The 72,089-nt window shown below is 47.6% G+C and overlaps 1 protein-coding gene across 2 annotated transcripts; it reads left to right on the top strand.

Moving 5' to 3' along the window:
- Positions 1-15,549: 15,549 nt before the first annotated feature.
- On the top strand, positions 15,550-65,570 carry CUNH10orf71 (chromosome unknown C10orf71 homolog). 2 transcript variants are annotated; one of them, XM_029469342.2, is made up of 5 exons: positions 15,550-15,654; positions 38,052-38,174; positions 56,199-56,292; positions 56,725-56,847; positions 60,504-65,570. In XM_029469342.2, the coding sequence occupies exon 5, from the start codon at positions 60,679-60,681 to the stop codon at positions 64,912-64,914; it is 4,236 nt and encodes a 1,411-aa protein (XP_029325202.1). In that variant the 5' UTR covers positions 15,550-15,654; positions 38,052-38,174; positions 56,199-56,292; positions 56,725-56,847; positions 60,504-60,678; the 3' UTR covers positions 64,915-65,570. The 2 variants fall into 2 exon arrangements, with proteins under 2 accessions (XP_029325202.1, XP_021036897.1); XM_021181238.3 differs by lacking the exon at positions 15,550-15,654 and adding an exon at positions 37,779-37,928.
- The last annotated feature ends 6,519 nt before the right edge of the window (positions 65,571-72,089 follow it).

Genomic DNA, 72,089 nt, shown 5'->3' with positions numbered 1-72,089 from the left:
AAAAAGGCATGAACTTCTTTCACCTAATCCTGTGCAGAAACATAGACTCTGTGCTTGGCTTAACCTCAGGTGTGAGCACCTTGAACTCCTTAATAATATTTGAATGGGGCTCCCGTCTTTTGATTTTATACAGGGCCCTGAAACATATGTAGCCAGTTCTGTTAGGTGCTAGAAAATCAATATCATAGTAAAAATATAATAATCTTTACTTTAAAAATGACTGTATGTAAGAAAATAGATCAAATACAACAGTACTTCAGTGACTTGGAGTAAATGTGGGTATTTACAGATACTAAAAAGGCATGGTTGAAACTAAACACAAAGTTGGCTTTCTTGCCTGAGGACTGGGGTTTGTTGCCTGCACACATATACAAGCTGGCTGTGGTGGCACATGCTTGGATCCCAGCTCTGCAGAGATAGAGATAAGCAGGTCCTCAGAGCTTGCTGATCAGCCTCCTGATCAGTGAGCTCTATGTACCAGCTAAAGACCCTGCCTCTTAAAACAAGGCGTGGCCAATCGTGGTAGCTTTAACCCAACATTCCATAGAGGCAGAGGCCGAATTTGAGACCATCCTGATCTACATAGTGAGTTCAGTACAGCTACCACTGTGTAGAGAAACTGTCCCAAAGAACAAAACACCAAAAAGATGGGGAACTCCTGAGGTTGACCTGAACCTGCACCCACACGGGTGGTCACAAGCTGACACGCACACACACTTGAATGGAACATTCTGGATTGGCCAAAAAAGAACCTTACTACAAAATAGTTCATTAGTGGATGGCTTTGGTACCCTTTAAATGGAACTTAACAAGAAGATACAAAATAATGATTAGTAGAGAGCTTTATTACATTTTAAATGAGACAGAAAAAGTGGGGGGTGGGAAGCATGGTGGTACCTAAACATTAAAGCTCACATCAGTGCTCCTAGCTATAGGGAGGCTGGGCAGGAACAGCATCTGAGTCTCAACTTAAGCAACAGAGCAAAATCCAGCCCCAAAATAATGAAATGTAGGCAGAAAACAAAATAGTTCATTGGGTAAAGATCTTGCCAAGCAAGCATGAGGACTTACATTCAAGTCCCCTGAACCTACATACAAAACTGGGCATCTGTAGCCCCAAAGCTGGAGGGGGAGAAAGAGACGAATACCTACAGCTGGTTGGCCAGCCAGTCTGGCCAGAATGGTGAATGTCAGGTTAAGTGAGAGACTGTCTCCAAAAATGAAAGAGGAACGAAAATGAGGGCAGACACTGGATGTTGACCTTCAACCTCCACGAGCAGGTATACACATGTCCACACAGCCACACTAACAAGCTCTGAGGACCTGCTTATCTCTTTCTCTGCAGAGCTGGGATCCAAGCATGTGGCACCACAGCCTGCTTGTATATGTGTGCAGGCAATAAACCCCAGTCCTCATGTGAGAGACGGAGGGAGGGAGGGAGGGAAGGAGGGAGGGAGGGAGGGAGGGAGGGAGGGAGGGAGGGAGGGAGGGAGGGAGGGAGGGAGGGAGGGAGAGAGGGAGAGAGGCAGAGAGGCAGAGGGGCAGAGGGGCAGAGACAGAGAGGGAAAGGGAGAGGGGAGAGGTAGGGGGAGGGGAGGGAGATGGAGAGGGGGAGGGAGAGACAGAGAAAAAGAGAGGAAGTGGAAGGAAGTCTTTACCACCATGGTGAGACAGCACAAGCATGTGGTCCAGGCTGGCACAGTATGGTCTGGGGAAAAGAAACAGGATGCTTCCAGGGGACAAGCTAAGCATTATGTCATTACAGTCAACAGAATTATAAACTACCAAGACTCAACAAAACTGGTCAATAAATTATAAATCAATAAGATTGCTGAGAACAAGAAGAATGAATACAAATCAATGCCCCAGTACAGGGGAACGCCAGGGCCAAGAAGCAGGAGTCGGTGGGTAGGGGAGCAGGGCAGAGGGAGGGTATAGGGAACTTTCGTGATAGCATTTGAAATGTATATAAAGAAAATATCTAATAAATAAAAATAAATAAATAAATAATACAAGTCAAGGATATCATAAATACAAACAATAATAATTTAAAAGTCGCATCCATTAGAATTTTTGTTGCTGTGACAAAATTCATAAGACAAGCAGTTTAAAGGGAGGAAGGATCTGTCTGAGGTCAGTGTCAGAGGCTTCATGGCTTCATTTATTCTGCACCCTTAGTGACCAGCACCATGGGAGTGAATGACAGAGACTTTGGGCTGTGTAGTGAATCAGAGCCGTAAAACCAGCATAGTATCAAAATGACTGCCTCATACTAGACTAATAGATTTCTCCTTTTTGTTCATTTGATTTTTTTCATTTGGTTGGTTTGTTTTGTTGTTGATGATGTTGCTTTACTTTAAAATCTTGCCCAAGCCAACCCTGAACTCTCTCTCCCAATCCTCCTGCCTCAGCCTCCCATTTGCTGAAATAGTGACTTGATTATGATAACTAGTTTCAGACTAAATATTGAAAGCAGAAAAAAAAAACCAGCATAGCGCATGTGTGTCAGCAACACAAATAACTGACAAATGTTAGCAGGATCTATAAAATAATATTTTAATATATGAAGAGGAGACATTGCAAGTATATTGCTAAGTTGCCATAGAGTCTCGTTAATAGGCACTAATAGATGAAGAGTGAGCCAGTGCTCTCTGCTCTCCAATTACACAGTGAATAGAATCCCTACCAAATACCAGTGGAATCATTTAATGAAACAAGTATTTATAAAATAATTCCAAACTTAAAAAAATAAACAAGTGAGAAAGGTTGGAAGCAGTTTTCAAAAGCAGGGGGAGTCGCCTTGCCAAATTCTAAAGTGTGCTGTGAAGTTCCAACCATTAAGTGTTTCATTGGCAGGAGAATGTGCAAACAGATCAATAGAACAGGCTAAGCGTTCACAGAAGGGATGTCAAAGACGTGTAAGACTCAGAGAATGATAGAGGGAACATCACACACAAGGGGGAAGGAGTGGGTGAATCAACACATAGTATTTTTATTCATGAAGGAAACCTCGGGGATGGGAGAAATAAACTCATGTCAATAACTACTGCAACTGGGGTGTGGCCATGCTCTCAAAATCAACAACAGAAACAGCGCACAGGAAAATGCTAACATACTAAGCCATGGGACCTATATAGATTGTGCACATATAGTATCAAAGATACCTCACTTCAAATAGAGGTGAGAACATGGGTCCAAGATATGGATCGGTGGTACAGCGGGTGTTTTTACCCAGACAGCCTTGGGTTCTATCTCTAACACTCAAACAAAGAAAAGAGAGAGAAAATGAAAGTCCAGCTAGGACATGCTAGAAAGAGATTATTTTCAGCTAGCACACACAAAAGTAAATTGTCATATTATTTAAAGAACTGTCCCAAGTCAGATAAGAACCAACCAAAAATCTAGACACTAGTAGAAGCACAGACTGGACCTGAAGGCCCAGTGCACGGTGAGTAGATTGCAAAATTTGGCTGTTCCATCTGTGCTGCGGTGGCAATGGAATGGAGTTTCCTTTCTTCTTGGTTTTAAGGTTGAATATGACAATTCAATAACACAGGCTCTGGTCAGGTGTAGTGGCGCATGCCACTCGGCACTTACCACTCAGCACTCGGCACTCAGCACTCAGGTGGATCTCCTTGTGTTCAGGGCCACAGAGCTTTCTAGGTCAGCCAGGGACACATAGTGAGACTCTTTCCAAAACAAACCAACAAACAAACACTTCTAATGAGTGCACAAATTTGGGAGCCTCAAAACATGTCTCTCTACTTAATAATTCCATTTCTTCACATCTAAGCTTTAAAAATGTTAGCACAGCCCCAGAAGATGGGAACCTGGCCATAGACAGCCCAGTGTTGCCATGCTTCAAATAAAACCCTCCACCGTTGACCAGCTTGATAAAGTCCACATTGACTCAGTCCTTTGGACAAAGGTTTTGGGTTTTTGTTATTTTGTTTTCAGTGTTTAGAAAATTGAGATCCAATGCAATGACAAGATATACTGCAGAGAAATCCTTCACTTTCCACAAAGTATCGTGTCTGACAGTAGTAATTGGGCAGTGGACATGGGACAGATTAAGAGGAAAGGTTTGGGGAGACAACTGCTATGACACAGACTCTAACACTGTAGTTGTGACAGCCAGCTTTCCTGAAGATCAAAGGACAATGCTTTGAAGCTTTCTTACCTGAATCTTTATCCTCCAGAGAGTGGGCTGGGCCTTTGTGAGGCAGGGGGAGGAACTTCTCCCCAAAGCAGTGATGTTTCATCACCAGGGCAACCTCCCTAAACAAAGAGAAGAGGTTGGTGAGATATCCAATGTATGTTTGTGTTTCTGTGTGTGTATCTGTGTCTGTATGTTTGTTGTGTGTCTGTCTATGTGAGTCTGTCTGTGTCTGTGTGTCTGTGTGTCTGTGTCTCTGTGTGTGTGTCCTCGTCCATCTCTGCCTGTGTCACTGTGTGTGTCTGTGTCTGTGTCTCTATGTCTGCTGATGCATACAATGCTGGTGCTCTCTTACTGAGCTCCACTCCCAGCCTCTGAACAGGATCTTGAAGTAAAATAGAAGAGATACTTATGTAGTCCTTCTGCTACTGATTTCTGTTACAGAAGAATTAGCCACCACTCATTACAATAGTGATAATTATACAATACATAAAATATATTGTGTAGATCAAATATGCAATTAAATAATTATCATTTTATACGCTTTTATGGGATGGTGAGCAAGGTTAACTACAGAGGGAGATGGAAACTTCTGTTTCATTCTTTCTCCCTTTTATTCAGGTCAGGATCCCAGCCTAGGAGCCGGAGCTACCCACAGTCATGATGTGTCTCCCACCTCAGCTAGACCTCTCCGAAAACATCCGTCCAGGCATGCCCACAGGCTTGTCTCCTGGGTGATTCTACGTCTTTTCAAATTGCGAGTGAGTGTTAACCATCTGTGTTATTTAGGTGTTTGTCACCTTGACACAAGGCAGGATTATCTGGGAAGAGGGAACCTCAATTGAGAAACGTCTCTACCAGATTGGACTGTAGGTAAGTAGGTGGAACATTGTCTTGATTGATGGTTGATGTGGGAGGGCACAGTCCACTGTGGGTGGGTGGTTCTGGGTGGTACACCAAAGCAGGCTGAACAAGCCACGAGACGCAAATGCTTCAGTTCTTGCCTCCAGGTTCCTACCTTGAGTTCCTTCCCTGATTTCCCTTCATGAGCTGTGACCGGAACATATAAGCCAGCCTTTTTCTCCCCAAGTTTTTGATCATAGTCTTTAGAAAGTAAATTAAGACACTATCACATTCAGCTTTCCATTACCATAACAAATACCTAAGATGGATCAATTTATAAAGTCTCCATGAAAGGGCAGATTCACTGTTTCCAAGCCTCCAATAAGAATGTGGGATTCATACTTCCAAGGACTAGAAATTCTCCCACTGGGTTCTACATCTTTTGAGTCCTCACCTCGACAGTGCCAAGCTAGAGACCAAGCTTTTAACACCCAAGGAGTGTTCCATATTCAAACTGAGCAAGGGCTCCACTGAGGGAGTCCCTGAGCCTTGGCTTCAGGAATCAGAATCCTAGAGTGCTGTTCTGGTAGAAATGAAGCCGTTTCTCCTAGGACATGGGATTTGACTTGAATGTCTGAGATGATTGCCTCAGGACGAGAGGATTCCTGCCTCCATTTTTAGCTGCCTAGAGCTCTTTTCTTCCACCATTCAGACAGGCTTCTTAGAGCAGAGAAACGTAAGCAATGCATCCAGCCTTCCATAGGTCATGGCACACATACAGTATACCACTAAACAGAGGGGTTACCTACAAGTTGAGGTGACAGCTGCCCTTTCTTTTCCTCTGCTATCTCCCAGGAGAGATATACACATAGCAAATCATTGGAGCACATGCTGTTAATCCCAGCACTGGGAGACAGGGTGAGTCTCTATGAATTCAAGACCAGCTTGATCTACATAGTGAGTTCTAGGCTAGCCAAGACTACATAGTGAGAAACTGTCAAAGAAGAAAAAGGAAGAGGGGAGGGAGAGCAGGAGAGGGTAAGAAAGAGGAAGAAGGAAAAGAACAAGAAAAACAAGAACAAGAAGAACTCTGTCTAGTTATCTTTCCTCCATCACAGAAAGTGATCAAAGGCCTCGGGGCACCTGTTCTGAGAGCCTAGCATTAGGTGTCTGAAGACTCAGAGCCAAAGCCTGGGGTGAGCAGCAGGCCATCATTTATCTGTGATGTCTTCATACTCAGGGCAGCGCATGGTCAACCTTATGGAAAGTCTAGTTTTTCCTCTTGAGACTAGTGACAATCTCTTACCACCGCAACTGTGTGAGTTGGTGATTCAGGAAGGACTTGAAAGAAACCAACTTTGCTGATTTCTGTGGGTGTGGATGGACTGGATGTGGCTTGTGGTCAGACTGCATGGCTGTCACCCAGATGACATCCTCACATCATACAGAAAGAGATGAGGGTGAGAGTAAGGGCAGAAGTACCCTTCCACCTCTAACTGTTGCTGTTTATTTCACATTCCAAGCCTCAGTGAATGTCAAATGAGAATATGCCATCACCATTAGCATGCATCTATCACCATTAACAAATAGATTATAAACCAATACTAAAGAGTCAACTGTCAACACCATGACAATGCTTCCCACCAGCCTGGCCCTGATACTGCAGCATTACTTACCCAAGGACCTCTGGGCTGGGTTTGCCCTAGACAGTAGAACACAGACCAAAGCCACACCTGGTAATGCCTCTGCTAGGTCAACACAGGAACTTAAAGAACCCTAGGGTGTCGGGCACAGCCTTGTACCAGCTCATCCCCCCAAGGCCAATATCTAGTGGTCCTCATGATCTCCACCTCCATTTTCTGAGTATTTGTTCTAGGGTGGCCCTCTTTGTCACAGCCCTGGAGTCATTTGCCCTCTGAGCCTATGGGAGCTATAAGAAGAAAAACTATAGGTAGAGGTCTTACATAGGTCATATACATAGGCTCAGAGATGTGAGAGCCTCTCTGGAAGCCCTGGGAGGTCTCAGCAGGTCAGTCCTCTCCACAACCTTTCACATCACATCTGAGGCCAGAACAAGTACTTCCAAATCCTTTGGCTGTGGTTGGGGGGCCATTCCAGGTGTTCGGACATATTTAGTCACTGTCAGATCAACTCTACAACCATGAAAGCATTGCTCATGTCCCATAGTCATTTATCATGCATACAAGAGCAGCTAGAGTTCTGTCAGAGGTGCAGCAAAGTGGGTAGTAGGGCTCTGACCTGCTTGGCTTTTTCAACCCTGACCAGAACTAAAGCAATGACTTCTCTCAAAAACAAATGAACAACAACAAAAAAAAAAAATCCAAGCACTTTGTTACAGTCAAGACTGTGATGACCAAAATATCAAGGGATAGTACAGTGTGCCACTGAGAGTCCCCTTTGAGGGGGAAGCTGATAACCAGGTATTTAGGATGCTATCAGTAAGCAGCCCTTTGAAGGCATCTCCATCCACTGACTGATGAAAGCCCAAGGATGAAGAACTGGCCACTCCCACCCAACCCAAGACATTCTGCAGTCCCCTCTACCACAGCTCTCAGGGGTGTTGGCTGAGTTTCCCCCAATTAAGATCATAGCTGATTTTCCCTCTGTCCACACCTGCCCCTTGCCCTCATCCTGCCACAGGGTGGAGGCGTGGTTTCAAGAACCTTCATTCCTTGTCTTCTGAATCCAAGTCAGCATCTGAAGTCAGTGAGACAAAATACAACATTTTTAAGCTTTTCCATAGAACTGAAGGATCCTTGAAGTACATTTTTAATTGATTGTATATATGCATATAATATGTTTCCATCACATCTACTCCTTATTCCCTCTCCAACTCCTCCACTATACCAACTACCACTACTCCATCCCAACTTTGTGTGTTCTCAGGACCACTGAGTCACCACACGAGCCTAAGTGCATGGCAGTATGTCAGTGAAAAGGACACAGGCAAAGTGATGGGTCACCTCCACTGCAAGTGCTATGGAATGAGTCTCACTGCTTGGAAAGGAGCCTGCTGGCCCCCAGCCTTCCCTAGCCACAAAGTGTATTCTCAGCGGCCTGCAAGGAGTGCCCACTCCCGACAGAAGTCTAGGACTCTCTGGGAAGAAACAGTAAGAGAGCTTCAGTCCTCAAAGAACCTCCAGGCTCCTGTCTACCAGTGTCTGTCACTGGTGCAAATGTGGGGAGCCTTGTGATCCCCAGGCCCGGCTGACAATGTTCCAAGTTACACCGAGCTCTCACAGACTTTGCAGGAGAACCCTTCGCTCCAAACCACTAATGAACTCCTTCCAGCTCCAGCTTTAATTAGTTTTCATTGCAATATTAATGATCCCAACAAACCATTTCAACTTTGCTGGTGCACAGCTGGAATTCCTTTATTTGGCATTTGGTCTCTTTATAAGAGAATCCCAGGCGCCTCCTCCTCTCCGCTTGCCCCATCGAGGGGGAATAAGATCACACTCTTACTTTGCTTATCCCTTGGCCAGCCCAGGGACAGTAGCTTTAATAATTCTGAAGCTGGGAGCATTAAACACATCACAAACTGCCATACAAATAACATATAATATAACTCCAGGATTTTAATTACAGTGACTAATATATGTACCAACTCTGAAATCTCTACGGTACCATTAGGCCACATGCATGGACATTATTGGGAGGCTTAAAATGTGCACAAGGTGTGCCATTAGTTGATCCAAGACCTTCCAGGTCTAGAGTTCTCACCTGGGACTTGAAATTCATTTCTTGGGCAGTTTGAACCACCCAGCCAAAGGCAGTGCTTCTTTCATTAGTGGCGATGAAAAATGATTAAACTTTGTCTCCAGCTCAGGTCAGCTTGTGTTGAACATGTCTGGGCTCAATGGCAGAGCAGTGAGGAGTTCTAGGTGGGTTCCTCTGGCTCCTTATTTTTCTCTGGGGGAGAAAAGCAGCAGGAAACTGATATGAAACTGTGGACCCCCCTGAAACTTGTCAGCCTGGCCTTGCTGGAAAGTGACCTGGACTTCTATGGGAATTTACCCAGTGTTCAGTGTGGGATCCTTCCAGACATATGGCAGGAGCTGAATTAGTCCCAGAATTAGTCCATTTGCTGTTACTGAAACACAATGCCTGAGGTTGAGTATTTTGTAAAGCAAAGGAGTTTATTCACATTTTAGAAACTAAAAGTCCAGGATAGAGTGTCTCCATGTTTGAACGGTGGTGAGAGCCTCTCTGTGTGTTGTAGCATGGCAGAAAATAGGAAGAGAGGCAACAGTATCCAGAAAAGGCAAAGAATGCAGGTGACCTCAGGAGTAACAATGAACTCTAATGAGAGCTGACTCTTGAAACTAGAACAGATCTTTCTGAGGCTGGTGCCCTATGGCCTAGTGATCTCCCACCAGACCCACCTCTTAAGGTACCCCACCACTTTTCAACACTACCACACTGGGGACCAAGTATCCAGCACAGAAGCCATACTCAAACCATAGCAACCCCCACTGGGTCTTTCCAGTGAAAGACCAGCAGCCTCAAAGACTAAAGAGCTTAGAGCACTCTGGTCTGGCACGCCTGACATCAGCACACAGCAGCCATGCTGTGGGGTCAGCAGTAAGAAGCTCACGGTGACAGTACAAGTCCAAAGGTGTAATCAATGTAAGTAGGTCCCAGAAAGTGACTGAAAGGGTATCAGACCAAGGAAAGCAAATTGGCCACACATAAGAGGGCATGGAAAGGAGGTGGTCACAGAATCTCACACTAGGGTGTAGAGCAAACCTTTCCAGAGCCCATGCTAGCAATGACAGAGTTTCTCCCACTCTCCTAGCAGTCGAAAATGTTTTTGCCCACAGCTTAGGACACAGCTCGCATCACGACCATTGACACAGAGACCATTGACATGGCTTCCATATTAAGAAGCTTCCATGACAAGTTATCTGGGCAGGGGCTACAACAGAGACAAGTCTCCAGCCCAGTGTCTCTACATCCTCATCCTCAGAGGAGCATGGACTCACTGTGACCAGAAGGCTATTCCTTATACATGTATACATGGCCCTTCTCTGTAACTTCTGAGACCCACTAGAAGGGGCAGCCTGGCTCCAGAAACCACCATAAGAACTGATTATCTCACTTCGAAGATCCTGGAAATGACCCTATAGCTCCTGGCAAGCTCCCCAAAATGGACCACAAAATGTAAGAGGATTAAGGGACCTATGTACAAAATGTTATAACATATTTGTAAATAAAATACCATGTAATGTACCAGACCTACTTTATTCAATTATTATTTGATAATAAAATTATTAAACTATTATTTATCTATTTTCTGTGTGTGGCTTTTTTGCTCATATAGATGCCTATGCATGCATGTATGTGGTGCATGCCTGGTGCTTGCGGAGGCTTGTGAGGGTGTTTGATTCTCTGGAACTAGAGTTATCTATAATCGTGAGTCTGCACGTGGGTGCTGGGAATTGAATCTAGGTGATCTGGAAGAGTAGTCATTGCTCTTAGCCACCGACGTCCAAGGAAAGAGAGACCTACCTGACATCTCGAAAAAACAAGCCAAAGCTGATTAGAGACTTACATAACGAACCAAAGCCATGAGCATCCTTAGATCGGGGCTAAATAATCACCCCCATCTAAAGCTAGACAGACGATGTTTGACTTGATCCCCAAGTAGAAAACAAAAGATGCCATAAGCAACTATCAAAATAAAACCTGTCCATACAGAGCCTTAAAAGAATAAAGGGGCCTACAGAAAGCATCCAGATGTGTAAGAAAAAAACCTTAAAAGTAATTAAAGAGATTTCTACACTCGAAAGGAAGCAAGTAACTTAGTCAAAGATGGACAGAGGTGAACACAGCTCTTTTACCAAGAAAAGTGCATCCATACAGCTGCAAGCAAGGTCATATATGATTTCAGAATCATGGGGCATCTGCCAAGGAAGACACTGAACACTATCTATAAGACCAAGACAATGCGTGGCAGAGAGGATCAGGTCCCTCGCATGCTGCCAGAGGTCATACAGGAAGTGGTATGGCTGCTTGAAACTTCTTTACAAACTGTCTTCCATGGATATTTGTATAAAAACATCTTCACAGAGAACCCTGGACAAGGCAGCCTGGTTAGAGGCTTGGGAAGAGTGTAGATAATATGGAAACTGACCAATCCCAAAGAGGAGTGAAGGTGGAGAGGCACTGCAGAGCTCTGCTGAAGAGGGTACAAGCTTGACACCTGCCACATCAATTTCTTGGATTCATCTAAGTCCATGTCCCAAAACACCTTTTTAAGTGCCACTGACAACTCGTGTGTATGTGACACTTAAGTTCCTCTTGTTTCAGGGACTGTGGGTCCTCCTGTTGGGCACCCCCTAGGTGCCTCTCACTTCCTATCTGAGACTTTCTTCTGGTTCCAGGGCACCTGGACACAACTATGGGACCCCAGCGAACACCCATACCACAAAGTCCCAAAGTACATGGCTATTTATTTATATCTAGGGTCAGCCTTGATCTATGGATGGATGGGATTCAAGTGATGAATGAACTCTATCTAAGCAACCCCCAGGGGGCTTTATGCGAGTTCAAGAAGCTACTAGGATATTTGTGCCAGATAGCATAGTATTCCTACATATTAGCTACAGAAAACCCCCAACTGCAACCTTGAACCGACTTTCACTGTATCTCAGCGCACTTCTCATCTTAAACACGACCTCCCTGGACTTTGTCCCAAATGCACTATCTGTCTCAAGCCTTTAACTTAAGCTTTGATGAAGGTACCCAAGATGAGATAACTCGAAAGTCTTAACAAGTGCTAAGAAGGCTGTCATGTTCCCTGCTGCCTTGTGGTAGAATTGGTCTCCTTGGAGCTACTGGTACCTACATGAGGAGATAATGATGGAGCAGGTATGGTGGGAAGGTGGGGTCTAGGCTCTGAGTCTGACCACGGTGAATATAAAATCAAAGTGGGTGATCAGAGCCATCAAATCTGGATGGCAAGTGATCTTCCAGGATCCAAGTCAAGGTCAAACCCTCAGGTGCAAGGCAGGTGAAATAACAGAATCAAGAAACTTACTCAAACACCGCTCTGGAAGGCAGGGTATGACTAGCTTTCTATCCAAGGTCTCTGAACAAGCTGGCCCACCCTGGAGTGCCACTTGTCTCAAATGACTGGCATTGGGCGGGTTGGCACCTGACATCCAGGGACCCTGTAGTCCACATGAGGAGTGAGATTTTTGCTTTGAGAGTAAGACAAGTCTCTGCTGTGATAGCTGGCTTTGTAAGTGAGAGTTTGAACTACCCTGAAGGTAGTTTAAGCTACTGGTAATCACTCTAGAGGCAGAGGCATCGCTCACAAGAACAGGAGACTTAGTAAGGCCATGGCCTTCCTGGTCCAACAGACTGGAAATTCATATTAGTTTCTTTAATTAAAAAAAAATTCATTAGAAACTCTAGAAACATCATATACCATGTTGAGTAAGGTAAAACATCATGTAGAAAAACATAAGTGCTAACAAACTTTTAAAAAAAGACAATAAATCAATAAATAAACCAAAACCACCCAGGGGCATGAAACAGAGCAGGAACGTTCTACCACATTTCATGAGTAACACCAAGAGCCTGAATAAAGCCCAATGGCCACTAGTCCATCCAGCCTTCCATCCACCCATTCACCTGTCTAGTCTTCCATCTGCCCATTCTCAGGTTTGATCACCATCTATTCACCCACTTATCCATCTGTTCACTTACATATCCCTTCATTCACCGGGCTCTTGCAGAGTTCCCCATCCACACATCTACCCCTCCATCCATCCACCCATCCACCACCCATCCACCTATCCACCCGTCTCCCCATCCATCTATCCATCCACCCATCCATCTATCCATCCACCCGTCTTCCCATCCATCTATCCATCCACCCAATACATACATACATACATACATACATACATACATACATACATACACACATTCATCCATCCATCTGACCATCCATTCTTTCTATGATTCATTTACCCATTCCTTCATTCAGCAGTCATTTTCAGTGCTCCTCATCCATTTATCCATCTGCCCATGCATCTATCCTTCCATTCCTTCATTCTGCAGGCCTTTGCAGAGTTCCAGGAACCCACATGGTGCTAGACCTTGAAAGATATCCATGACTGACACATCCTCATCCTCATGCAACTCATGGCCTCTGAGGAAATGGGCATCATACCCAGGACCCCTAGACAATAAAGTGATCCCACTGCCGTTTCCATGCACCCCATATTTTCCTCATCAAATAGTATTGCAACTGTTTATTCTGGAACCTACAAACTCCATGACAGATTAACACCATTGTACCACCTTAGAACTCTTTTGCATGGATTAATGCACAGCCACCTAAATAAGTAGGAAGTACAAAACACAGGAAAAAGAAGACCCAGAGAGGTATCAAGTCAGTTTACCCAAGGTCACACAGGAAGCACAACCTAAATACATATGCCCTCTGTCATGACCTTTGTTATCCAGTAGGAGAGCAGGCTGGAGCTCTGTTTAGTGGGGAGGAAAGATCTCAGAACCTAGAGTAGTATCAGGCCATCCAGACCCTCAGCAATGTGATTCTGGGAAACCAGTCAAGTCTTACAAATGAGTACAATGTACATCAGAGAAGGCAAAAATCCACAGTCTGCATCAGACAGAGGAAGACAGGAGATGGAGGGGGATGGGAAGGGAAGAAGAGGGAGGGGCAGGGCAAAGGAGAGAGCACCTGAAGCCTATGGTCTGGGGTACATGACTTGAAAGATGATCAGGGAGGCCCAGGCTCCTGGGGCAGGGCTAAATCAAAGGGCCCAACAGGAGTGTAAAATCACATTCAGGCCAGGGAGGTGGCAGACCCAGGGTTTCCAGCTGCTACAGGGACTAGGTACGGCCACCAGTGGGGAAAAGCCAACACATACCACTTAAAGGAGGAGGAGAAAATGAAGGCATAAGTAAGAGGGTGCCAGCCAACGTGATGAGTAGAGGACACTGTCCCCACCTGAGCAATCACTTCCTAAGTGCCTCCTGCATGCATATACTGCATGCCACACTGCTCTAGGGGATCCAGCCTGGGACCCCAAACACTACTGTTGGGTGGGTCTGCTCCTCCTCCTTTAACTGGGAAGGAAACTGAGCCTTTCCAAGTGTCCACAGCAACAGTGATGGGGAAGAGTCTGCAAGCACCATAAGAGGACACCCAGGTCACCTGCACTCAGCAAAGAACAGGGCACAGTGACAGCTGATCAACTCTGTAAGCATCACGGTGGCAGAGTGCCAAGCTACAAATCATACCACATCATCAGGAGAGCCAGAGTAACCAGCAGGCGTCTCCACGTGCGTGGCCTGCTGACTCCAGCTGTCTTAGCTCAACCGGATCTATTGACCATTCAGTAATCCAGCCGATAGCTGGGCAGCTGACCCAGGAGCTCCACCACTGTCCAGCCCAAGATGACACCCAGCCTCCTCCCTAGCCCTGGGATTAGATGGTGTTAGTCACCATTAAAGAGCTGTCTTCAGAATCAGCACTGCCTAGGCAGGCTGAGGCACCCCAGACACCAGGACAGAGGAGACAACAGAGGCACCCTGCACTCTCAGGATGGATCTATGTCTTGGGCTGGCTTTTTCAACCATCCTGGTTTGACTTACCTGTCAGTGATCATCGCAATAAATTTCATTTCTGACCCACTGCTGTGAATTGAACCCCACCTCCTCAAAAACAAACAAACAAACAAAAAAACAAAGTGTCCACAGCCCCGGGCCCAGACTCAGAGACTGTGACCTTATTTGGAGAAAGAGTCCCTGCAGGTGCGATTGCATTACTGAGACCGGCCCTAACCCCAGTGGCATGTGTGCTTTCATAAGCAGGAGTGTGGGGGCATCTGAGGGAGACAGAGAAGAAGTGGCGCCTTTCCAGAGAGTTGGAGACTGAGGGGGCAGTGGGACCACCAGCTCTGGGAGAGGTGAAGAGGAGTCCTTGCATGGAGTCATGTGACCCTGCTTGATTTCCAGGTACCACTCTCCATAATGTAAGGAAATACAACCTCTGAGCTGACTGCGTGTGGTCATTTACGGCAGCCACTGCATGGTTATCACACGTGGCTGGCAGCATCTGACCGAGTGAGCTGCTATTTGCAGGAGGACCTACAGGGCTGGCTGGGTCCTGCTCTGTCTGTTCTTGGCGGGGAAGGGAATCCTGAGGTTACATCTGCCAGGGTGTGGAGCCCAGGGCAGGGGAAGATGAGAAATGGGTCTATTTATAAACAAATAGAGCCAGAGGGAGGGCACAGGGTCAAGAGAGGGCTTCACCAAGGTCAGAGGCCTGGTCCCAGGAGACAGGGGGACTAATGCAGGGAAGAGCCAACACCAAGAGGAAGGCAGGGGCGGAGTCAGGGTACTCTGTACCTCTCCGAGTGCTGGGCCATGGTCCCTTTCTGAACAAGAATGCCCAGCCAGCTTCCAAGTCATATCTGGTGTTGGGTGAAAGGCAGGCTCCACTGGACTGGGCGTGAGCAGATTCTTTCCTGCTGTCTCATTGCTTCTCCAGGGAAGCAAGCAAGAGTGCCCTGGAGGGTGCCCCTCTGGGCCCCGTCTGTGGACCCTTGTGCCTGCCCTTCTTCTGCCATTTTCAGGGGATCACCATCAGGGTAAGTGAACCACTGTGACCTTAGGGTGGAGGGATTTAATGAGAGGAGTGATGTTCAGTCTGGGGTCACTGCACAAAGGACCTGGTACCAGGTGGCTCTGCCTAGCACTGAGCAGGTATGGGTGGGAAGATGCTCTGCTCTGAGGCTCCAGGGTTACTGAGAGCCAGCTGCAGCTTTCCTCCACAACACCAGCAGCTTCTGGTCAGCTCAGCGTCTGGATTGGCTTTCAACCAGAATCTTCTATCCTGGAAGCACTTCTCTCTATAGCAGAAGAATTTTGGTACAGACTTACCTCCTCAGATCCAAGAATGGTGGGCTTAGTCAATGAATCCCCAGTTCTTACTCGATCCACTTCTTGGCTGTGTTTCCCACAGCAAATCACTAATCTCTCTGAGTCTAGTCTGCACCGTGGGGCTAACAGGCCTGCTTCACTGAGCTCATGGGGGCATTAGAGGGGACTGGAAGTGTAAGCAAAGCTCTAATAGAGGATATCTTTGGACAATATGTTTTCTGTTTAATCTTTCTTGCTGAGAAAGTGGGCTGGCGAGATCCACCCCACTGAGTCCTTAGCAATGCCTGGCGTGACTCGGTAGGTGGAAGAGCTTAGTAGGGGCAACTCAGCCTCCCCCTCATGACTCTGGACCCACCAGAGCTGGTCACAGTCAAAAGACCTGAATTCTGGATGTGAAAAAAAAATCGCACTTTCATCTACCAGTAACCACAAGGTCCCCTGTAGAAGCTCCTGCTGAAGTAGACACCAAGTGTGTATAAGGCAGAGGTCACCTATAGAAAGGACTGTCACAGGGAGATACAGGGTGCTGCTTCTAGCCACTTGCATTTTCATAAACAGGACCAAGAACTATCATGTCATCACACACCCATTCAATACTGAGCCAGCAACAGGTCCCTTCCCAGGGTACACACAAACAAGCATAGACACGTGCACAGACTCACATGTCAAGGCAGACCCTCTCACACATTAATGCAGTGCACACACACATACACACTAACACACAGAGCACACCTCCATAGGGACTCATGCACACTAACACACAGGGCACACCTGCACAGCAATCAGATATGAAAGCAGAAGAGAGAGCCTCTGCCATCCAGATGTGCAAGCTTGGATGCTCTATACTGCTGGACTGACTGAAGAGTATTTCTCTCTCCCTCCCTCCCTCCCTCCCTCCCTCCCTCTCTCTCTCTCTCTCTCTCTCTCTCTCTCTCTCTCTCTCTCTCTCTCTCTCTCTCTCTCTCTCACACACACACACACACACACACACACACACACACAGTGTATCCATATGCTCCTCTACACCCAACTCCCCCATTCTACCAAGGCTATGGGAGGGGTTCAGTGTGATACCCCACATGCAGTGTGTGGGACTGAATAGGGTAACCTTTGCATATTGGGAGAGACTGAGTGGGATTGGGATAACCTATGCACACTAGGAGAGGCTGAGAAAGGAAGCCTGTGTGGGTGACTCCATCTTCAACTGTTGCACCCAGCACCCAAGTGTGTGTCTAGGATCTGTGCAAGGTAAGGAAGACGTAGTGAGGGGTGTGCCGCTCAAGTTAACCTTGAAATGTTGCCTGGGTGCTACTCATCCTGGGATAAGACATCCCACGGAGGCTCACAGAATCTTGTCACTAAGGAGGCCTTGGAATAGACATGGGACTGGGCAGAAAGGAAGACTACCCAGTCTATCCAGTCTGAGCCCTGCCTATGCATCCCACTCTCTGGACTAACAGTGAGAAGACCCCACAGAAAGGCAAATTCTTAGGACTTGCTCCAGCCTATCACCGACTCTGACAAACTGAAACTCCATGTCTGCAAGTCTCTCTTCCTCACAGCCAATGCTGTTCAAGGTAAATGCCCCTGCCTGTCTGCCACCATCACACTTGCTCATCAGGCATTGAGTAAGGGTCTTGCAATGCGATGCCAAGGAGACAAAGCTTGGAGTCAAGTCTCACTGTCACCCACCTGGCCTCTGTATTCCTGACGCTGACACCAACATTGCAGGATCGGAACCTGGACTGTGATGCAAACACACAAAGCCATGAACCACAGTGAGCTGGCAATAACTGGGAACTGTCAGGGGAATCCTCAGTTCTACAGTCAGAACTGTGGCTGCCAGAGCCAGCCACAACTTTCCACGTGCACCTTCCGGAAAGGCAGCACTATCCTGAGCTCTTCAGACCTGCAGAGCAGTGGGCAGAGCACAGTCCCTGTAAGACATGGAGCTCTCAGGATACACAGAGCCACCACCATCTCTCGAAACGCTGTACCTCTCAGAAGCTCTGGTCACAGTGGGAGACCATGTACTGTAGGAACTATGAGGGTAGCATTCTATGGACCATGGTGGATAAGGAGGCAGGTAGCCCTCCCTAGGAGCTCAGGAATCTTCTCTAGTAAAGAGAAGCCTGAAGCAGGAAGGACAAGACTAGGGGAGGTGGTGGTCTGGGTACATGACATCCCCGAGGGTGGATGATAGACAGGGACAGCAGGAATCAGAGCATCCCATTAGAACTGATTCTGATGGAAGAGTGTGAAAACTTCAGGACCAGCCTCCAATGGTGACCGGACTTGAAAGAAAAGGCAGGAAGGAGCCAGTGCCCTCCAATGGTGCATCAAAGCCAGTCATGAACCAATGATGCACATTAGCATGTAAGCTTTTTGGACAAATAAGATACCTAGAGGCCAGTTGGGTTGGGCTTCATCACCTACATCCTTTTGAACTTGATCAAAAGGCTCACTTTTCTGGTTGATGTGGGCCAAACTATGGTTTAAAAGATAAACCCCAATTTTTCACCTGGATCCTGGGTGGGCACTTATGTGGGAAAGGCTATGCCCAGGTGTTCTTGCATCAGGACACTTGAAAAGAGCAACTTAATTGTCGGGGATGTGGGTGTAGTAGACAGTAATACAATGATAATGACCTTATGAAAGACACACAAAGGAGGAAAATTCCAGATAGAAACTGCATGCAGATAGACATCCAAGTGGTATGAATCTCGATGCTTCCTGCCTCAGAGCCTTCATGGGGAGCACGGCCCTGCTGACAGCTTGGTTTCAGACTTCTGGCCTCCAACTCTGTGTGGGAATAAACCCTTGTTGCTTTCAGCCCCCTAGCTTTGGCGACTGTTACAGCAGCCACCGGAGCCTCATCAACATCCTCATACATCATCAACAGTAGAGAACCAAACATTTATCACCGTCCTGGTTTTTTTTCTGTTTCCAAGTTCTTCTCAATGAGTATATCACTTTTATTGTGGGGAGGATGGGAAAAAGAGCTGTCCTTAAAATACAACATCTTCCTGTGGCTGTCACAACTGTAGAAACCAAAGAAGCCCCATTTCCTCCTATCTGAGATCTCCATCCTCCAGTACCCGTTATGGGAGGTCTGGCTGCTCTCCCGTGTCAGGTGAAATCAGAGGGCCCCACGAGGCAGCTCATCTGAGGACAGGCCAGGACACGCAGCACAGCCTGTCTGCCCTGGAGCCCAGAGGAGGAGGCCATGTCCTCCAACCAGCAGACAGCCTTCTCTGTGGATGCCACCGCCACCCTCCTCTCCTGACCACACCTAGCGCCTGGCTGTGTCCTTCAAGTCAGATGGTGGGTAAATGTCTCAAGTGCCCTCCAGGCAGAGATAAATATCAAGGAGCAGGATCCTGGAATCTGGTTTCCTATTTTTAAATGGAATGAAGGATAAATCATTTCTGCTGACTGTTTTTACCTGGCTGCAGGAAATGATGCATCGCCATTTTTTAAAAGAAAATTAAGCCTTTAATTCCATGACATGTGTAATAAAATGGCACTTCAGCTCTCTGCACTGAATATATGGCCCATTGTGTCCTAATTTACTATTCTGACACTACCTAAAATGTTCTGAAGTTATTAATGTGGCAATATATTCAAGCACAAAACCCAGCCTTCATACGCTACTGAAGCACTTAATTAACGCAATGGATGGCTGTGCCGGAGCAGAACAGGGTAACAGCAAGAGGTGCTGAGTTCCCTCTCGCCCTGCCATTGATGCTGAGGTCATCTGGAGCCCACGGTTATTATTCTGGAAGGCAGTGGTGACAGCACCTGATGGACCTGGTTGTCCTCAGACCCAAGGCACCGTTCTCTCTCTCTTTCTCCACTAAGACTGCGCTTATACCATCCCCTTACTCTGATATGAAATTCACCTTTCTTCTCCTGCTTGTTTATAACACTGACTAATGTGGTCAGAGCCAATATCAACTGACCTCATGTTGCCCCTGCCCCCACCCCTTAGCAGTGGGAACATCCACTGCATGGGCACCTCTGGACATATCCACGGGATCACTTGGAGTGACAGCCTTTCTCTTCTGCCAAACCATCTGAATGAGCTCACAGATGCCTCTGGGACCTCCAAGGTCAAGCGCTTCAACTCAGCCCCAAACAAAGTAACAATCCCATCTCATCCTATACAAGGGTCAAGTTATTTGAGTGGTTGATTTAGCTTTCTGAAGACTCATAGGGATTTGAAACTTCACACACACACACACACACACACACACACACACACACTAAAATCTTAGCAAAAGGCAGGAACAAGGTTCCTGCTGGTGAGCAGAGTTGGTGGCCCAAGAAGAGGAGAATAGATACAGCTGAGACTAAGCTTTTGAAGGGGACATGACCTTAAGCAAATTATATAGCTAGCAATAGTACACCCCCCTCCTAGGGATGCTGTGGCCATTCAAATTCTCCCATAGACTTAGACCCACACCTGACATATAGACACAACCACTATGTGTTAGCTGTGGACTTGTCCCACACCTCACACAGTGGCTTGCTGAATTACCCAGCACTTGAATGACCTCCCACATTGCACGGTTAAGTGAGTATCCAGTACTATAAGGCTCATGTGTGCCTGCACCTCCTTGTCTCTCACATTCAAGCCTTCAGCAAGCACACTCTCACTGAGAACAGTTCTACCCCCAGTGCCCTTCAGTCCCTTCCTCTTTCTCACCTAGCTTCTCAATAGCTTTAAAGCTTTTTATTCGCTGACTAGAGTTTCCGTGTATGTGTGCATGTGTGTGTGTGCGCGCGCGTGCGCGCGTGCCTGTGTCTATGTTAATGCACAGTAGGTTGTATAGACCCTTGTTTGAGTCCACTATCTGCTTCCTGGAAACCGAATAACCACCTTGGCCTTCAAGACTCCAGGAGACCTAATCCTATCTGCCCTCGACTCTCCTCTCAAAACGATTTCCGATCCCTCAAATAAGATCCATGAAATCAAGGACTCTGACTGTTGCCTTGGCTGCCTGTGGTAGTTGGAAAACAACTACTACTCTTTAGAAACAATGGCTGATCAGATCCCTGCAGTCTATACCTACACCCTATGCACTAGTGAACAGCAGGAAAACATGCTAACAAAATGGCCCCATTTAGCTAACCCTGTAGCAACCCCTGCACCAAGCCAGTGAACAAGTGGAAATCAGGAGGGGAAGTACTGGATACCAGCCCAGGCTTCATCTCTAAGAACCAGAACGGCCCTAGGAAGACCACTGCACTCAGCTACACAGGCTCCGCACTGCATCCATTTAGGGGCATCTCTAATGTAGAACACTATCAAGCTTTGGATAGGGCAATGCACAGCCTGCTCCATCAGAGTGAGCCCCCACCAAGCCTCCTTCCTGGGCCCTGCCCAGACTCAGCTATGTTTCTCTACTGGTACCTTCCTTTAGAATGCTCAGAGCAATAACCAGAAAGCATAACTCGACTGTCACGCGAGGAGGAAGGGGCATGGAAGGCAGACAGGAAGAGGGGACACTTTGGTGCCATCAAATCAAATGCAGCTTTAAGTCCTGTCCCTGATGTTTACTAGCTATGTGTCCTTGAGCCATCGTTCTCTTAGAGTCTTAAGCTTCCAGCACCTAGAGACCCTAGAACACATGGCCTTAATTCAGCTAGATATCTGCACGAGCAGCTGATGGGGAGAGCCTTAAGCAGGTCCTTGTGCTGACGAGTGTGTGTGAATTCTGGCTGCAGGAGGCTGTCTTCTTCACCGACAGCAGGACATCCTGGCTTCCCTTCCTTCACCATGGTGGGAAGCATAAAACACCATGATTCCTCCCTGCACATGGGACCAAAGAGGTTCAGTGGATTTCCATAGTCCTTTGCTGGTGTGTAGGAGTAAGAATGTGAATAGACAGCAGCCTTAGGCCTTCTGACAAGTCTTGCAGCTTCTGCTTAGCCAGGCTGCTGCCTGAGACTGGTTGGGGCACAAAAGATAATTGCTCAGCTCTTCAAGGCAGCCACAACATTGTGACCCATCTCCAAGCCAATGTTCCACTCCCTCATCTCGGACTCTCTCTCTTTTCTCACCTGCCTTTGTGGGGTCTGAAGAGAGATGACTCCCAAACACAAATCCTTACCCCATGGCTGGGCTGGGCTGTTAAGCCAAAGGCGGCAATAACATTAAGACCAAAACCTGGGGACAGTGCTGCTGACAGCCCCGGTGACAGCCCAGCTGGGAGGACAGCTATATTTAGCACATGCTTGACCTAAGATGCTATCTACCAGGAGCAGAAGCACAGCAAGGGGGCAGAGAGGAGTAGGGGAGAGGCCCTCGTACACTCACAGGGCCCCAGCCATGGAGCCTCAATTAGCTACTCCTGCAAGTGTCGGCTTTCCAAACACAATTTTGTTTGCAGCGTTAGAGAGACCTTATGACTCTCCAGGAGGCCTGACTGAAGTCACCGCGTATGGTGACCTTGTTAGGAGTGGAAGCTAAAAGCAGCCGGCTCTGTTTGTAAGATAGGAAAATTTCATAAGGAGGTTGACCAATGTGCTGGCTCTGGTTCACCAAATCAGTTTCCTTCGGCACCTGGGAGATGGCAGGTGGGGTCCCAGGTGAGCTGGCCTTGACTGTGTTCTTTGGAAGATCTGTTTGAGTGGATGGTTCTGGGTCCATCCCCATCTCACAGACAAAGAGACACAAAATGTTTTTGCAGAGATTTCACCAAAGGCCTCAGCAATACGTGAGCTCCAGACGTGCTAATATCTCCCACCTCTGGAGGTGGCCCAAGAAAATCAGGGCTGAGGTAGGGACCTCATTTCCCAGAAGCAATTTTACCTCTGCGCCCTTTGAAGTGCCTGAAATTGACCTGAGACTGCCCCTGTCAGCACCCTGCAGGAGGCTGCTGAAAGCACTGTTGGCACCTGATTAAAAAGAGGCTTGTAGTCCAGCCTGCATCTCAGGCACTCATCCCCAAAACAAGGAGTCATGGCCTGCTCACCCTGGACACTCATCCCGGAAAGAGCCCAGTGGTTTCTTCTCACCTGAATGTGGGTACCCTGGGCTAGACCAGAGAAAGACACATAGAGCTGCCCTGAGATAAATAATGTTGGCATTGGGGCTCTGACCCTTACTGCTTTACTTAGCGTTCCTCTGTGTGACGACATAACCAAGAAAAGTATCTTTAAGAAGAAAGGGCTTTTTTTTCTGGCCGACAGTTTCAGACAATTGAGTCCATGGTCACCTGGACAAGACAGTTGACATTCAAGTGGCCCATGAACCCATGGGTAGAGACTTTATTTATCAGGTTGTGAAGATAGCTTAGTTGATAAAGTGCTTGCTGTCAAGCTTGAAGACCTGAGATCAACTCCCCAACATGCACATAAAAGCTGTATGGAGGTGCATCTGTAGTCCCTGTTCTGGGGAGGCAGAGATGGATGGATCCAGCTAGCTTAGCTGGTCGGTGAGCTCTAGGTTCAGTAAAAACAAAAAAGATATAGAATGACTGAGGAAGATAGGTGCTGACCTCTGGCCTACACACACACACACACACACAAATGTGCCCACGTGCACACACACATACATATGCACCCAGGCGCACACATGCAAAGGATTTTTATTTATCTTTTTCTAAGATCATAGTTTAGGGGTAGTTTTATGCTTGTAGGAAAACCGAGCAGAAAGTTTACAGCTGCCCCTATATACACCTACCCCACACAAGCACAATCTTCCATCTTCTACATCCCAGAGAGGGGTTCCTCACCTTCTTTCCCCTCCCTGAAAATTGTCTATAATGAGAAAAGTACATTTTACCAAAGATGAAAGGATGAACAAAGAGAGAGAGAAGGGGAAAAAAGGATGGGCAGCAACGGATCCTTAGCCCAGAGTAAGAAGCCAGGCAGGCTCTTGACCCTTCAAGGATGCCTTTTAGTTTCTCCAGCTGTAGTAACATTCACCCATTAAAGTGTGTAAGTTCGTTTGTCTGTCCATATACCACCATGGAGAAGAGACCATTTCAAGGCTTTCTTTATCCCATAGGAAGAATGCCTCCTGCTTTGGTAGCTAAGGTCATACACAGAAGGACCTGCCCCTCCCAGCTGTGCTGCTGGGGGGAAATACCAGGATTGGAGCCGCCCTTATGCAAACCGAAGAAGGAGTATGGGGTGGTCTGTCTAGACCACTCTACAGTGCTCTCCTATGACCTGAATAGATAAGACGCCCCAATGCCAAACACTTCCAAAACAGAACATATCTTCAAGGGTTCACTTTATACTTCATAACATTTGTAATAAAATCCACAACGAATTCAAGGTAAGATTCTTAGTGGATTAGTTTCTCCACAAAACCAAAATTTCCTTCTTTTTTTTTTTGGTGTGATAATGCAATGTTTGTATCCCACAAACCTGTCACACACACACACACACACACACACACACACACACACATTCCCAGTCACCTCAGCACTATGGATGCATATGGGCAGTATCCAGGAATGGGGTCACTCTTCAAACCTTAAAAGGAGAATCATGAAGCCTGGGTCAGAACTGACAGGAAATGCATTGGGGGAAAAGGGTGACCAGCTCTGAGTTGGGGTTTAAAATAGATTGTAGAGAGCTCGGTGTGGTGGCACATGCAATCACAACACTTGGTCTGTGGGGCAGGAGGATCAAGAGTTCAGCATCATTTTTGGCTGTGTAGGAAGCTTGAGATGAGCCACTCTCGACCTCAAAAGAAAACACAAACAAATCACAGGCTGCTGTTTTAGGCAGCCTAAATGATGGTGGCAGATTCACTTGAGGCAAAAAGACTCCATTTCCTATTGCTAAAACCACCCACCTACACGCAAATAGACAAACAAACAAACCAAACCCCCTTATTTCAGGTCGTACACCTCTCTCTACCACAGGCTGCTTTCCTCTGGATCACCTGCATATTGGTAGGGAAAATACGCACTTCACACAGACTGTCTTAGTCTGTGCAAAGGAGCAGGGCTGACATCACGATGCTGACTGTACACATGAGCCAAGACCAAGGGTGGAGAAAGGGCTTCACCATACCCACAGGCTAGGAAGAGTCTAAGCCGGAAGCCAGACACAGGCTTTTCTCTTCTCTAACTGCCTCTCAGGGAGCGCTGGTCAGTGTTACAGTCACGGGGGTTAGAAGGGGTATGGAAGAGGTACCTGATAGTCCCTAAAATCCCCACTCTGTGTCTGTCTGTCTGTCTGAGGCCAGTTCCTTGCTCTATTCAAAAGGTCTCCTACCTACCCTGGACTGACCCAACATTTCTACAGCAACAGCCATTAAAATGTTTCCCTAGGGTGTGCCCTGGCCTCTGTGGCTTTAATTTGCTCCAAATAAAACTATGGTCACTGGCAGTCCATTTCCTCATGGACATCATTCTCACTGCTGCCCTTGGCACTGGTGACATCAGTTCTATATCTGACTTATCTTCTTATGCAATCCTTCTTCCTCTGTGCTGTCATCACAAACCCAGAACCCCAGCAGGTGGAGTTTTTCTTGGAGGAGGGTGCCTTTAGGTGGAGCTTGTCTATGTGTTCTGCATGGAGAACACTCCATTGCTCTCCTTTCTAGCTCTCCACATGCCTTGCAGCAAAGTCAGAGCCGGGGTCAAGACTAATGAACATCCTCACCCGAAGCCTTTGCACACACAGTGTTGTATTCATTGGAAAGGAGGTCTTGGGAGTGCTCTTCATGCACTTCCAGATCTGTCCCTATTTGCCCTCTAGCTTTGGCATGTCACAGTGTTGTGACCTCAGTTTCCCCTTCTATGCTTCATGAGCATGGAAGGAGATAACGTATGAAAACATTTGGTTCAGCCCAGTGACTACCAGACGATCAGTCCCCTGCAGGGCTTGTTGAAGCAGTGGGATCTCTAACACACTGAGTCTAAGAACCACATTTCCAGCCAGCTCCAAGCTGCTGTAGAGAGATGCTTGAGTGTGCTCTGTGTGCCCTTGGCTGACAGGGATCATTCTTGTGATACAGGGAAGCAGGCAGACAGCCATCGAAGGGAAGCCACCCAAACGTGCCTTCTTCACACAGGTAGTATCTTTTAAACATCAGACCCAGTGCTTAAAAACAAACTGGAGCAGATGACTAGGCTTCTATCCAGACTTGGGCAACTGGACATCCCAAGGGAGGTAGCTGGTAATCCTCGAGGTGATGGGCCTCCGGGAGAGAGTGCTCATCAGCTACACAGGGAAACACTACAGGCACACAGCCCATTCTGCTGGCAATAACCACATGAGGAAAGAAGTCTCCCATGTTTCACATAGGAGCGTGGCTAAGGAGCCACAGCACTGATTACCTGATGGAAAAGAGCCCTGCAACCTTTTAATGAAGACCTCCTGAGGCTGGAAGCAAGACTTCTCTGGAATGTTTATGATGACATCCAGGAAACTAAGAAAGAAGCAGGCCTAGGTGGGCCTCCTCATGGAACCTACTGCCAGCACAGCATAAACTGCCCAAAGCAAGGCTTATTCACAGTAACCCACACAACAGAAACCAAAGCCATATACTCAGGGTTCATAGCTCCTCTATCTAAGGATGAGCATCAATCCATACACATTACCCAGAAACACAAGGGATGGATGACACATCTGCAGGGCATAAATGCTCCACATACCATTAATATGCACAGTGCTAAGCTAAGAAGCCAAGCCCTGCACCAAAGGAGGGCTCACACCCAGGACCCTGAAGTTCACCCTGACTCACCTGGTACCTCTCAACAGCACAGAGCAAGACAAGTCCTATTTCCACAAGAAATCCCTATTGATTTTATGACTATTAAGTCACGTTTGCCTGCTTCTTCAAAGCCTGTTTTTGAAAAGATGCTCAACACCGGTCATAACTTGGAAGATGCAAATCGAAACCACAGTGAGATTCCACCTTACACCCACTAAAACCACTACAATCAAATGAATGAAAAAGAAAGTGGGAAATAACAGAGAGAAAAACAGAAGCCCTGTGCAGTGTTGGAGAGAAGGTCAGTGAGGCCATGTCTATGGGAGAGTTTGACAGTACCTAGAAAAGTTAGACAGAATTGTCATATAATCTAGCAATTTCATCTTCATCATCATCATCATCATCATCATCTCTCTCTCTCTCTCTCTCTCTCTGTGTGTGTGTGTGTGTGTGTGTGTGTGTGTTATAAAAGCAGGCCCTCATATATTTGTAGCAACATTATGCCCAGCAACCTAAAGGTAGCCAATCCATAGACAAGTGGATAAAGTGTGTGGTAGAGAAGCCAGGGAAGCACTCTTCCTCTTGGAGGCAGAAGAACTCTGACACATGCTATGAAGAGAACAAACCCTAAGGACATTATGTAACTGAGATATGCTAACTGCAAAAAGACACTGTATTACAACATGTATACAAGAAAAAAAAAGAAATAAAGGCAGGAAGAAGGATGGAAATTTCCCAAATGTTGAGGCAGGAAGTAAAGAAATGGGAAGTTATTATGGAATGGATACAAAGTTCAGTTTCACAGAATGAGAAGACTCTGGTAACTGGCTTCCCAACCTTGAGGGTGTGTGTAACACCACACCACCCGTGGAGTGTGCCTGCAACGGTACACTTCATGGTGTGTGTACTTTGGCAGAATTCATGCGGAAAAACACAGCACTAAAATGCAAACTTGATGTGGTATGGAAAGGATTAGGGCTTCACAATGCTGTGGCTTTCCTGTTGTTCTCTTTTGATTTTATGAACCAAATGTTTAAGCCAGAGCTGGTGATGAGAGAGAGACATGATGTCTTTGTGTATCAGTTTTCAAAGCATCTACCAAAGGTGCAGACTACCCAGGGGACATCTGACTCTCTCCCCAAACACCTACCAAGGGAGCATTGGAAGTGAAGAAAGTTAGTTACAGAGCTTCTGGGTGACCCAGACACTGCCTGCATGACGCTTCCTTCACTGACTCCTATGCTTGTCATTAGTTTCTCTCCGGATAGTGGCCAGGCTCTCAGATGTGGAGGGGCAGAGCAGGCAGGGACCCAGGAGACAGAACAAGCAAGACCAGCAAGAGAAAAACTAGGGGCAGGAATAGCTGCACGTTCCCAGCGCTGGTGAGGGAGGTGCCAGATGCACAAAGGTCTCTTTGGACCTGACACTGAGAGCTGCTTTCAGGAGATCCTGGTTGCAACCATTCTTCTCTATAGCCCTGGTCCTGACACACAGTAGGGACCAAGCAAATAGCAGTTTGCAACATACCACAGAGGGGCTCTGCAGATGTTTGCCCAGATGGCCTCCAGAGAAGTCTAGCTTCCCACCTAAGGCCACTTTGGGGATAGGGTCTTCCGGTTCTTATCCAACCAGGCCCAATTTCTGATCGACTTCATTTTTCAGGCTCATTCAGGAAAAACAAAATCCATTAAAGCCTCCTGCTCCCCTGTGAGAGGCACCGAACCCCCATACTAGTGAAATGAGAGCTCTTGAGGGGATAGACTCATTTTATGTATATCAGTGTCTGGCTTATTGGAGGTGCTTAATAAATATTCGATCATAACAATCTTAATTACTGGATTACATCATGTCTGTCTTAGGGTAGGATATAAATAAATAATGCCACTATATTAATGAGCCTTTCGTGGAGAACTGCTCAGCCTGAGCTCCCGCCATGACACAGGGGGTTTTAATAACTTTGGGCAGCTTTCATATTTCACAGGGAGATATCTGCTCACCACAGGAGAACATTGCTGAAGATAACACTTAGTTAGCATCGATATGCTTCCTGTGCATACTCATGTTCAATTCAACGTAGGTCAGAGGTGTTCACGACCGATATCAACTATGGCGACCAGAGCGATGATGATACAGTATCTGCGGAGGGCGAAGGGGAGCCAGTGACATAACAGCCTAAGCCAGGTCCTCCTCAGACAGAGCCCCCAAACCAGCAGCCTTCCGGAAGGTTCTATAGGGGAAGAGAAGGAGTAGTGGTCAGCAGTAAGGGCAGACCCTGTCTGAAGACGTGGCCCCATGAAAGCACCAGCCACTGCTCTATTCAGGAATAACTCCCAGAGGTTTCTCATTCCTCAGTTAAAAGCTGAGTACCACACAGCTATAATCGCACATTTGTAAATGTTACTTGTCGATCTATACTCCCCTATAGACCTGTGACTTCATGGACCTAGTCTGGCTTTGGCTAGTGGTGACATCAGAGGCTAGAGCTGAGAGCCAGTGCTGTTCCCTCTGTGGACACCAAGAGCAGACACGAGTAGGAAAAATCTTGGCCTAGGAGTCACCCATGCCAGGGTGAGATGGCACCAGCCCTTACCCATTACACTCACTATATGAAGCCACCAGCATGCCTGCCTGCATCCCACGACATGTGAAATCCTCACATTGTAGAAGGAACATACTTCAAAGTTATATGTCAGTATTTAGAAGCTTCCAGAAGCAAAGCTAGTCTTGAGGAGATTGAGCCAGAAAGCTAGATATCAACTCGGGGGGGTGGGGGGGTGAGAGTCTGGTGACATGTAAAGCCATTTCTTCTAAGAGCACACATTCTAATTTTGCCCAACTTCAAATGGCAGCTGATCCAGATCCAGTCTTCTGTGCTCTGAAACCAGACAGGAGAATGGGAAGGAAGGTTCTCTAGTGGACTTCAGGACAGGGAGGGCAGCCTCGACAACCTCCGTGTCCCTAAAGGAAGCCCCACATCTCTGACAGCAAGGTGGATGCTCTGAGAGGCTATCTGTGGAGCAGAGCATTCCAGGGCCCCAAAGGCAAAGGTCACCCTACACTGGAGGAACCCTTGACTGGCCCTTGAGAACAAGTAGGAAGCCCATGCGCTCTCATGACACCCCATCTTGCTACACCTCCATTCTAAGAGCCGTCACTCGTCACAGTGAAGTTAGCCACTGGCCCTGTGTGGTTTCAGTCCAGGGAGCCACACAGCGTAAAGACTACAAAGAACCTCCTGTCAGTAGTAGGATCTGTCTTAATTACCCTGCTTCACATCACCTGCATGACATACACAGCATTATTAAACACACACATACATGCACACACACATGCCCAGCTTACAGAACAATATCCGCTGCTTCTGGTTTCAGGTTATCTTTTTATTCAGCACAAGACAACAGAGTACTTGTGACAGATTTGGAGGTAGTGGTGGTGGTGGCTGTTTTATGTGTGTAACACACACATTTTATGCTTTCTTTCTTTACATGCATATGCAGAGTTTTGTATTAGCATACATAGTCCACTCTTGCCTGGTTACGTAACAAGCACACTAAATGATTTTCTCCAGGTTCAGTTTCCTAATTTGGAAGGCCGGCCTCAGACAGTTACTCTCTCCACTTGGACATTTAACTGTTTCTGATGTTTTGTGAGCTTGCCAATAGTTGTAGAGATGTTGGCCTCCCTGAAGCCACTTAGTGTCAGATAACCCCAAGTGAGGTTACCAGACAGCCTGGAGTCTGTGTGACGGGCCAGGCTGGCCCAGGTGTCACCGTCCCTGCCACATGGCTAGAGGAACAGACTCAGCTCTGCCCCATCGTGGTCTGCCTGTGTCTCTGGTTGCCTGATTATCTCTGCTTCCCTGAGCCCTCAAACACCACCTATTTACTCGGATTACCTCGGCTGTGTCCTCCCCGCTTTAGGAATTTCCTTCTCTTCCCTCCCCACTTTAGGAGTTTCCTTCTCTTCCTAATTCAGGGCATTTCAAGTGAATGTATACAAATCTCAGAACGGGCAAAAAAAAAAAAAAAAAAAAAAAAAAAAAAGACCAAATTCCGATCTTTCCTGGACGTTGTGTAACTTTGAAGTCCCAAAGACCACACAGTTCCACTCACAGGTGTTTCTGCGGTTCCCCCTGCAGGCTTCCTGCGACTTTATGCTATCCTCACACCTAGTCTTCCATCACCTTAGTCTTCTGACTGTTTTAGAGAACCTTGTGGGCGTCTGAGGAGCAGCGGTCTATACGTGGTAATTAGTGATCTCCTAGTGGCTTTTAACCCACTGTACACCCTGCCTGCCTTGCTTTACTACTTTGTTAGTCTGCTGCCTCCTCTTACCCCATCATCTCTTTAGGGAAGGCGGGCATTGCTTTTTATCATCGAGCCAAGTCATGGGTTCTATGGGGGCATTTTCATTTATACGGGAAATCAGCCTCTTCAGCTATAGATCTTTCCACGGATCTCCTGCTTTCTCAGGTACGTCTTGCTGCCTGTGACCTTTGACACCACTTAGCTTTAGTCGTTTTCTCTACACTGGGGGTTAAACTAGGTTTAGAGATCTCTTCCAGTGAAAACCAGACGCCTCGGTGTGTTTCCACATGCAGCCTCTGGCTGGCAGCCTCCTGAAAGAGGTTTCACCTGTGTGTGACAGTTCATAATCCTCTATTTCCTCGATCCCTTCTTTAGTGAAACTTCCCTCCCTCGTCCCATGTTGCTCTGGACCATTGGATAATAGTTTATATGTGCAGATCAGGCTATGCCTGTTGCCTTGTCCCATTTTCCAGAAGGGTAAGCTACTTCCTGTGATTGCCAAAGAGAACACAGACGACTGTATGCTTAGCCTTCCCCCCCCCTCCCTGCAGAGTCACTATGAACTGATCACTTTAAACAGATCTGATGTGCTTCTTATTTGCTGATGGTTTCATTCCTAACCGTACACCCACCGCCATTTCCTTCCCCCCATGAGAGCCTCTTCACATGTCCTGGAAGGGTTGGATGGCCTGCCTGTCTTTCTGATATGACAATGTGTTCCAGGATCTTCTTGCATGTTTTCTGGTTTGTTTGTTATTTTCCTAATTTTTTTCTTTTTAAATAAAACAGGGTGATTGAGGCAAAAATCTAAGCATGAATTACGACCATCGCCATTCTGTCTTTCCTAAAAACAGAAATCAAGAGTAATTGCCGATATTCCAGGGAGAGAGGGTGGGGCTTTGCTCAATGTCATTTATTATCATGCTCATCTCCTTTCTCTACTACAAAAAAAAAATGCAATCTTTCGTTCTAATGGCGTCAGCATGCCTTGGTGGCTTTTACCTCTATGTACACGTGTGTTCCTAAGAATAGCTTAGGATTTTATTTTATATTTGATTTGTTAGGCCAAATCACTGTATTTTAAAGCCATATGATGCATTTTCTCCAAGGCACTACCTACACATTAAGCCCATTTATTTCAGTTTTGTTATGTTTGTTCATTTGGTTGTCGGGACTAGGAACAGAACTCGGGAGCACTTCATGCTAGGGAGATACTCTACATCTAAGTCGAATCCTGAGCACTCCCATTTGTTTCCATTAATGAAACAAGTCGTTCCTTAGTTTTCAGTATCTGGGGTGTGTGTGTATGTGTGTGTGTGTGTGTGTGTGTGTGTGTGTGTGTGTGTGTGTTGGATTTTAATTCCACAAAGTATTTTCATGGCTTCAAGACAAGGGTGCCCAAGAAGAAAGGGCAGATCCAGAGGATTCTAACTCCAATCCTCTCCCTGCATCCTGTGCCCTTTCTTCCCCACAGATAACCTTGTTTCTGGTTCTTGTCTACTTATGACTTTCTTTTCCAACAAAAATAAAGTATATTCATTTGTAGCCCCTCCTTGAATAGATAGTAAATGCACTGTGCCCACAGTTCTCTCCCGTATCCTCGGGATTACAAGCTACGAGACAGAGAGGGACCCTTTCCCCTTTCCACAACTGTGTAGTGCTCCACAGCAGAAGACGGCGTCAGATCTCATTACAGATGGTTGTGAGCTGCCATGTGGTTGCTGGAATTTGAATCCAGGATCTCCAGAAGATCAATCAGTGCTCTTAACCACTGAGCCATCTCTCCAGCCCCCCAAAGCAGTCTTATTATGACAAAATAATGTCATGATCTCACATGTCAAGCCATGATTCTATTCCATGTAAATGCATGTTCCATCTCTTAGATGCTTGCAGAGCTCTGGAAGTACCAAGTTGAGGAAAAATCAGGTTATGTGCTTAGACTTGATCAGCTGTTAGCATCCTGGAAAGAAGTTCCTTAAATCTCTAAGGCCAAACCTGCAAAGCTGGTAGTTTGGCTTGGCTATAAACAAACACTCCTGGTGCTTCACAAGCACACTGCAGAGCCTGCAGAGATGAGAACAAAGATCAGTTCAAAGTGCTCTAAGCAGACACCTACAAGGCTCAGATGCAAGCAAGAGATTCGAACAACCCTATCACTCTAGAAATGGGTGAAGGAGCAGTGGCTTTTCTCTCCCTACAGCTGCAGAAGGGAACCAAAATGCCTGTGGGGATAGCCTGTGCTCCTCTGCAGTTTGCACTCCATTTCTCAACTCCTGCAGCCAGGCTTCTCTAGCGAATCCCCCCACAGCCTCTGCATTGGAAGAGTGTTTATTTTAGGAAGGCTCTGTTTTCCTGGGTATAAAAGGGATACACCCCAGGGGAAACGGGGTCCCTTCTTGAAATCTTGAATTAGAACCACTGCAGACTGAGAAAGCAAGATATTCTCCATATCTTAATCCACCTCCGGATGAATCAGTCTGATGGGAATAGGTGGAAGTCTGTGACCCAGAGATGAGCTGGCCCAGCACTGGGCACGCAGATACAGTGTAAGTCGCACAGGTCATTTCACATCTCCTGAGAGCTTGACAAGTGGAAACAAATGTACAAAATAATATTTAATAACTCGTTAAATTTGTTGTTTGACAGTTTCATACATGATGATAGTGCAGGCTGGCTATGGTTACCATGGCTACAGTGGCCATTCTGGTCATGGTTACCATGATCCCTCTCTCCCACCCCAACTACTTACTGTCCACTTCCTCTTCCCTACAGGTCCCTTCTCCTCATTTATGTCTTTCTGTTTTGAACTCACTGAGTTTAGCCAGGGCCACCTGTGTGGCCCTGAAGTTGGAGCTACCCACTAGAGCCTGGCTCGGCAGGGTGTGTGCAGCTGAAGACAAGGGCTGCCCCTCTGCAAGAATCCATCAGAAGCTAGTCGCTCGCTCAGCAAAGAGGAATAGAGTCCCATGAACCCTCCATCCCACTTCCATGATTGACAGTTGTCAGGACCAATTGTGTATGGGCCTGTAAGCTCAGGTTTTCACTGGCTACATGGAAACAAAGTCTAATGATATGTTTTATTAAACCAAATCAGGTTCCCCAGTTTACAATGAGGTTATGGTCCACCAAGCACATGGTAAGTTGAAGTCCTCAGTTGAAAATTCATCAGATGCAAAGCAACACCTTAGCAGAGCACACACTGTCGAGCGAGTTGCTCCCTTCATGGATGGTACAGCTTCTTGTCTCTGCCCAGCATCACCAGAACTCTAAGGCTAGACACCGCCAGCCTAGAAACAGTCAACATTCATACTGTGAGGCTGACCACCAGACACATGCCACTTTATCATTGACATAAAATGGGAAATCTCATACAGGACCAGTGTAAGTTGTAGATCATCTATACGATCATCCCAACATGTGAATGATACAGGACATGATTGAAGTGTTTGTGTGTCTTGGGATTACTAAGTCACACACACACACACACACACACTTCACAGTCTTTCACTGTTAAGTCCTTACCAAGGAACACCAAAGGTTAAGCCTCAAGGGGGCTATCTTACCCTTAAGCCAAGATTTCCCTCCATCAACTAGGACACCCCCCAACTGTATCCAGACAGGAAGAACAGCAGCCCCATGGAAATGTCCTCAGCCACCAGGGTGTGTGAGCTGCATCCAGATTGTAAGCTACTAATGAAGCACTCCTTTTAAGTTCAGCTCTTGGTGCCAGACACTGAACTAGCATAAGCAGTCAGCGTCCCTCTGTGTACACACGGATCTCATATTTCCAAAAGAGCACTATGGTTTGGATCTGAGATGTGCCACAGAGGCTCATGTTTTGAGCATTCTACCCGAGCTGTTCAGTATGTCTCAACCTTGCCCTGACTCCTGTGCTAGGGATTAAACTTGGGGCCTCATGGATGCTAGGCATGTTCACTAAACGAAATCACCAGCCTTCCTTTAATTTATGCTTTGTTTTAATTTTGAGACAGTAGCTCATGGAGTTGCTCAAGCTAGCCTTGAACTCACCCAGCAGCAAGCCCAGATGCGGAATGACTCTGAAGGCTATGGAGCCTATGGAACTAGTAGCAATAGTTCACTAAGGGCAGTGGAAGTGTCTGACTTTCTTCCCTCTTCCTCTTGAAGCTCCGGGATAGCAAACAGCTCATGGGATGGAGCAAAAGGCTGAGCTCAAGGATATGTGGTGTGTGGCTCACTAGTGTAAGAACATTGAATGGTAGGAGGTACGGTATAAGTGTTCTGTATGTACTGGCTAGCTTTTACATTTTATTATCAAGCCAGGAAGATGCACCAGGCTCCCAAAGACATTGACAGGAATGATTCCCAAAGAAATCTTAGTGCTGGCCAAAAAAAAAAAAAAAAAAAGTCACCCATGTCCAGGTCACAAGGGTAGATGTGAGTGCCAAAAACAAACTATAGAAGCCATTGTGCAAGGCCCTTGTTCCCAGACTTTAACCATGTTTAATTAACACAGTCACGGCACAGGTTGAAGTTACTGTAAGATGAAGCTAGCGATCATCACGTGCATCAGGGACACAGCTCGGCCATTTTTGCTCCCACCATTAAGCAGATAGTTTTCCCCTACTATGAGCTGTCATTGCAGGGATGGGACATGGTAACACACTGTCTGAGGACAACTTTATTTATGTTCCTGGTGGACGGACAAGCAAGCCTTGTTTTTCTAGACCATTCAAAGCACGGTGGCTCACATAGCACCCATGAGTCTACATTTAGAATGGTGTCTTCATTCACATTCTTTCCATGCAGCTCATGGCTCCTGGGCTGGAAGACAGTGGTCACTTCTTCTTGGCCAGACCCCAGGAATCATGCCAGCTCTGGGCTATGCAGACCCTGTGTTCTTGATCCAAAGCCCAACTGTTGTCTTTGCTGGGGGTGCTCTGTGTCAGTGTGCCCGCAGTAACTAATTAAGATGTGGGATCCATAGCTTTTGGAAGATGGAAGCTTTTCCTGGGGCAGGTGGATTCCGGGGTGCTCAGCTGTGGTCTGGTTAGCGTGCTCAGAGGTTCTTGCTAGAAAGATGTTTCTTTCCCAGCATTGTTGACAAAGCTGCCTGTCACTCCTGGCCCCCCTGAAGGTTCCCCTGGTCTCTTGTCAGTCAGCCACTGCCTCGGAGCACCGGTCACTGTTTCTGTGATCCCAAAGCAGACATGAGGTCATGCTTGCCACCTGTGAGCCATTAAGAGTGACACTGAGAGGGCAGGAAAGAGAACTGGGAAGTCAGAGGCCACAATGAACCCTTCAGCTCTTGTTGCTCACCCAAGACAAATTCCACAGATAATGAGGTTTAGCAATCGGTGTCGTCTAATGTTGGGAGGCAGTGACTCTGGCCTTGCACAAGTGACAAAGGACTGACTATGAATTGCTTTGTGTGTGTAATGAGGAAGAGCAATCAGTAAAATATCAAATCTGTGGTTGCCTCTGGTATTGCTTAATAGAAAGTTCTGGGTTTTTTTTAAAAAGTAAGTTGGCCTAAGATTTATTTAAAGGAAACAAATAAATGATAACCTACATGGTTTAGAATGTCACAAAAAAATCATAAAAACCTTGCTAATACTTGAAGATCTTAACAATTTACCGTCATGTTTCTATCTTCGTTCCTTTGACCTTTAACCCCACAGAGAAACAGGCATTCTTTCCAGTTTAAACATAGGTCGAACTGAGATTTAGCAAGGAAGGGTGTTTAGCTAACGGAATCAAGGTCCCCCGAGTCTCTGTGATGTTTTCACTCCCACTTCAAGTTGGTTGCTGTCTTGGGTGGGATGGATAACACTGAAAGGTTCACTGTGAGTCTACATCAAACCATCTCCGTGTGCTGAGCCAGGAAAGTAGAGCCGAGCCCGCCTTGAGGGCCTGATGTTCACAGACTAAGGTTCAAGACTAGGACAGAGGTGGCTGTCCTTGAGGTGCCCACAAAGTCAGGACAGGCAGTTCACAAATAGACCCAGAGGTATAGTACTCTGCAGGGCTCCCCTAGGGCATTGAGTCATGGATCTGGCCAGACTGGACAGCTTGAATCACTCAGGCCACAGACCAAGGGAGCATAAAAGGAGGCTTTGGTCAAAAGAGAAGACATTCTTGCATTGAATCTTGACAGCAAGGGAGCTTTGTCAGGACCATCTTGAGAGGGGTGAGGAGAGCAACTGGGAGCTAACACAGCAGAGGCTGAAAAGAAAAAGGTTATTGAGGGCCATTTAAGGGTAGGGAAGATGACCCCAGGCCAACCTAGGAAGCAGCTAGAGAGAAGGCAGGTGTGAGCTTATCTTGGGACTTTGGGGGTGGAAGTGGGAGTCCTTCCTAGAGAAGGAGAGGGAAGCCCTGAGCTGTTAGGAAAGATTTGTCATTGGTAGTGAGGTTTTGGAAACACCAGGGCCAAGTTATCGAGTGGACACTTACCTTGCATCTTCCCTGACAATTTCACATCCTTTTGCACGTCTCTCCTTGAAAGGACCAGCCTTCCCCCCCAGCCTGTGGCTGGCCAGATTATCTTGCTCCAAAACCATGGCAGAGTATAGCTCCTTACTCGAGGAATGCGGGCTGTGGTTGTCCAGAGCCGATGATGAAACAGGCTATTTCTGCTCTGGGACATCAGCAGGCCTCCGGCACTGGCTCCAAGGCGTACACTATCATGTTCCTAGCGTTTCTTAAGACAAATGTTTTCCTTCCCATCTTGAGATATTTTTATTCGAATCTAGGTTCTGGGATAGCCTTAGGAATCATTCTGAGCTGAGGCTGGAATCGTGGTGAGGGTCCATCCAGCTAATCAGCAAACAATTTTCACTTCCCAAGTTATCTATTACTCGTGGCTGATCTGGATGTAAAAATAGCCTCTGGGGCTGTTTGTTTAATCTGACTGTTACTTGACACCACGCGGGTGTTGCTGCAGAGCCGACTGTTTGCCTCTTCTCCACCAAGAGCACCGTTAGGTTTCCCCAGGCCAGTCTCTGCCTGGGTAAGCTTCTGAGACTTCCACGTCTAGCAGTTTCTGGCCACTGATTTTTTTGCCCAAGTGGGAAACCTGGTGAGACTTGGGCAGTCTGAGTGCTGAATCGTCTTTCCTCTCCTCTCTGGGCAGCCTGGCTAAAGGGGAAGAAGTTTGGGCAACTGGGCAGTGCCGTGTACCCTCCAGATTCCGGGAAGGCCCGTGGAACCCGCAGCTGGGACGCACGCACGGGAGACGGGAGACGGAAGACAGAAGGTACAGTCTGCACGGCTGAGGGAGTCTCAAGGCGGCGGTGGAAGGGTGTTGGCTCCGGGAGGGGTCTAAGTGTGAAGGTGTGCAGCATGGTGTCTGCGGGGTAAGGGCACACTGAGTGCTTGGGGTCTTAGAGGCCAAGTGTGTCTTGTGGGCCATGAACAGAACGATTTAGAGCATACATGTGTGACTCTGTCCTCCCGTGGACCTGTCCGGGCGCTCGGTTCCTCCGGCAGAGTGAACACATGCTTGTGGCTACGTCTGATCCTCTCATTGCTAGATGAGACCACCAGGGCAGGGCCCCAGGTTCTACAGCATAGTTGAAGGGGGAGACTCCTTTGTCACTCTCGGCTGTAACAGGGAGAGGCACTGGCCATGGGGACACTTTCTGCCATTCTAACTTACAAGCTTTGAAAACACGTGGGTCTCCAACACAAAGCCCTCAGCAGACTGCCTGTCCTCATGAACCCCAGGGAGCCCAGCCAGAACCCACAAGTCAGACTGGCCCAATCGAAAGCCATCCTTTTTTTTTTCTAATACAGAAGAACCGGTAAGTGATGAGAACACTTTTGAATATGAGTATATGAAAATGTAATAGAATCAAGAAATATTATTTAGCGCTTTAGAATACCTCCGTAAAAACAGGAATCAGATGTGCATGTTAAAGAACGTCTCCTTCTCCAGCATTTGGAAACAGTGATGCCCTGTGACTGGGAGCCTGGATTTGTAAATAAAGCTTCGTTGGCGCACAGCCCAGCACGTTCATTTGCATTCAGCCAGGCTGCTTTTACACACCTGCCCAGACCATACAGCGTGCAAAACTGAAATCAACCATGTGATCTTTTACGGAACAAGGTTGTTGGCTGCTTGTGGGCCACGTGCTCTCAGAGCCGTGTAGAGTTTTAATCCACACTTACACCCACAGCAACACAGTTCGTGCAAGCGAGTCTAATTAGGTTCAAAACAAACACACAAAAAGACATGAAAGTAAGAAGTGTGAAGCACCAAGTTGGCGAAAGGGGATAGCAGGGATGGAAGAGGAATGAGATGATGTAGTGGGGGTGGAACTAATCAAAATATACTATATGTTCTCAAAGGATTAAAAAAAACAGATTTAGAAAGAAAGGAAAAAGAAAATCCTAGGACGGGGCCCTCATGGCCAGCAGCACCCGGGCTCTGAAGCCTCCTCCCCTAGGCCTGCTTCCCAGTTCTGGATCACAAGGGAAGTGCTCAGTTTTGCCCTGTGGGGTTGAGGGTTACCTTAGCCATAGAGACACCAGTCCTGTGGAGCATCCGTGTGGCCAGCCGAGCAGAGTAGATTGTGCTTATTTCGGAGTTTATAAATAGCCATCTCCGGGTGACCCGAGTCCAACCTGTGTCTGCCTCTAGGTCTCTGGGCAGAGGAAGTGTGCCTGCTTTTTTGGATGACCCAAGGCTGGTAGGGATGGGAGCAAACGCTCACATTTAAAGAGGAAGTGGCCCGATAAAACGCTGGCTCACTGGGGCAGAAAGACCAGAGTCTACCGGGATACCAGGCAGCAGGAGCTGTGAGGAGGCACAGGAAAGGCAGCCTCTTGGCCTCAGAGGAAGAGCCCAGCTCCTTGGCTGGCGGCCTTTTCTCAGTGAGTGTCCGTGCTTCCTGCATCTCTGCTCTTGATCCGGACTACCAGGGGGAAACCCGGTGTTCTGAAATAGCTTACGCCTCCAGTCACTGCCTGTCTCAGTAACTGAGCCCTGCTGGTGACACCAAGGTTAGGCTGCCTTGCTTACTGCCTTTTGGGGATTTAGTCTGTCTCCCAGGGTTACTGGAGAGGAGTGGGGGGCTTTAAGAGAACATCTCTGAGGAATGGTTCCCAGGGCTGGTGTTCCTCAGTGAGATCCAAGTAGGCTAGAGTGTGTCTTGACTTTGTTTCTGTTGGAAGATGTAACCCCATTTTACCAAATCTAACCAGTCCATAGCCCTGGTGAGCCCATGGATTTTTGTTTGTTTGTTGTTCTTGCTTGTTGTTTTTAAAACATAAACCAGTCCTGAACTCAGAATCCTCTGTCTTTAACTTCCAAAGTGCCAGGTTCCGAGGGTACAGGAGTATGGCACTGTGCCCTGCCCATCTTGGGTTTCATTTAGTTAGCAGAGAAAAAACTCCGAGGGCCTCTTGGCCTATGGTTGATTCCCAGGGGCCTGCATGACAGGAGCTGATGGGAGTGGCTGGAGGGGGAGCCAAGGGATCAATGGAGGACAGAGATCAGGCCCCACCAGGGAACTTGTGGAGTACATGCCAGTGCTGAGCACATCACACAGTGAGCCGCAGTATCCGCGTGAACGTAGCCGTATATGGGACTAGTACAGTATGAGGAGTGCACAGCCTCCTGGAGTCAGGGGAAGGCAGAGCATGCTCTTGGCTTGAGGACCAGCCTCCGGTGGCGGATGGATCTGCAGTGGAGCAAAACGTGTTCTGATCTGGGCCTGAGTAAGCCGACCTTAGAGGAATCTGACAGCAGAAGAGTTTGAAGAACCCACAAGCATCAGTGCTTCTCTCAGGACTTGGGAGAGTGTTCTCACGCCGCCCTCTGAGGTCCGGCTCAGACGGGATGTGAGAAAGGACAACATCCAGGATGGGCTCCCAGACATGCTTCCCGGGGTTCACGCTCAGCTCCAGTGGGAGCCGCCGGCTCTTGGCAATATACTGCAGTCGGTTGTTGTTGTGGTTATTGTTGTCGTCTTTGGTTTGGGGGTTTGGTTTGGTTGGGGGCGGGGGTTGTTTGTTTGTTTGTTTGTTTGAGAGGTCCCTTTCTTCTGCAACTGCACAGTGAGGTGGAGAGACAGATAACACCTCGGCCATTTCCCATCTTAAAGCCTTTGCCCAAAGGAAGGCAGGAAGGCTGGGCCTCGTCAATGCATCTAGGAGCAGTGTTCCCAAGGCTCCTCAGATCTTTTCCCAGCCCCTCTGCCATGACTGGAAGCTGCTCTCACAGCTGGTACTGCCTAGCCTCACCTTTGAGGGGCAAGTGACATTGGAGCAGCCCCTTAGCTGGCTATCCTGAGACTACCAGGCCACATGCAGCAATGTGTTTTGGGGTGGGGGTAGGGGGGGTCAAAACCTTGGCACTGGCAGCTCTAACAAGTGAGGCCTGGCCCCCTGTCCTCAATGGGCCATTGGTAGCTCTAACAAGCTAGGCCTGCCCCCCTGTCCTCAATGGGCCAACTAAAGAAACAAGTTCTGGTGAATAGAAGAGATTTAGTCAAATGTGGCCACATTGAAAAGAGGAACAAAGAGGCCCGGTGATCTTCAAAGCCATATTTAGGAATTCTGATATGAAGTTTAAGTTTAAACATTATGTGCATGCCCAGCTAGCTCTGTCAGTAGAACAAGAGACTCCTAAGTTTAGAGAAGAGGTTTAAAACCATTGACTGGTCATTGTTGCTCTCTCCTCTAAGGCAGTCTAAGTTGTCATAACTGTGTAAAATCTCCCTGAGAGACCAGATCTTCCTCTGGCTGGCACTAGATTCCTGGGGGAAAATATCAACTCCCTGGGAACCTTTGTTTCAACATTCTGATAGCCAAGAAAGGGCAGAAGTGTCTTTCTCTTTAGAATATCTTTGTTCCTGCCTGAATCATTACAACACACACACACACACACACACACCAGTCTGCCTTCGTCTGACTCTTACAGGAGGTAGAGCCCAAGTACTGCAGAAGACAAAGGTCAGAGCTCAAATACACAAGGCTATACCCAGTCCTCAGTTTCCACACCACAACTTCCATTCAGTGGAGCTAGCTACATGTTACCAACAGACAAGACCTTAATATGTCTGGATTTATTGTTGAGGTCACTCAGCATCGTAAGTCTTGGGATCCCCTTCATAGAGGCAGACATTGAGGCTTAGAGAGGTTAATAAACTTGCCCAAGGATGCACAGCTAACAAGGGGTGGAAGAACCCAACCAGAGCAGGCCAGCAGAAGAAGTCTATTCAAGACCAAGAGACGCCTCTGAAGTCTTGCTCAGCCCCAGGCCAGTGGAGGAGGTCTCTGTCACTGCTGTCCTGATCCATCAGAGTCAGGGTTAAGAGTAGACCCGAACTTGAGCTACACACCCAGGCCACATTGCATCCTGTGGTGAGAATCCCTGTGTACTGAATCCTCACTCCATACAAATCTCTTGGTGCTCTTTGCTTTCTACCTGTTCTTTTCACAATCTCTCAGGGGGTTGAGGGTTGCTGCAGTTGAATGGGCAGAGGTCCGGGTGGTGAGGTGGACTGGCCGGGTAACTCATCAAGTGCTCACAGGCCTGGGAGGCAGAAGCACTGGTCAGACAGAGCTATAGGCCTGAAGCTTGATCTCTACCACCTGGCCATGACCTTAAGGGAGTTCTTCAACCTCTCTGAGTCTCCATTTCTCCACCTAAAACTTTTCAGTACCTAACCTGCTAATTGGAACTCCAAACAAGGTCATATATACGAAGTGTGCGGTGAAGATCAGGAGTTAGACAAGTCCAAGGACAGATGGCCAGAAGGTCAGGGAGGCAATTGTCCTCTGAGAGGGCAGGGAAGCCTCTCTGGTACCCTCTCTGCTTCTCTGAAGAGGCAGGGCTTGGGCCAACTCTATCCAACCTGGCAGACTCTGGGTTCTTTCAGGGGTCCCGCTCTTCCTTGTCTGGCTACCTTCTGGGGCTGGAGAGGGGATGGTTGCTGGGTAGTAAACTATTCCTAACATAGCCACATCCTCTCCTGAGGCTGAGAAAGCATCCCCATCTGCATCAGCAAATGCCTGCCGAGAAATGGCGCCGAGGTAACCAAGGTCTGAGGCATGGGACCCTCTCTGTACAGTCTCTACAGAGTCAAAAGTGGTTCCCATGGGTGCCAGGGTGCTGGGGGGTGCCAGCGTGCCAGCACCAAATGAGTCTTAGACAAACAGAAGTTAGTCCAAATTCTGTTGTGTTCTGAAACTATAATCCCTTAAGGGAGTGTTACTGTCTATACTAGATGCTAGAGAGTTGCAGAGTCTTTGAATCTCATGTTTTGGGGCCTGGTGGGCAGGCGGGTGCAGAGAAGAAGACATCCTGTGGTCAGAGGTCCTAAAATCAGCTCCTGAGAGACTCAAGTGTGAAATCATAGCACAGGGCTACGAGGGGCGCTACAGCGCTGAGAAGGTGCTAAGCTGTGCGGGCATCCTAGAAGGTGCTGGAAACTTTCATATGCATGATACATGTGGTGGGAGGCCCTCCCCCTCAGCAGTGCCAAGTCCAAAGCCCACACCAACAGGTACTAAGCTGCTCTAGGCACCACATTCCTTCTTCCTAAATGACCCCGTATAGTTGTTGTATTAACTAACAATCCATATTGATGATATGTGGTGCCATGTAGGGTTAACCTTACATTAGGTGAAAGTGAGAATGTCTCTCATCCATTCACTCATTCCTTTAACAGGTAAATGTGTTGCCCCTGTGCTAGGCACGTTCTCTGCAGGGACTGTGAGCACGCAAGCACACAACCCTGCCCACAGACTGCCACCAGGGGAAGTCTGCCTTTTCTCGGTGAAGTGTATCTGACCTTGTCAGTTATAGGGTTGGGACCTCGGGTTTCCAGTCCCCATTCAGATGAAAACTGGTATAAACAGAAGTCGTTTGTACAGTCCCTACTTTACCATGACAGATAAGAGACATGTGCAGAATGATGCTATCATAGAACCAGGTTTCTGGCTCTTGCCAGTGGTCCAGAACTGCCTCAGCAGCTCCTTTTCAACACCGATTCCTGCGTTCTGAGTCCAGGGCAGATGCCCATGGAGAAGGAGGAAGGGAATTATAGATAAATGTAGAGTCTATACGTGAACAGAGTCAGATGTCACCCACCCCCAGGGGACTTTGGTCTGCAGTGGCCAAGTCAAGAAGCCCTGCTAGGAATGCCTCCACAGGGCACCCAGCATCAGCTCCACAACACAGGAGAAGACTGAGGCTCTCAACCTTCCTAATGCTGCAGCCCTTTAATGCAGTTTCTCATGTTGTGGTGACCCTCCCCTCAACCATAACATCATTTTTCACAACTGCAATCTTGATACTATGACAAGTTGTAATAGAAACATCTGTGTCTTCTGATGATTTTAGGGAGCCCCTGTGAGAGGGTCATTCAAAGCACCAGAGGGGTCAGGACCCACAGGTTGAGAACCTTGGTCTAAGACTTGCAGTCCTTCAGTCATGGTTATGTTGTTAAGCAGCCTTGTTAGGCTCACACCACATCCCATGTAGAAGCCTGTACTGGTGGACCCCACATGTCTTAGAAGTGGTGTGGCCCTCCTCTGGTGGCATCCCTGGCATCAGGCATGCAGTTTGGGTGATTGGCAAAGTGATCATGTCCTCTTCGGGAAGTACAGATTGATTGGGACTCGTCCCCATTGTGACAAAAGCGCAAGGAAGGGGGTCACAGACAGTCCAGAGTCCTTCTGCTCTGCCTCTGATGTAAGGGAATGGAGGTCCCTGCAGCTTGGCATCTGCACCTGCAGAGGTGTGGAGCTGGGAGCACCACCAACAGGAGGCCGATGCCATGAACTTCTTCCTTGTGCAGCAGGAATACAGAAACTCAGCTCTGGCCAAGTCTACCAGGCACTCAGAGGACTGACATCTGCTGCCCTGTCTGAGGCAGGCCAGCCCAGTGTGAGAGAGTGCAGCTGCTCGCTGGAGGGCAAGCTTGTGTGAGTGAGACTCCACTCAAAAGCATGCGCAGCTGGAGCCTGCTGGGGCCCAGAAGTATTCCAGATTCCCTTGCACCTTGCAAAGCTTGCTGTGCACACCTGGTCCCAACTCTGCTTTGGGGACGTCGGGCTGCCATCAGGAAATGAGCCAGTCTACAAATCAGCACATAGAACCTAGAGAACAAATTGATAATGGTGCCATGGTCATCAGGGAACCAGGGTAGAAGCTGAAAGGAGACAGGCTGCAGGGGACCCTTCCATCCCAGCCTAGCTCTCCCCCTCCTTCCCCCTAACCTCTCATTTCTCTTGAGACTGGGTCCTTCCTTGGGTCTGTGTTGCCTGGAATCAGTGTCCTCGAGTCCTGGGTACACTAGCTACAGAATCAGCTCCAGGTCTAGGCCTGGGGAACTGGTCCCTCCAGACACTAATCAGGCAACCCAGACAGAATGAACTTCCTGCAGCTGAGCTGTGTGATGGAAGTGACTCTGCCCCCCAGGCTCTCCCCACCACCAACAGGCCCGAGGCAGCCGTAGAAACAACACAAGTATAGCCAGTGCCCGGTGTGTGGCAAGTTCTAGTCAACTGCTGTCTTCATCCAAGATCCCAGCAGTGTGTTGGGTGCTTTCCTGCTGCAGGGCTGAGGGACCCCTTATGTGTGATTGCACCTAGTGAAAGATTCAAATGTAAGCCAAGCCAGTGCTGCCACTGGAACCTGGTACCAACACTGTGAGGAGCCTATACTCCACTAGAGCCCTGTCACTTGGAGAGTCCCTGGCTTTCACCACCTAGCTCCTAGCTTGAGGGTTACTCAAATCAGGTCAGGCCTCGAAAACTATCATGAGTTTTCTTTCTGTTGTTATAATAAACACCATGATTAAAAGTGACTTAGGGAGGAAAGGCTTTGTGTCATCTTATAGTTCTCTGGCCACTCTCCATCACTGGGAGATGCCAGGGCAGGAACTCAGGAGCCAAGAGGCAGGAACTGAAGCACAGGGGATGCAACTTACTGGCTTGCTCCTTGTGGTTTATGTAGCCTACTTTTTTATACAACTCAGGACCATCTGCTAGGGGTGATACTGCCCACCCTCCCTCATAAATCATTATTCAAGCCAATTTGATGAACTGAGGTTCTCTCTTCCCAGATGACTCTAACTTGTGTCTAGTTTACAAAACACCAACCAGCGTAGGTTTAAAAAAAAGTCAGATACAATAACTCTTCTACAAACCAATGCTGTGTGTTTACACACATGCTTGACAACCAGAGAGAGAGAGAGAGAGAGAGAGAGAGAGAGAGAGAGAGAGAGAGACTAATGCCACCCAAAGTACAAAGCAACCCATACCAAGATTCCCAGTTCCACAGGGAAAGGACTCTGGTCTCAGGTCAGCCCTGTCCAGACTGTATCTCCAGCACCAGATATGGAACATTATCGTACGTAATCTTCCAGCACTGACTGGCTGCATGAATAAAAAGGCTTGAGGTGCCTGCCACTCACAAGAGCCTTTTCTCAGCACAGCCTACATCTCTGATTTTGAAAAGTTGAAAGGGAGGACAGGGACACATCCATCAGATCTCAGGCTGAAAGCAGAGGAAAGTCACAATAGCACCAGAGAGAGGGACCCACGGCTGTAAAGTTAAGGTGTAGTTCAGATCCAGGACTCTGGAGCCTTAAGCAAGGGTCAGGCAATGACTCTGGAAGCTTTCCCCAGAGTAAGTTGAAGAGGAAACCTGCTGAATTCTATCAGTGACTCGGCCAATATACGTGTATACAAGAGTGTCCCAAGCCTCCCACCCTGTGTATGCCCTGCTTCTCTCCACCTTCCCCCAACTCCTAAAGGAGCCCACACATTTGGCCATTTCATCATTTTCTGGTATAGACTGGATGTTTGTGCCTCCCAAATCTTTTATGTTGAAGCACTAATTCCGCACAGGCTAGTGTTTAGAGGCTGGCCTATGAGGGATAATTTAGTTAGAGGGTAGAGTCCTTATGAGTACCTTTAAAAGAGAAGACCAGAAAGACACCACCACCATGTATAGATAGATTAAGAGGATATCCATTCACAACCAGGAATAGAGCCTCACCTGCCGCAGACCCTCTGGGTTCCTTGTCTGTGTGGAATGAGTCTCTGGAGCAGGTGGGCAAGGCGTCGGCTGGAATTGACAGACAGACCCGACACAAGGGAGTGTGGATCTGAATGTAATTTTTCAAATTGAGCATCAAACTTTTTATACAGAAGAAAATAGGGAAGTTGGGTGGCACACCAGCAAGGTACAAGGAGGTTACTGGATTCTTACACAAAACAAAGGAATACAGACATGGAAGAACTGGCAGGAACCAACTGGGGTAAAATTCAATGTTAACAACTGGGATCAAAAACAGCTCCACCTGACTTCTAATCTTAGAAGTCAGGGGCAAGGACTTCGTGCCCTTGCCATAGTTCCTACTCTAGTCTATTGTATAGTCCACCTTCCCCCTAGGCCATTGCAAATACTTGTTTGTGTATTGGTGTAACTCAACTACCTATAGTTCTAAGTATCTACTCTAGTTCCTCTTTAGGTCACAAACTTCCTTCTTCCTAGATAATGGTAAATTTCTGTGTAGGGCAGTGACTTAGCTATCCATGCCCAAGGTCAGATCAAGGACTGCCTAGAAACTAACCTAGCTATATGTCAAAATATCAATCCTTAGGAGCATTTGTAATAAAGCAATATTAAGGGAAAGCACACAGATCCGTTTACCAACTAAAGCAAGGACATTGAAGCATTCTTTATACAGGATGCCATGATTCCAGGAGACTAAGTTTCCGTGAACTTTTCGTCTCGGGACAGTGCCCAGGTTTTCGGGGCCTGTCGCACTTGTCACTACTGGAGTGGATATAGCACTCACCAAATCACATGTCTTCATCACCTTCAGCCTGAACTTCCCAGACATAAGAGCATCAGTGTTGGTGCTTAAACCATCCATTTGGTATTTCTGCTCTAAAAGCCAAGCCAACTAGGACCATCCCCTCCAGAAGTATAAAGCATAGACAAGGACCTCTGAAGCCGCAGGGCTGACAGGCATTGCACAGAGAATGCAAGAGCCTGGCCAATGGATGAGCAGCAAGTCATGGCCCAGAGTGAGGGGCTGGGCTGGGCTGGCGGAGGCGCTGTATTCACTTAGGCTGGAATAAGGCTTCTGAGCTGGGGACAAATGAGCGAACTGTCATGACTCACTCCTCTAAATGGCTCCTTGTGGTATGCATGAACCAATTCCTCCAAATAGCACCCCAAAAGCCCAGCAAGAGGAATCAATTCCAATTTCCCAGAGCCTTCTGGGTGTGATAAAGTTAACCTGTCATGTCTTCTGTCTTCCTGCTTCCCCTCACTAAGAACGGAAAATACCATTCAATTAAGGCGATTACATCCTCCCAAAGATGTTGGACTTGGAAACCACACCACAGGCAAGTGGTCAAACCAGTGGTAGAACAAACCCCAGAGGCCTCCTGTGGCAAGCAGCAAGCCTGGGGAACAGAAGACATCAGTACCACGCCGGGCAGCTGAGAGCAGGCTCTGGGCCAAAGGAGTCAGCCCCAGCTGGACAGAAGTCAGCCCCGTGGTTCCATAGCACGGAGTCTTCTTCAAACAGAGGGACCCATGCTCCCAGCCATAACAGCCATTGTGGCTCCCATGAAGGAAGCTGAGATGGCCAGGAATGTGAAATGAGCTGCCTCCTTTTCTCCACCTACACCCTCAGTTCTTCCCCGAGTCTCACCTAGGAGCCGAGAGTAGCAAGGAAGTACCCCCGGATGCAGCCACTAGACCCTGAGCCCCATCTTCTGAGTTTCTTGCTGTAGAAAACACAGAGGAGTCAGGTGGTGACTGGGGCTGAATGGCATCCCAAATTCTTCCTTTTCTTTACATGCTGTGTTATACTAGGCAGTATTCTGCACCTCTCTGTGCCTTCTTTCTCCACCTATAAAATGGTGATGAGGCTCTGCTCAACCCTCCTCAAAACAGTCATGAGAATCAAGCAAGATACGGGGTGCGAAAGATTGCCAAGAGCCACAAGGTGATGTGCAGGAGTGTACCATGCTCTGTGTCATCTTGGGATGTATACAGTGCTGGCTTCCTCTGACTGTAATCTACTTTGGGTTCTATGCGTTGTAAGACTCCAAGAGCCAGACTGAAATACCAAGAGGGCAGTGGAATTCAAAATTCAGAGTAACTTTTGGTATAAACATTTTCCACCTTAATATACTTGTAATTTACAGGGTGGTGACTCACTGTCTGAAATCTGCATTTTGCCAGTCATCTCAGACTTTTATCTGCTTGTTCTGACCAGCCTAGGACTGTCAGGTCTCCTACTGTGTCCCCTGCTCTGTGTGGATCCCAGAGTCACATGGCCTGGGTGCCTAGCCTAGCCCTATCACCCATCAACTGGGAGGCACAGAATGTCTGCACTGCCTCTCTGAGGCACTGATGTCTCATCGCAGAAGTGACATTGACAATGTGTATGAGTGATGACATGCAAGCTGGGACCCCAACCTGGAGTCATCCATCAGGGCTCTGATTGGTGGGACAGTTGTACTCGTCATTGTGGGGTGTGAAAAAGTGGCTGGCTGTAGGTGGAGCTTCTGGAACTAAAGGTGGACACACACAAGTCTCCACACCTGGCACCTCTGGTGTTTCCATCTGGAATGTGGGGAGGTCAGGGCATAGCTGAGGCTGGACTGTGTGGCCCTCTCAGGCCTGGGTTAGCAGCTGGCCTGATCCCTGAGGGACAGAGAGAGAGCATGAGGTATGTGAGCTCTCAGCCTGCCCCCTATCTGTGCACTACACCCTCCAGGACGCTTGTCAGCACAGACATGCTCTCACCACAGCAGCTGACAGCTTTTGCACGAGGCAAGCAGGCACAGGCACAGGGTAAAGAGAATGTAGGCAAATTGGCCTCACTCCAAAGATCTCCAAATGTTGGAGAAGAAGATTCAAACAGGAAATATGGGATGGAGCAAAACATGTCACATAAGAGAAATGGAGTCTACAGTGAGTAATCCAGATGGGGGCATGGCAAGAGGTTGTGCAGGGACAAAGAGAGGCATTCTCTGCAGAGGGACCACCACTCAGATGAACCTGGTTAGGACATGTCTGCAGATCCCTCAGCCAGTGGGTGGCAGGCTAGGGCAGTCAGAGGCACAGAGCGGGGGAAGTCACACTCATCCTGAGTGTGCATGGGGTCTGGCAGGATACAGAAGTGCAATGACAGCTTACCCTGAAACAAGGTGAGAGCATCCCACACTTATGATGCACCATGCCCGAGATGTGCATCTTAGTGCTCAGCTAGAGAAAGGGCTGGTCCAGTATGCACTCTCACATTTGGCTTCTTTGATATGTTCTTATTCAAAGAGACAACTTTCCAAAAGGAAAAGGCACAATACCCCAAGTGTGCTTCTCTCCATCTGACTTAGTGCATCACTCACCAGCCCCACAATGGTGTCCACAGTGTGCCATTGTCTAACTGGGACCCCCAGTGTTCTCTGGAGTTCTTTTTTTTTAATTTTTTTTTATTTTCAATATTTTTTATTACTTATTTTCCTCAATTACACCTCCAATGCTATCCCAAAAGTCCCCCATACCCTCCCCCCCACTTCCCTATCCACCCATTCCCACTTTTTTTGGCCCTGGCGCTCCCCTGCACTGGGGCACACAAAGTCCGAGTGTCCAATGGGCCTCTCTTTCCAGTGATGGCCGACTAGGCCATCTTCTGATACATATGCAGCTAGAGTCAAGAGCTCCGGGGTACTGGTTAGTTCATAATGTTGTTCCACCTATAGGGTTGCAGATCCCTTCAGCTCCTTGGGTACTTTCCCTAGCTCCTCCATTGGGAGCCTGAAAAAATGTTCAACATCCTTAATCATCAGGGAAATGCAAACCAAAACAACCCTGAGATTCCACCTCACACCAGTCAGAATGGCTAAGATCAAAAATTCAGGTGACAGCAGATGCTGGCGAGGATGTGGAGAAAGAGGAACACTCCTCCATTGTTGGTGGGATTGCAAGCTTGTACAACCACTCTGGAAATCAGTCTGGCAGTTCCTTAGAAAATTGGACATAGTACTACCGGAGGATCCAGCAATACCTCTCCTGGGCATATATCCAGAAGATGTCCCAACCGGTAAGAAGGACACATGCTCCACTATGTTCATAGCAGCCTTATTTATAATAGCCAGAAGCTGGAAAGAACCCAGATGCCCCTCAACAGAGGAATGGATACAGAAAATGTGGTACATTTACACAATGGAGTACTACTCAGCTATTAAAAAGAATGAATTTATGAAATTCCTAGGCAAATGGATGGACCTGGAGGGCATCATCCTGAGTGAGGTAACACAATCACAAAGGAACTCACACAATATGTACTCACTGATAAGTGGATATTAGCCCAGAAACTTAGGATACCCAAGATATAAGATACAATTTGCTAAACGCATGTATCTTTGGAGTTCTTTAGGGTTGACTGTGGCATGCAATGCAGATAACCCACTGTGTATTCTGATACCCACCATTATATTGGTATCACTCGATGACCATCAGCAATGTGGCTGTCAAGTGGATTCAAAGGGAGTTACCAGACACTGGCCTCTCCAAGGACATCAAAGCTACCCCAGCTCGGAGCACTGGGAGCAGAGAGTTAGTGAGTTTGTGTGTTTTCTCTGAGTTCTCCCTGAACTTAATTCTGACCTATACATTGTAAATGAGTGCCTGGATCCCAGCCACCCTGTGAGTGAGCTCTAAGAATAACTCAGTTAACCTCCCAGCTTTTTTTTTTTTTAAAGATTTATTTATTTATTTATTATTTGTAAGTACACTATAGCTGTCTTCAGACACACCAGAAGAGGGCGTCAGATCTCATTTCGGGTGGTTGTGAGCCACCATGTGGTTGCTGGGATTTGAACTCTGGACCTTTGGAAGAGCAGTCGGGTGCTCTTACCCACTGAGCCATCTCACCAGCCCACCTCCCAGCTTTGACCAAAAGTTAACTTTGTATGCCCAGAAGCTTGGAATCAAAAAATAAATCAATAAAACCCACTTGAATATAAAAATCATCTAATTTGGAACTCTTTGAGGCGTCTGTGATTCTAGGCTTATCAGGGATGGAAAGAAATCTGTCCAAGTAGATTGGATGAGCAGAGTCATGGTGGAGTGTGAGATTTGTCCATTGTGTAACAGACAGCTTGTGCTGTGGATGTGAGGAAGACAGTTTGGGAAGCATGTGAGATGCAGGAGTAGTGAAGCACACAGGCTGCCAGGACAGACACATGTTAAATATCAAGTCATGAGAGCCAGCAGTTGCAGGTAGGACAGCGTTGTGACAGAGATAATCAGAGCCTGTCACAGAAGTATGTAACGCAGTGGTTCTCAACCTTCCCAATGCTGCGACCCTTTAATACAGTTCCTCAAGTTGTGGTGACCCCTGACCATAAAATTATTTTCATTGCTATTTCATAACTATAATTTTTCTACTGTTATGAATTATAATGTAAATATCGGATATGCAGGATATCTGATATGAAACCCCTGTGAAAGGGTCCTTGGACCCCAAAGACGTGGGTGGAGACCCACAGGTTGAGAACTGCTGATATAATGGGCAGCATGAAATGGCCTCGAGAAGCTGATTCTTTGTTGGGACTGTAAATAATCCAGGGCTCCGAAGCACGTGCATGAGCTAACCAGGTAGCAGGCGCAAGATGGAAGAAAATAATTCCAGGATCAGAAAGTGAAGCCCTCAGGGTAGAGCCTTGTACGCTGACGAAGAGGAAAGGCCATGCGGGATGGATAATCCAACATGAGTATTCTTGGAAACTTGAAAGCCACTGAGGGTACTAAACAAGAGACTGACATATGTGACTTTATTTCTAGAGGCTGGGTAGAGGGTAGGACTATCTCCTGTCTCCTGCAGTAGCCCACAAGAACCATGATAGGACCTGGTGTCAGGGAGTAGCATGGAGATAGATAGTAGCAAATGGGCTCAAGAGATCTTTAAAATGAGTCTCAGGGGTTGAGGCTCTAGAGCAACGGGTAAGGAGGATCTGAGTTCAAGTCCCTAGGCCCCACGTGACTGTAATTCCAGTGTACCTACAGTAAGATGGGAGGTAGAGATAAAATCCCAAGAAATTCCCAGGACAGCCAGTCTGGTACACACAGTACAAGTGGCAAACAAGAGACCCAACCCTTCAAACAAAGTGAGAGGAAGAAGTGATTCCTGGGATTGCCCTCTGATTGCCACATGGGCTCTGTGGCAAGCACACACCTGCACACACACACACATCTCAGGCCTAAGAAATGGAGAAAATGGGGGACTCTGGAAGAAGAAGAGAGGGGAGTTGCTTGTGTTTCTGAAGTTAGTGGAATTCCCAGAGACAGCACCTAGATGCTTTCAAAACACATGTGAGTTTGGAGGGAGAGAGCCACAGGTTTGGAGCTGGCTGGTAGGTGGCTAGAGCTTTGGGTTGGGGTCAGACATGCATCTGGGCCTGGATACAGTCTGGGATATAGATGACCCGTTCAGCATGTCCAGTTATTCGAGGGTCTCGAGGGGACCTTCTCCTAAGAACCAAATGGGGGGATAGAGAGAGACGAGAACCTTCTGAGAATAACGACACGGAAACATTCTGAGTGGCATCAAGGTCCCAATGTATTAGCCAGGCCCAAGGTTTAAATGCACAAGCAAAAGGGGAAGTGCCTTTCAGCAGGAAGGATGAAGCAGTAGAATTGCACATGCAAAAGGGAAAGTACAGGTACTTAACAGTGGGAGGGGTGGGGCAATAGAATTGCACATTCTTTAGGCAGTTACATGGGGAAGCAGGAACTTGGTGGTATCAGGGTGTGGTCAGGACATCTGGCATTGACTTAGGGCTGGAACATCCTGTGGTTGTTCTCGGAAGTGGCCCGCTTTTGACCCCCTTTTCTTCTGGGGGGAGAGGCCCAATTCAGAGATCAGGACAATTGTGTTGTGTTAATGGCTCCCAACATATAGATGCTCAGATGTGAACAAAGTCACAGTTACCAGGCTTCAGGGGTCATACCCTGTGTCCCAGTGAGCCAAGTTCAGTTATCCATCCCCAATAAGCCAATCCAAGGAACCACATTAATAGTGGAAAGCAGAAAAGGGAGTTTTATCCAATGTTGCACATTGGGAAAGGGAACAAAGATACCCGGCAACTTCCCCAACTCGGTCTTAGAGTGTCCTGGCATGAGGATAGTTTCAACAGAAAGCAAGAGATGTGTATGGCTGAACAGTGTGGCCAGGCGTGGTCCCAGCCCTCCATGGCTTCAGCCCCAAGTCTCTTCTGCAAGACCGTCTGATAAGTCATAAAATCTTTCTCCAGGAGACAAGTTCCTCCTCAGGGTGGCCCCAGGCCTTCAGCCATTTCCTCTTCCCACATAAGATGCCTGAAAAAAACTTGAGGTCCATTCTTTTGATAGTCTGATAGCCAAAGAGGGGAGCAGGTGCCTCGTTAGAATTTATTTATCCCTCCCAGGCAGGTGGGTTATGTCTATGTCCATGTTACAGAGCAAGGAGAGAACCCTTATCTAAAAGCAGAAGAAACACTACAGAAAGGAAGGGAAGGCAAAAAGTGGACCCGAGCAGGACAAGGAGCCAAGGGAACTGGCAGGAAGTCAGCAGTCTTAAGTGTAGCCAGAAATTCAGTCAGACCAGCAGTCCCAGACCCTTGGAAGATTCATCCAGGAGCAACAAACAAAAGCCAACAGCAAAGCCTGTGAGATAAGGTTCTCCTCGGGAGACAGGAAGCGTGTAGGGAAACAACTACTTTGAAAGGTTGGGATCCCGTGGAGAAATTCACCCCACCCCAGGTACATGTTCACTATGTCCCCCATGCACGCATCAGCTCCTATTCTCACATGGCTCAGCCCTGCACAGTATGTCCTGTCACCCCAATAATGTGCCAGAGGACTCATGAGCCTAGATGGGCTTCTTTCAAACGGCTCCTAGGAATGAACAAGGTGCTGCCATGGTGGCCAGTGGAGACCATCCCAGCAGCCAGGACAATGAGCCTATGAGGCAGGTGAGTCGGGAGAGGTCTGAGCACAGAATGGCAGGGCCTCCACATACCGACAATAAGTGCCACCATGTCATTCTTGCCTAGGCCGTGTCTATGTACCGCAGTAGCTGGCTTGAACTACTCCCTGCTGTGCTTCAGAGGAGTTGCTGGCCATGCAATGAATTTTATTTAGTGATGTAAACTAGTCAATCCAATCTTTTCAGATGCTCTTGGGGCCTAAAGTCAAGTCCCTTTGTCACCAAACTCCCTATCATCTTGCTCTTTCAACCATTTGCATGTGTGCATGCCTTGGTTTGCTTGGGTTAGGGTCTAAATCATGATACTCAGTTGAAAGTGTTGCCACATCCGTGTTGGTGTGCGCAGCATGCAAACATATAATATCCTCTTTCCAGGTTCAAAGAACCTTCTAGCTTGTGAAAGAATCAATCATCAATTTGTAGAACATATGGATCCTGATATCTGATCTGTCACAGCACAGTGTGCTCTGGGAAAAGCAACGGCAGCATGCGGTGGGAACAGGAAAGAGACCCATCAAAGCCAGCTGGGGAGTCGAGATGGGCCTCGCCGTATGGCAGTACACACAAAGTGCCTCTCTGATTCTCTAAAGAAATATGCTCCCCAAATTTGAGTTATTATGATTATTAATATTATTAATAAACTAGCTTAGGCTAGATTAATATCCAGGAGCTACAGTCTGGAGAAGGTCTGGAGGAAGCCCCAAGGGTCTGCCTTTAAGCTTTGCACAGTGGCTTTATTTTAATTAGTTTACCTTCATCCTGAGCGCTCTGGAAACCCTCCTGGGCAGCTTTGGGGTTCTTTTAGCTGTCAGAATAGATACTCACACCTCCTGCCAACAATAAATCGAACACTCCAGCTGTCTGCTGAGTGGACTTGAATTGGCTGTTCTATGTCCCTTTACTGCAAAAACTAAGTTACCAACTTAGTTGGGAAAGGACCTTTGCCCAGATTTTACTAGGAAAGAAGAGGTTCAGAACTGGTTCACTCCTATCAGAAATCCCTCGTAGGCTTACCAGGAGTTCATAGAGATTACTTAGACCACCAGCAAGTTCATGGATTTTGGGAAGAATATACATTAACTTTATATTGTTATTTTTTTTTTACCAAAAAGTATCTATATTTAGATTTCAATGCATTTTAATGTAAATATAAAGGATTGTCAGCCAACTACCTTATAAGCTGTACTATTGACACTTGAAGACAGTTTTTCTATTAAGGTTCTGCCTCTTGTTTCACCGAAAACATATTTTCCTCTTCATTCTAGATGGGCAGTGATGACAGCAAATCTCAGCACGCAAATATGTTTGAAAAACACAGATCCTAAAAGCCAGGCCCCTGCAGCCCCACTGCCGTAACAGGTAGGTGTGTGAGTCGGCATTCCATCACCATAGCAAACACCAGAGATGATTGACTCAAGAAGAAAAAAGCCCGTTTTGGCTCATTTGAGTGTTGGTTCCATGGATTTAACACTGTAGAGAAGAATGTCATGGAGAGTAGGTAGGGAAGGTAGTGGCTCACTTCACTGCAGCCTGTTAGCAGGGTGGAGGAGGGCCACCGGCTCAGCCTACTGGCTTCCGGCTAGACCACACCTTCTCTCAGTTTTTAACATCTTCCAGTAGTTTCAAACTGGAGATTGGGGGAGGGGGATTCCAGGTCCAAATCAGAGCCCTGTGGAGCCAACTCAAAAGTCGGCATCAGGAAATACCTTCTGCAGTTTACAAATGGGCCAAAGGTACTGCTGGGGAGGGCAGGATTGCAGCCAGCGCAATGACTATCCCATTTGACTCCAGGGATCATCCAGAATTGAAGAAATCCTCTGAATAAAGCTGGTGGGCAGAAGCCATGTGGGTTTTTCCTGAGCATCAGTGAGCATCTCCCCTGTCTGTGTGGAACCACACTGAACCCAAGATCAGGTAAGGTTACGTGAAAGAACCTGAACATACACAAGAAAATGGTTCCCTGTGAGAAGGAGACTCGTGACACCTGTGTTAGTACATGCCGGTAATCCCAGCACTTGTTGGGTGCAGACAAGAGGTTCAAGGTCATTCTGGGCTATATGAGAACTGGTCTCAAAAAAAACAGAATATGGTGCTCAGAGTAGAGGCTGAAGTTCGTGGAGAGCACCCTGAGAGCTCTCCTACTGAGAACTCCCTAGCATGTGTCAGCGCCTGAGCATCTACAGGACAAACTGCAATGGATGCTTGTCCCTAGTCACGCACAGTCTGAGGAGTTCAGCAGGCACCTTGACTATTACATAAAGCTCAGGGGTATTACAATAAACAAGGTGATCCAGAAACAAAAGGACAAAATACTGCAAGATTACAAAGCAGAACTGAGGGCTGGGAGATTCGGTAGGTGGCAGAGCAAAGCCCAGCACCATAAAATTATGAAGACGTATCTCTGCAAGCTTAGTGCTGGGCAGCAGTGGCAGGAGGATGGCCAGTCGTAAGCTTACACAGCCCTCTCATCTCAAAGAAACAAATCAGAAAAAAGCAAGTAAGATAGAGAAGGTGGGAAATAGGAGAGAGATGACCAGAGAGATGGCACTTTATGGACAGAGTGTCACTTTTATAAGCTTGAACCGCGCTGGAAAGGGATAGCAATAGGATTGTTACCCCAAGTGTGTGCTCGATGTAGTTAAGACGGAAAACTTTATATCACGTCTATTTCACCAAAGCTTTTAAAGAAGAGAATGTGAAGAGTGGTTTAGCTGAGGAACAGGCAGGATAAGGGGAGAGCCAGGGATCATGGGATCACTCAGAAAGAATGGAAGCCAGTCTCCTGATAGCAGTGTGCAGTGACGACGCTTCTGGAGCCCAGGGAGGAGCCGCTGCACCTTTGCAGGAATGAGGCAGGAGGGAGGAGCATCTTCTGGGTGGGGCTCTGAGATGAGTGGCAACCTGTGAACAGACTGCCCCGTGCGCCTAAGCTCCAGGTGCACACCGTATATATAACATGTGCACGAGGAACAAGGAAGCAATGAGACTAAGAAGGGACAGCCCAATGGAAGGTCAGAGAAGGACTCTGCAAACATAACCCACCTGAACGTTAGGCTCTGCAGAACAAAAGCAATAAGACTCCAAATGATAGACACACCACCTCAGAACTAACCCCAGCACATTTCTAAAGTCAGCATGGTTTACTACAGGCACCATTCTCCACAGGACAGCTCTGGGCCTTATTCTCATGAAAAGAATCAAAACTTTAGGGGCTGACAAGATGGCTCAGTAGGTAAAGGCATTTGTCACAAAGCCTGACTGACAGCCTGAGCTTGACGCCCTGTACTCGTGTGATTGAAGGAGAGAACAGACTCCTGAAAGCTTGACTTCTTGTGCCCACACATACATGGTGGCATCTACATGCTTACACACAAAAAAGAAGAAAGAAGAAGAAGAAATAAATAATTAAAACTTTGCTTTCCATTCTGTTTTGTTCCTAGGAATTTGATTTTTTTAGATTCCTCACATAAATGGTATCCCATCACTTATTCATTCTTCTGTGCCTGGTTTCTCACACTTAGCACAATGTCCTCTAGCTTCAGCTCTGTGGTCACTAACATCAGGCCTTCCTTTGTTTTTAAGCATGCACAATGTTCTAATGTGTGTGTGTGCCATGTTTCCCTATTCATTCACGTGTCCGTGAATATTTAGGCTGCTTCCATGTTTAGTCTGTTGATAATAGTGTTGCCCAGAGAGAGCCGTGTCTCTGTAGGCCCTGGCTGCATCACACTGGCTATACACACTTGGCTGTATTGAGGAACTCTTTCACTGTAATGATTATGATGCTTATAAAGACTAACTCACATCTTTTTTTTTTAGGTATTTTCTTTATTTACATTTCCAATAATATCCCAAAAGTCCCCCCATACCCTCCCCCCTTCTCCTCCCCACTCCCCTCCCCTCCCTCCCCCCACTTCCACTTCTTGACCCTGGTGTTCCCCTGTACTGAGGCATATAAAGTTTGCAAGACCAATGGGCCTCTCTTTCCAATGATGGCCGACTAGGCCATCTTCTGATACATATGCAGCTAGAAACACGAGCTCTGGCGGGGTGGGGGTGGGGTACTGGTTAGTTCATATTGTTGTTCCACCTATAGGATTGCAGACCCCTTTAGCTCCTTGTATACTTTCTCTAGCTCCTCCATTGGGGGCCCTGTGATCCATCCAATAGCTGACTGTGAGCATCCACTTCTGTGTTTGCTAGGCCCTGGCATAGCCTCACAAGAGACAGCTATATCTGGGTCCTTTCAGCAAAATCTTGCTAGTGTATGCAATGGTGTCAGTGTTTGGAGGCTGATTATGGGATGGATCCCCAGGTATGGCAGTCTCTAGATGGTCCATCCTTTCGTCCCAGCTCCAAATTTTGTCTCTGTAACTCCTTCCATGGGTGTTTTGTTCCCAATTCTAAGAAGGGGCAAAGTGTCCACATTTTGGTCTTCATTCTTCTTGAGTTTCATGTGTTTTGCAGATTGTATCTTGTATCTTGGGTACTCTAAGTTTCTGGGCTAATATCCACTTATCAGTGAGTACATGTCATGTGAGTTCTTTTGTGATTGGGACTAACACATCTTAATGTACTTATTTTATTTTATGTGTATGAGGGCTTTGCCTGTATGTACATCACAGGTATGCCTGGTGCCTGCAGAGGTCAGAAGAGGTCATCAGATCCTTAGAACAGGAGTTACAGACAGTTGTGAGATGCCCTGTAGGTACTGGAAACTCAGGCTCTGTTCTCCTGTTAGAATGACTATACTCTAACCACTGAGCCATCACTCCAGCCCCTAATTTACACTTTTAATAGCCGTGGGAATTGGCTTTCTTTCCCTTCATCACTTTATTTTTCATGTTATTTCTTTTCTGGGCTGTGTGTATAGATATACACGTGCCATGATTTTGAGTAGGGGGGTCAGAGGCTAGCTAGTGAGAGATGGTTCTCTTCTTTCACCGTGTGGGTCCTGGGACTAAGCTCAGGTCAGCAGCCTTGCCAGTATGAACTTTACCACCTGCGCTGTCTCCCCACACACCTCTTTGCGTCATTGTTGGCTGGTTTTTTAGTAGTTAACCTAACACAAGCCCCCATCCTCACTATGATTTTAACTTATGCTTCCCAGATAATTAGTGCCGCTGAGCAGGCCTTGCTATACCTATTCACCATTAAATAGGCATTCCTTACATGCTTTAGATGTTGATTCTTTACAGGATACACAGTTGCCTTCTTATCCTGGTGATGATTTCCTTTGCTACATAGAAGCCTTTTAGTTTGATGTAGTCACACTCAGCCATTTTGGCCTTATCCCCTCAATCATCTTTCCTCTCAAGGCCTTGAACTGCTTAGATGGTATTCACTGAATGACACAAGATAATCTGCTTTGCCTGAAGTCTACTTTTTTAAGGCTAATCACATCCAAGAAATACTGTCATGACAATGAACTACTAACCAGAAATAGTGCACTTGAAGTTGACACATGAAGTTCACTACAGATACACACAGTTATCCATTTAAGACTGACAGTTGTGTAGATTAATTAAGCTGGGTATCCTATTCATACCACGTACCTCTTCCATTTACAGAGAGAAAAAAGAACATCCAGTTGCCATTGTAACTAACTGGTCATCTCAAAGCCCCACCTTGGGACAGGTGGGTTTCTCTTAACCCTCACCAGCATCTCACGGAGCTGCACCTAACAGCTGACAGACACGTCTAAACAGAAGCTGACGGAGACAGTCCTACGGAAGCTGACAGACGATGCAAGGAAACAAAAAATGCACAGACGGGTTCAGTGATACCTCCAGCATCGGCAGTGTGCTGGATGAAGCAGACAGGGAAGTGAGCAACCTCACAGACAGGGCATTCCGGAGTCTGTGCATCTCGGAGGACACATCCTTCCATGACTCTGACCTGGCCCTGTCCCCAGATGTCACCAGCCAGGTGTCAGGGACTTTTCACCAGGAAACAGTGGGCCATGCCAACAGGAAAAGTGGGATTTGGAGCCAGCTTCCATCTCAAGGCACAGAGCATTCTGGCTGGGCAGCCACCTTCCAACAGCAACCCAAGTACGTTCAGGGGGAAGAAAAGTACCCCAAAAACAGTCCTCTGCCAACCCCAGTCCAGAGGAGACTGGAGGTGCCCATTTCAGGCCTGAGGAGCAGCAGCAAGCCCATCTCCAAAGTCTCATCACTTATTAGATCCTTTGACAGGACAGAGACTCAATCTTGTGACAGCCGGCCTCCTCCCAGCAAGCCTCCGGCTCTCAAAAGTACCCCCAAGTTTGCACATCCCCCAGAAAGTGGTGTCAACTTCTGCTTTGATTCGGCCTTTCTGACTGTCAGGAGGGTGCCTGCTGAAGTCTCCAACACCCATCAGGGCAGCCACCAGCCTGGCAGGGCTCCTGGAGAACAAGAGTCTCCCAAGAACCCAGAAATAGCCTCTCACAGCTCAGACAGCCTCCTCCGGACACCTGACCATGTGGCTGGCTCATTTGAGCCAAGGTATCCCTCTCCACCTCTCAAGCCAGCCACAGCTGAGCCAGGAAGAGGGAAGGAGTGGATTCCAAGGAGGACTTTTCTGCACAGTGAAAACAGTGCCTTTGAGTCGTGGAACACCCACCAACCAAAGCTCCGGGAGAGAAAGGACATTGCTGAAACCACCCCCGAAAGCAAAGCCCCCAAACATTATGAAGACATGCCTTTGCTAAAGGAGCCCTACTCTGCAGAGTCCAAAGTCTCCCCCTACCAGGGCCAAGCTAACTGTGCCCAGGAAGAGAACAGGTCACCGTCAGGGATCCAATCCACATCTGGAGCCTGGGGTGCCAGGGATCCAGGATCCCAGCTATTCCCTGTAGAGGGAAATGCTTCACAGATTGACCCTCAGATGAAGCGGAGTCAGGCCCCATGGAGGAAGCCAAAGACTGGCAAAGGAGGGACAGATGGTCCACCTGATGCTTTGGAAGACAAGAAACAGCCCAATAGGAGAGGTCTACCTCTGTATTCAAAGCTTAACCCTCAGGGTCAACTTCCAGAAAACGGTGTTCTAGACATGCCAGAAGAGTCCAGTGACCATTACAATCCCCCCTTTAACATCAGCAAACTCCTCACCCCAATTATATCTACAAAGCATGTCCTGGAAACTTCAGACACCCAACCAGTGGAAATAAGCCCATCCCCTCCAGGACAGCTAAATGGATACCAGGAGAAGGAGTCCAGTGAGGCTCAGTCTCGGGATAGCTACAAATCCAAAGCACCCAGCCTGCTGTTCAACCTAAAAGATGTTCGGAAACGTGTCAAGAGTACATACAGTCCCTTGCCTCTCTTAAAAGGCTTTGATGAGAAAACCAGAGGTAAACTTGATAGCAAGCAAGAACCTCTGAGCAATGGGGTCACCCTTCCCAATGGGCTTGAAGAAAACCCTCCCACAGAGCTCTTGCCAGATAATGTCCCTGGTGTTTTGCACAGCAGTACGCAGAAGGATCCTGCTATCAACTCTAGCGAATCCTTTGCAGACAGCCACCCGACCCTCAGTTCACCTTCAGCTAGCTCCCAAACCCACTTCTGTGTCAATGGAGAAGCTGAAGAAAGCAGTAATGAGAAGGAAGAAGCCAACGGAGAGTCAGAGCAGGATCCCTCCAAGGGTGGCGGGCATCCAGACTCCAGGGAAAACCTTCCCCGGAAACATCTCTCCCTGAAACTCTTCAACAGGGAGTCTGAAATGGGACCGGCTATGGCGGAAATGAAGCCCCACCAGCTAGAGAATGGGCTCTCGAGATCCGTCTCCCAGGAGACAGAGACTGAGCGAGAAACGGGGTTCCAGAGTCTACCCTTGAACCAGAAGTTCTCCCCAGGACCCCTTTCCCCTGAGGAAGAGGATGTGTTTTACAGCGACAGCCAGTCTGATTTCACTCCATGCCGCCAAACAAAGGCTAAATTCAGCACCAGCTCTTCAGACCAATCCTTTGCTTCTTTTGAAGATCAGCAGAAGGTGTGGTTTACAGAAGGCCCCCGGGAAGACAGGAAGAGTCATGTGAGTGCAGGTGACAAGCAGAAGGACGAGAAGGAGACGTTGGTGGAGAAAGAAGAGTCACAGCAATGTGCCTCACGTAATGAACACAGAGGTGTGGATGAGCACAGACAGGAGGAAATACAAAGAAAAGCACAAGGTGTTTCAGGAGGAAGACCCAGGAAAGCATCCACGGAGGACGTCAGTGACAGAGGCTCGTGGATGGGGGCTGATAAGGACACAGCTCATACACACGCCAAGGACCCAACCCCCTTGCCAGCCTCTACCAACAAGCACAGACTGTTCCCAATTAAAGACAACACACTCAGGGCCACCCCAGTGATAAGGCCTATTATTCTGCCTCTCCTGAGGACAGTCTCCTCAGAGGACTCACTGAGCAGTGGACACAAAGAGAATGAATTGCCAAAGCAACTGTGGGGCGAAGATGCTGGTGGTCTTAGTGCTTCAGAAAGCCAAGAAATGCCTAACACCCCACTCTCCAATAACGTGCCGGGCACACAGCTCAGGTGTGTGGTGTGTGAGGACGTGCAGGAGGACCCAGTACACACCGCAGCCCAGGATGAGACTTCTCAGCAAACCCGGAAGGGGAGTTTCTCTTTTCTACCACTGGTGGAAGAGGGGAACAGCATGAAACCATCCCCAGATACGGCAGAAGAAGGGCTAGCACAGGAGAAAAGCAGATCAGCAGACTCGGGGAAACTGGGGGTTCCACAGCGTATCCCCACGATCGCTTTACCCCCGGATGACTTAGAAGACTCGCCCCCGTCGCTGCCACAACATACCTATTGGGAAGAACAAGGTTTCAAAGGCCACTTTTTGTCTGCACCGAGAGCAGGACCGTTTGGAAGAAGGTTGGTCCCCAGTGAGGCAGAGACTTCCCCCAACCCCAGCTCTCTAGGAGAGAGCAGCACGTGCTCTCCCGCAGCCAGCAGTATTTGGGAAGAGGCTTCCCAGGCCGCTGGGGAACACTGGCAGCGCCAAGAGCCTCCTGGCCCCAGCCCCTGGGCCAGCCCGGGTCCTACGGGGCTAACTCGGAGGGAGGACATGACCCATGGCCTCCCATGGGAAGCTGAAGGTTCGGATCCCTCAGATTTCAGGACCCTCTCTCCGAGACGCATTTTGCTAGCTGATGCTGCTGAGAAACCTGAGCCCCCTGCTCTGCTGGAGAAGGCGGCAGGCAAGCCCCCTGCAGTCCCGCCCAAGACCGAGAAGGCCCTGCGCAGGGCGAAGAAGCTGGCAAGCAAGAGGAGGAAGAGTGATCAGTTGCTGGAGAAGCATACCGAGGCCTGGGAGGGCAAGTCCTTCACAGAGGACATTCAGGGGACAGAGCGAAGGCCTGTGTCTCCTGGAAAGGGGCCTCGGCCCAGGTTCCCTGCCATTCGCTCCCTGCCCCCGCCCACGCACCGCCACTCAGTGTCCTGTGGCTGGGAGCCCACAGGGAGGCGGCCTTGGGGACCCCAGTCCCTCATGCCTCTTCCCCCTTACCCCGCCACCCAGAAGGTGCTCCAGGATCCCCAGTCAGGACAATACTTCGTCTTCGATGTGCCTCTCCAAGTGAAAATCAAGACTTTCTATGACCCTGAGACGGGCAAGTATGTCAAGGTCTCTGTCCCATCCTCGGAGGAGGCCTCCTCAGAGCCACCTCTGCAGGATGCTCTGGCTGCTCCCTACCTACTGTACCCTGGCTTCCGACCAGTGCCTGTGACTTCCGTGATGCCCCTGCGCTGCTCCTCTCAGCTTGCAGCCCCCACCTTTCTCAGGCAGGGTTCTGGCCACAGGCCCCAGAGTTCCCAGGGCGCTCGACTGCAGCCTCCCCATGAACGACTGGGCGAGTCTACCCAGCATGCCTCTGCCCAGTGCCCCCGTGGGCCTTCCCATAGTCCAGAGGAAGAGAGTGCAGAAGCTCCAAGCCTAAGTATCATCTCCACAGATGACCTAGAGGACTTTGCCACCGAGGGTGTTTCTTGAGAATTGCAGCAGACTGCCCTCCCCCACTCTCACAAACAAGAAAGGCTTACAGTCACAGACCCTCTCCAACAGTGTCTCTATCTATCTATCTATCTATCTATCTATCTATCTATCTATCTATCTATCTATCTATCTATCATCTATCCAGACACACACACACACACACACACACACACACACACACACATTTCAACTCATACTTAGCCATTTGAGATCCCTATAGTCCAAAAAGAACTGGGGACCCCTGTGGGCTCCTTAAGGCCAAGATTCACTCCCCTCTTCCCAGTCATCTCAATGCTTCTCTGATCCTGCAGTGGGGGCCCGGGGGGGGGGTGGACATGGCAAGGGACATCCATCAGTCATCCTAAGATTCTCCTTCTCAAGGGTTGGCCTCCTCAAAGAAGCTCCCAGAAATGCTGAACCCTGCAGCAAGGTGGGAAGTATCCCACCACACCCAAACTGGGGTCAAGCATAGCACATAGCCGCAGAGTTTTAGGTCCTCTCAGGTGGCACTGGCTAAGAACAGACCCAAGGCAATCTTGCAGAAGTGATCACTTGCTGGAGAGGGTTTTCCTTGTAGTGGGAACTTTGTCTCCAAAGAAGATCTTCTGATAAAGCCAAAGTTAACATTTAAAATGTGAAACAAGTTTGCCAGTGTGGTCCTGTCCCTGGACTCTTGTCTTTCTTCTGTGTGGGTTCTCAACTAGAAGGTAAAAAGGGTCATGAACCCTGCAGCCCCCCTCCCCCAGAGCTGCCAAGACCCTCTTCCTCCTTCAACCCCAACCCTGTACTTTCTCAGTCCAGGTCTGTAGCTCCTGCAGGGGATACAGATGATGGTCTCAGCCCAGCAAATGAGATGAACTGAGGAAACCAAGCCAGACATTACTGACTGGTTCCTGTGTCCTCCTCTCAAATGGGAAGACGGGTGGAACCAGATACAAACGACCACCCTCCTGCAGTTCACAGGATTGCCATCCACACTGGAAATGGGAAGTTTGAGCATAGGTTACCATGTCTAAAAAAACAGGATTTGAAGCAATATTCTGAGTCAGGATTTGAGTTCAGGATTTTATATCTAATTATTTTCCTAGCAAGTGAAGTCACTCCTAAATTTCATGATGGAAATACCCCCAAAGGCTCCCACTTACCCATGCCTTTCAATTTGGCTACACTTGTCAGACCAGAACTCCTGGTCAGAAGTTCAAATCACTTGCCCCACAAATATGGCTCCCCCAAGACAATAACAAGAGATAAGACAGATGTGCTTGGGTGATGTCACCAAGTCACCTCCAGGGTCCTCTCTGCTACATTATCATCTGACTAGGATATTTTTAAAAAATCTCATTTTGAAAGTCTCAAGTCCCCTAGAAAAGAAATACCTAACCAAAGAGTCTGGGGCTCAACACTCACTATTGTTAGGGGGGAAATGATTGGAACAATTTGGGGAAAGCCGTCTTGGAGGCAGTATTAACAGAGCTATAAACAGACGCCAAAAGCTCATCAGAAGGGTGTTTGGAGGTCAGGGTTAACGCCCCTTGGATTTAGTAGAGGAGGGGGGCTCAGGCAGACGATGGGGTCTACTCACATTGGGAAGAAGGTCATGTCATGGAGTCCTGGAGCCCAGCAAGCCCGTCCTCACTCACAGCAAATCATCCGTGGTTCTGCATTCAGAGGGTAGCTTGAGGAATAAAAGGTAAGTCTCCACCAGCTCACTGGCCAGTGATCTCTTTCAGCCTCTCCCTGTCAAGGGGAGGTGACAACGCTCACTTATCCTCTGTTTCTTCCTTTCCTTTCCTTTCCTTTCCTTTCCTTTCCTTTCCTTTCCTTTCCTTTCCTTTCCTTTCCTTTCCTTTCCTTTCCTTTCCTTTCCTTCCCTTCCCTTCCCTTCCCTTCCCTTCCCTTCCTTTTCCCTTCTTTTTTTCCTTCCCTTCCCTTCCCTTCCTTTTCCCTTCCTATTCTCTTCCCTTCCCTTTCCTTCCCTTCCCTTTCCTTTCCTTTCTTTCTTTTCTTTCCTTCTTTCTTCCATCCTTCTTTCTTTCCTTTTTCTTTCTTTCTTTCTTTCTTTCTTTCTTTCTTTCTTTCTTTCTTTCTTTCTTTCTGCCTGCCTGCCTGCCTGTCTGACTGTCTCTCTTTCCTTCCTCTATCCCTCCTTTTCTCCTGCCTTCTTTCCTTCCTTTTTCCCTCTCTTACTCCTTCTTTTTTACAAATCTTTGCACTATGATAGACACTTCAATTGGACACCAAAATTGTCATGGTAAAATTTGGTCTCTGCACACTTGGCGTTCCAGTATAACAGACAAAGAAGACAATTAACATCCCGTATGTTCAGGAATTTAGGGGTAGCTCTGAGGAGCACCTAACTCAGCACAGAAGGAAAGGGGCCTTCCTTGGGCAGATGGCATCTGAGCCAAGTCAAGACATCCAAGGTATGCATGGGCCCATGAAGACAGAAGGCATCTCCCAGGGTTTATTTATCAAAGATGACATTGATCAAATACCAAGAGATTTGCCATACCATATCAAAATACATTGACTTAGCTAATTATTCATTATTATCTCTAATCAGAGTGAGAACTGAAATTATAGCCTCAGGAGATAAACTTATTGATATATCCTTCAGCATTTGAACTGATATTTTACTCATTTGGTTGTCCCCACTGCTGCCCCCAAATCCCTCCTTTTGCCACTATATTGAATAAGAAAATAGTGAGAAATATGAATGGGTGTAGTTTGTAGAGACTGTGGATGTTGCCTACAACTCCTGTGTAGAAGGCTGGCCATTTTTCTATTAGCTGGAGCTCCTTTGTCTCATGGGAGGTGCACTCAAACGTTCTGGAACTCTTAAGCTAGAATGACCAAGAGCTTACATAGTGTATTGTGTTCTCCCCGCGGAGACAGACCTCAGCCCCCCTAGAGGTGCCTCTGTTGGCCTTTACTCCAATGGAAACAGTCTCACAGGGAAGGCCTGTGCCAAGGGCTTGAACCTCTCTCATCTTTAGGTGGACATCCTATCACCTAATTGGCACTGCAATAAATGCAGTCCCCCTCCTTGTCAGCACTCTCCCACCAGAGAGCTGACTTGAACCCTAGAATTCCAGTGTGCATCATGCCTTGCCTAGGTGGCAATGGATTACTTGCACAGTGAGTTCTGAGAAGCTGAGCCTGGACAGAGTCGAGGTGGGGCCCTGCCTTCCAGTCTGCTGCATTTTCTGGTACACAGAAGGGCAGCTTACCATCCTCCTACTTGGTGTTAGAGTGAGTGGCAGTAAGGCTGGTTTACATGCTGTGGGAGAGCATCATCTCCAGCAGCCTGAGCTGCCTCCACTTACCATGGGCAGCTGGGATTGTTGGCTCCTGTGGCTGGAACAAACAACAGAACCCAAGAACCTCTCTTTCCTAGGACAAGGTATCAGGATCCAGGTATCATAACAGCTTTCCATAACCCAAGCTATGTGTAAGGGATACAAAGCTGAAGTCTAAACAGAGTGGACTTATGCAAATAAAGTGGGGATCATCTGCATATAAAAGAGGAGATCGCAAGGAAAATCTGAATTGCTTATGTGTAAAAGGTATACCAGCCCAGACAGTACCATGAAGTTAGGCACAACTGTTATGTAGTAGGTCCTTAACAACATGCAGGTATAAAGCCAAGCTGAGCAGACAATTCTGGTCCACACCACAAGAGCTTGTCACCATTAAACTCCGTTTAGGCTTCCTCAGTGTCTTATCTCCAGAGCTCTCACAGTAGAGTGCCCCCCCTTTGTTCTTCCAGGTATCTTGAGGCACTGTTAGGATGGAGGTCTTTCCTTCCCAGGATTCTGATCAACACAAGTAGATACTTGAAGAAAGAATTCTGCTGACCTTCATGTCCAAGCAGGGGGGTGTATTATTCTGTTTTCCTGAGGCTTTAAGAAAAGCCTGAGGCTGTGTGCCTTACAAAGAAAGAGTTTTATCTGGTTCAGAGGTCAGGTGGCTAGGAGGTCCAGACAGGATTGTGGTGAGAGTCCCTGACTAACAGCATGGTGGAGAAACCAGGAAAGGAACTAGAAACAGGCTATAGGCAGAAGGGGCATGGCACAAGAGACCAGAGGTGTGACCTACTTCTCTTGTTGTTATGATAAAAGCAACTTAAGGAAGGAAAGTTTTATTTTGGCTCAAAGTTTGATGTCAGGGAAGGCGTGATGGCGAGAGCCTGAGGCAGCCAGTCCTGTTGCATCTGCAGTCAGGAAGCAGAGAGAGTTGCTGGTACTCAGCTCTCAGGTTTCTTTTTTTATTCGGTCCAGGACCCAAGCGCTGCTTGAATTCGGGGTAGGTCTTCAGCTAAACCTTTCTGGAAATACCCTCATCCAGAAATGTATCCATGGTGATATAAATCCCATTAAGTCTACGGTCAAGATTAACCATCACATAAGAGAACAAGGGGTCAGATTCACTCTTCTATAACAATCCTTCTAGACAAAACTAGCATGTCCCTGCAGGACCAGCATTAAGCCCTGGTAACCTCACTGTCCCCTATCAGGCCCATCCCTTAAAGCACCCATCATTTCAATACCACAATAATGAGGACCAAACTTGAAGCACAGGAACCTCTGGGGGACAAGCCACATCAAGCATTGTTTCTCTTTTGCTAAACAATAGTATACTTTGCATTTGTTTTAGCTACTTCAGCACACTTCTCAGCTTAGGCCCACATGGCCCTGGTTTTTACCCCATTGGTCCTCATGGATCTAAGCCCTGACTCCCATCTCTCCATCTCATTCCTCCTTTGGGTGACAGCCTTTCTCTTCCCTTCAGACGATGTCTCTGGAATGGCCTGGTTGATCCCTCCCCACCTGCCTTGCTGCCTCCACGCTCACGGCTCTATTCTCCTCTGCATCTGGAAACTTTAAACCCAACCTCTTCTTTCTCATTTCTAAACCCCTGAGTCTTCCGAGTGACTCTGGTCTGGATCTCTGTGCTTTTACCAGCCCTCTGTTTCTCCATGAATAAAACTGAGAGTGTCCACAGGTCAGAGTCTCACAGGACTCCAGCTGAGGTTGATCAAGTAGAAGCCACGGCTGCTCTCACTTGCACACATCTGGCCCACTGTGTAGTTTCACCAGGAAGGAGTTGCTTCACAGGGTAACACAATCTCAATGGAACTCCACCTCACCCACAGTTACCATATTGGCATCGTCTGCCATGCTGCTTTTATAGAAGATGCATGTTTTCCTTTTGATCAATGTTCGTCATTACTAACATCAGGAAATGTAAGTCAAAACCACAAGGAAATAGTACCCCATGCCAACCATCTACACTACCACCAAGGCAGCAGAGAGAAGAGGAGGCCTTGGAAGCCTTGTGCTCCATTGTGGGGAAACAGAAATGGTGTTGGGGTTTGAGACAGGAAATCCCCCAAGGCCATCTGATGAAGGCCATTGGTTTCTAGCTTGTGGTGAAATTGAAAGGACTTTGGGATAGGAGATCTAGTTGGAAGGGTTGGATTGTTGTAAGCATTGGCCTTGAGGGGACTATTGAGGCCCAATCCTTCTCCCATCTCTCTCTCTCCTCAACCTGGTTTCCATGAGATAAGTGTTTCTCTTGTCACAAACTACTACTGCCATGATCTGTCTCACCACAGTTTTGAAAGCAATGGGAAGACACCTCTAAAGCCATGAGCTGAAATAAACATTTCTTCCCTAAGTCTTATTTCTCGCAAATATTTTGTCACAGCAACACAGAGCTGATGAATACAAATGTGTAGACTGTTAGAGCATAACAGTATGGTAATTCCTTTAACATTTTGAATATATAGTCAATTACACATGGTATAGCAAGTCCACTGTTGGCTGTCTGCACATGCATACATACATACATACATACATACATACATACATACATACATACATAATCAGGGACACTAATAGATCCTTTGGCCACTCATGTTCATTGCTGGAAAGTTCATGCTTACCTCAAGAAAGATTGGAACTCCTTGACACCTATCTGTCCCTGCAGCTCTCTAAAACACCAGCTTCCCTGAGCCCTTTTGGACTGGCTATACACTGCACATGCAGAGTTCTTGCTGAAGCGTTAAAATATGCCCCTACATATTTGGCCCCTCTACTAGAAGTGGGAAATTACCTACCACTCCCATGAGCCTCAGTAACCTCTCAGCTGCCAAAAAGACAGTCCACACTCCAAGGTCACTCTATAAAGAAGTCCACTAGCCTCTGTGGAGAAACAGCCTTGAGAGGCCTTGGACCATATACAGGAAGAGGGAAGAATCCTCCTGCCTTGCTCTAGCAACAGGCGGTGAGATTCTTCTCAAAGCACACTTAACAGAACCACTAGAGATGATGAAGTGGTGTGGTTTGAAATAATTCGTTTTTTTTTTAAGATTCATTTGTTCGTTTGTTTACTGAAAGTGTGTGTGTGTGTGCATGCCTGCATAAATGTATGTGTACCATATGCCTTCAGGTGCCTGATGAGGCCAGAAGAGGGGTCAGATCTCCTAGAATAGGTCTTTAGGGCAGTCACAATCCAATGTGGGTGTTAGGAACCAAATCCAGGTCTGGTGCAGGAGCAGAAATTGCTCTGAGCTGCTGAGCCTTCTCTCCAGCCCCAAGTGATGTCATTTTTAAGCCTCTGGGTTTTGGAATGCTGTTAAACCACAGCAGGTAAGCAGGTGCTCTCTTCCACTCCACCTTCTTCTTATACCTTTTTGTATCCTCTCCCTGACAGCCTTTTGTTTACTTCCTATACGTCCTAATCTCACATCCTTCTGCTACTTCCTGTGTGAGTTCAACCTACACCCTTTCCCTGTGTGCTTCCTCTGGCGCCTATCCTTACAAACACACGTCTGTAGTTTGCTTTTTGTGGATCCTGGTCTCACTGCCTCCTCCTGTCTGTTTTCTGTGTATCCTGTCCTCAAAGCTTTCCCTTATCTATCTCTGTGTGTCTTTCTCTCGTAGCCTCCTCCTGCCTACAAAATGGGCATAAAAATGTTTTTCTTATCTATCTCTTATGAATCTTAATGGTATAGTTTTTGCTCACCAGATTCCTACAGACCTCTTCCTTATGAGCCCTAAGCTCATTATAAGTCCTAAGTTCACAGATTTTTCTTTCCTCCTTCCTATGTACCCTAAGATGTTCTACCTTATCCTGTGAGATAAGCCCTAATTCCTAGTCATACCTAA

The sequence above is a fragment of the Mus caroli genome, unplaced genomic scaffold (genome assembly GCF_978045245.1).
Source record: "Mus caroli unplaced genomic scaffold, Mus_caroli_1 scaffold_12, whole genome shotgun sequence".
Lineage (NCBI taxonomy): Eukaryota > Metazoa > Chordata > Mammalia > Rodentia > Muridae > Mus > Mus caroli.
This window is presented reverse-complemented; position numbering and strand designations above follow the sequence as displayed.

What these genes read in the sequence shown, in the direction of transcription:
- CUNH10orf71 (XM_029469342.2), top strand. Translation starts at nt 60,679, where the DNA reads ATGCAAGGAAACAAAAAATGCACAGACGGGTTCAGTGATACCTCCAGC.